Source organism: Pecten maximus, chromosome 9 (assembly GCF_902652985.1).
Source record: "Pecten maximus chromosome 9, xPecMax1.1, whole genome shotgun sequence".
In the NCBI taxonomy this organism is placed as follows: domain Eukaryota; kingdom Metazoa; phylum Mollusca; class Bivalvia; order Pectinida; family Pectinidae; genus Pecten; species Pecten maximus.
In genome coordinates, this window is record NC_047023.1 from 9,510,427 (window position 1) to 9,582,515 (window position 72,089).

At 34.4% G+C, this 72,089-nt stretch overlaps 5 protein-coding genes across 5 annotated transcripts; 2 read left to right on the forward strand and 3 right to left on the reverse strand.

The window, feature by feature from the left end:
• Positions 1-2,085: 2,085 nt before the first annotated feature.
• Positions 2,086-8,630, reverse strand: LOC117334456 (galectin-4-like). The gene is made up of 8 exons (XM_033894089.1): positions 8,224-8,630; positions 6,123-6,217; positions 5,404-5,611; positions 4,500-4,652; positions 3,954-4,046; positions 3,549-3,637; positions 3,001-3,217; positions 2,086-2,471 (listed from the first exon to the last, which is right to left on the reverse strand). Exons 1-8 carry the CDS (start codon positions 8,245-8,247, stop codon positions 2,355-2,357), a joined length of 996 nt encoding a protein of 331 aa, XP_033749980.1. The 5' UTR covers positions 8,248-8,630; the 3' UTR covers positions 2,086-2,354.
• Positions 8,631-10,369: 1,739 nt separating this feature from the next.
• LOC117334458 lies at positions 10,370-15,086 on the reverse strand. The gene is made up of 4 exons (XM_033894094.1): positions 14,990-15,086; positions 14,206-14,324; positions 11,561-11,725; positions 10,370-11,091 (listed from the first exon to the last, which is right to left on the reverse strand). Exons 1-4 carry the CDS (start codon positions 15,022-15,024, stop codon positions 11,009-11,011), a joined length of 402 nt encoding a protein of 133 aa, XP_033749985.1. The 5' UTR covers positions 15,025-15,086; the 3' UTR covers positions 10,370-11,008.
• Positions 15,087-16,835: 1,749 nt separating this feature from the next.
• Positions 16,836-20,131, forward strand: LOC117335012 (insoluble matrix shell protein 5-like). The gene is made up of 4 exons (XM_033894900.1): positions 16,836-16,944; positions 17,651-17,763; positions 19,035-19,199; positions 19,981-20,131. The coding sequence occupies exons 1-4, from the start codon at positions 16,871-16,873 to the stop codon at positions 20,067-20,069; spliced, it is 441 nt and encodes a 146-aa protein (XP_033750791.1). The 5' UTR covers positions 16,836-16,870; the 3' UTR covers positions 20,070-20,131.
• Positions 20,132-42,937: 22,806 nt separating this feature from the next.
• On the forward strand, positions 42,938-44,384 carry LOC117334893 (Kruppel-like factor 18). The gene is made up of 2 exons (XM_033894735.1): positions 42,938-43,403; positions 43,513-44,384. Exons 1-2 carry the CDS (start codon positions 42,938-42,940, stop codon positions 44,382-44,384), a joined length of 1,338 nt encoding a protein of 445 aa, XP_033750626.1.
• Positions 44,385-53,460: 9,076 nt separating this feature from the next.
• Positions 53,461-64,625, reverse strand: LOC117335152 (SKI family transcriptional corepressor 1-like). Its single transcript, XM_033895110.1, has 9 exons — positions 64,281-64,625; positions 58,506-60,026; positions 58,201-58,225; positions 57,912-57,992; positions 57,029-57,088; positions 56,545-56,619; positions 55,253-55,327; positions 54,343-54,408; positions 53,461-54,029 (listed from the first exon to the last, which is right to left on the reverse strand). The coding sequence occupies exons 1-9, from the start codon at positions 64,293-64,295 to the stop codon at positions 53,932-53,934; spliced, it is 2,016 nt and encodes a 671-aa protein (XP_033751001.1). The 5' UTR covers positions 64,296-64,625; the 3' UTR covers positions 53,461-53,931.
• Positions 64,626-72,089: the final 7,464 nt, after the last annotated feature.

The following is a 72,089-nucleotide window of genomic DNA, read 5'->3' on the forward strand; positions in this document are numbered from 1 at the left end:
TATTTAAATCCCGGTTCATAAAGCAAAATTACAGACTGGCTATACATATTTCCGCATCACATCTCGGGATAGTACAAGTAGACAGATATGGGTCTCGTGCGTGTTAGTCATGGAGGAGACAGCCTTTTCAGATGTAGTTTTGATTTAAACATATATTAAACATCAGATGTAGTTAATAGAAGAGATATATTGACTGACTTCTTTGTAGTTTAACTGCAGGCATGTAGAGTGCTACAATCTATTGTTGTTGTTGTTGTCGTCGTCGTCGTCGTCGTTGTCGTTGTTGTTGTTGTTGTACAGTGACTTCATAATATGACATATGTATATGGTTAATTTTATCTTATAGCTATTTTTGACATGTTCACATCATCATCTTTATTATTTTCGGTCACGTATATTCATTTCATCATTTATGTTATATGGGAAAAGACAGATTATAAGTTTTATACTTGTGTCTAATCCCATTTGAGTTTTGACAATAAAATATGTTCAAATCAAAATCAAATCAAATGTTGTTGTTGTTGTTGTTGTTTTCAGTCGTTTGAATTTTGAGTTCCACACTTTGGCCAGTAGCATTACTAACGAGTTCTACTAGAACTTATCAAATGTGAGTTTGTTTGTTTGTTTTATTTTGTTTTTTCCATCATTCATTGTACATGTATATAGATCTATTGATGAACTGATACATGTTTAAGAGATTTTTGACCTCCGGAACATCTCATTCTGAATGCTAGGATGCGAGCTCTGAGTGTGTATTTCTTCCCCTATGTTTACCATCATGCCGTAATTCGTAAAACAGTAGCGTTCGGACTAAACGTATTTTTAAGTTCCCTATAAAATTGCCCAGTTTCCAAAATTGACCCGATTTATTCAATAGCTAGAGGACTCAGTGATCTCCCCTTTCAAATTCCAACATTTGTTTACACTGTAGGTACATTTTTATTTACCTAACCCGTCTTCTGAATGTCCACACAGGTCACTTCGGCATCGGCCTCGGTGTCAGGTTTTGTTTCTCAATGTTAAGTTTTCGGTGCAGGTATTGAAAGGCATCAGTAAACAACTTTAAACGTTTGGTTTAAGCTGAGTTTACTTTCCGAAATCAGAATAAATCATTTTTGGGGAAAACATTTTTTTTTTTTTACCACGATGTTTTATGTCAAATCTGTTGCCAACGTTTCGCTATGTTTAATATTGATTTTTTTTCTTGATTTTTCGTCCGATTATTGATTCTACGCATCAATTTATCTGAATCATATCGTAATATGTGTATGTAGTAGGATATGGCCCAGACAGCATGGTGTAGGCCAGACATGGTGTCAGGGCCAGAGGAAACTCGGACTATCATTTGAAATGTTGGTACGAAACATTCTTAGACATTTAGTATATATACACTGTATGTCAATTGTATCGGCATCCACAGGGGGATAACTCTTACGAACTGTACTCAAATCTGGTAGCAATTTTTGAGATATCCCATGAAACACTCTTGTGGAAGTGAAAATATTAAGTATTGATCGGAAATTAACTTTAGGGAAATTGAAATATCATACTGCTGTTGGTAAACTGTCCATATTACCTAAGTAAACTGTTTATCTATATTTAAAGGAGTCGGTAGTGTTCTGGATTTTTAGTTCACAGAGTATGATCGGAATGATCAATATATTTTTCAGCATTTTAAGACAAGACAGCTTCAACAGATCTTAAATGAAAATGAAGGACTTGGCAATGCCAGGGGCGTAGCTAAATGGAATTCAAACAAAGTTGATGGTCCAACTTTTTTCCCATGTAAAATTTAATTTTCAATTCTGTTCCCGATGTGTCAGTGTCACTATATGGTTCTACTATGTATACATGGTGAATTTGACTTCATATTGATACAATTTATTTATTTATTTTTTAAAGAAATCTTAAGTGATCTGCATACCTGCGTACAGGCAGCTACGCGCCTGAATGTCCTTATTACTTGACCCTCTAGGCCTCTGGCTACAACTGGTTTGTAAAGATACAGATGTGGGGATATATAAAATGATACAAGTATAACTCATTGTTAATAATGAGCACAATATAGAAGATATTTTATACAAATGGTTGTCATGTATATAATTTTATTGCATTTAAATCAACAAAAACAACAGAATGGAAGCCTTTGAAAAATACAGCACCGACAAATGCAGTATTATCAAAAATAATTGCACCAGAAAAAAAAATATAAATTACAAAAATCATTCATGGAATCTTCGCTTATGTAATTTTCAAGTTTGCATTTAATACACTTGAATTAATCGTCAATCAGTCCGAACCAATCAACAACAGCCTTCCTCTCGGTCGTTGGCCGTTCAACCAATGGTATTGGCTCACTGGAAGCGCACTTGGGTGAGTCTGATATCACCTGAAGCGTTGAGCGTGTTGATACGGTTCAATGGTCGCAGACGATGGTGGAATTCCGCGAAGTGTTGATTATTCACGGCAATCTAAAATAATCCCACGGAACAAATAAGTAAGTGTAATGAGTAAATAAGTTATTGTTTAGATTGAATTTAACTTTAACTTTAAAACATATTTCATTAGATTGAGACAAATGATTACGCACTTTTTTTGCAACTTATGAACGGCAGTCACGCCCTCTCCAATCATATAAATACATTACATGAAATCATTGAGATAGACATAAACATAAAGTAGATGTATAAACATTTAACATAGACACAGGTTTGCAAGAAAGAGTATAAGAATACATATCAAAAATTGTTTAGATTGCCGAGACGTTTTGTTAGGCTTTGTACAATTTTTCCGATACATGATAAATTCCACAATGCACAGCTATCATACCATAATACAACACATTACTCAATCAAAAAATTATTTATAAATTATGTAATTTTAGATATTATTCAAACAACCAATACAAGGGGAAAAAGACAAACGGGATGGCCGCTTATCACGTCCTCTGCAATTTAACTTAGATACTAAGAAACGGAACTGTTCAGACCGTGAACGTACCTTGAACTTGCCCTGCTCCGCCATTATCATGATATCGAAGTTTGCATTGGGCTGGAAGGGGAAATAGGGGACTTGTCTTTCCTCTCCTCCCCAGCCACCTCCCATACAGGAGTTCCGGATGACCTGTTGGCTGTCTCCCGGAAGTTGCATCCTAACGTCAAAGTGGAGAGCAATGTCCTCGCCAGTCATCGGCCCACACTGAAGGTTGATTGTGAACCTGGGAACAAACAGCGAATTAAGAATAAAGAAATGCTTTATATACATTTTCAAAAGGTGAAATGTCTATTCAGTAATTAATTATTTCATCGTCGTATGCTATTGTCATCGAAATTATTTTCTTTTTTCTTTTCTTTTTTTTATTATCATTTTTGTTTTTATTTTGTTTTTATTTTTTAAATTTTTGTTTATTTCCTTATTTTAATCTTATCATTTTTTTTTTGTCTTTGTATTTTCATTGCAGTGGTATACATTATTTATTCGATATCCATGAAGCGCTCTGTATTTTTTCTTTGCGTGTTGAAAAAACTCCAACATTTATTGAATATTACCTCTGACAAACACTGTGGGGGATACCGCTAATGCAGACCATCTTCCCTGGCGTCATCCCGCCTGGGATCGACGTCGTCAAGGGAACAGGCTTAAATAAAAAGATTGATATAATAATAATAATAATAATCATAACGTGCAATATCTTTAGCACATGTCTATTGTCTATGTATAGTGGTAGTTATATTAACTTTTCAAATAGATATTTCAATTTTTCAATGACGTGAAGCGTAGCAAGATGGCAACTACTGCGGGAGCAAGGTGTGCTATAGAATATGAACGAGTGTGAAAAAATATTAAACAGAAGCGTTGCTTCTTATTAACATACTTTAATTGTACAAGACACAGTTACTTTAATCTATGTTTATAACTTACACTTCTGTATAAAATACTGCCAAATAACTTACTGGGTTATACATAGGTTGACCAGGCATCATGCTCCCAGCTGGAGGCCCGAACGAGGCGGCTGCTGGCGGAAAACCCGGCTGGGGGAATCCACCCTGAAGGAAATAAATAGAAATTTTATATAATATAATCATCATATTCTAGACTGTGTTACCTGCCTTAGTGCTATTTTCCGCCGCTAGGTTGCGCTGAAGATTATTATTTTATTTTCGAAACAAGGCCTAGCGGGGAGTAGAAAAACTACGGCAGATAACCCAGTCTAACGTCTGCCTCATTCGGATCATCCTCGGGTTGGCTATTCCTGTATTTTGAATAAAAAACCCCGAGGTGTTCCGGATGACGTCTGCCTGGCTGGGAGAATCGCCCTGGTATACAAAACGATCCGCCCTAGACCTTGTGGTTTACCTTAATGACGGGTGCGTTAGCAATGCGCCACCAGACCTCCAGGTTCATTAACAATGACAATTGGAACAAAAACACTTTACAGAACAAAGGACAAGCTATATTTTGATAAAGAAACTAGGTGTAATTGTCACATATATCCTTACCCCGTGTCCGTGATGCTGGCCATGACCTCCGTGACCTTTACCCCCAAAACTGATGCTATTTATCCCCACACCTCCATCAATGTGAAGCGTGTTGATATGGTGCATTTGGATACGGTGGTTGAAGTCACAAAAATGGCGTCCGTTCACAGATATCTGCAGATACAAATACAATCTACTGCCTATAGTAATGATCACGGCAACAGCGGATAAATTTTAAACGCGTATTACAATTTTGACCGATATTATTCATCAAGCACAACGTCTTGTTACGAGAACATAACATGTTGATGATATACTTGGTTTTATCAATATCAGTTTATTTTTCATTTAACACAAATCATAAACAACGCCCATTTAAAGGGACACTTTAGTCAAGCATGCTTTTTATAATTCAATGATTCAAACAGAATCGATAAAACGTATACCCAGACTAAATAATCTGCCGTCAACAGTTATTTGCTACGTAGCCAATGTCCAGTATGTCAGTTTAAGTTTTGGGAAAGCCCACGTCAATTATAGCGATACTCCAAATATAGTGCAAGGTGTTGCGCCCTCTGGCGAGAACAGAGTTGCTTGTAATTACATTGTATTTATTGGACAACAGTTCAAAACTATATACAAGTCCTCTTGATTCTTGGGGATACCCATAGCTATCGTGATTTTTTTTCTATAAATATCAGTTTATTTCTCATTTAACACAAGTTATAAAACAACGCCCCTTTAATAGCACAATTATGTATTGGACAAATTTTTAAAACTTTAAAGCCCATATAACTATCGTGATTGTTTCCCCTTTTTATTTGAAGACATACATGGACCCAGATACTTGTATATCAGGTATTGATATACACGTCTCTGATGACATACACTTATCGTACTCAATGTTTTTCTATATATTGATTACCTTGATGTGGTTATGTTTGATGTGAATAGATATGTCGAATGGCACGTTACGCTGGAAGGGGTTTCCTCCATGCCTTTCCTCACTGCCCCACGAACCATGTTGACAGTTATTCCTTACCACGCAACCCTCGTTAAAGCGTACGTTAAAATGGAGGGCAGTGTTCACCGTAGGATCCAAACTAGCACCACATTTCAAGTTAACAGTGAACCTAATGGAAAACGAAAAACATATTTATGCATTTTGTCTTAAACTTAGTTAATGTAAATCTAGAACACAAAAACGTCTGATTTCTTGTGTATCCAATGTGCGGCCTCCCACAGATAAACGAGGATACATTATCTAAGGTATCTGAGTAATAATTCCTCTGGTTTATGAAATATTAACCAAAAGATTTAAGTTAATATTTGAGAAATTATGTCTTGACAGAACTTGAGCAAGTCTTATTCGATGTAGTATAGGCTCTTGGTTGTTGACTCACGCCCCGCTTACATATTACAAGCGTTTCAATTACGTTGTCTGCTTTTACAAGTGTCCATTCAATGTATATAAAAAAAAACAAAAATAAAAATAAAATAAAACAAATAAATAAAAAGAAAGAAAACTTAAATGGATAGTAAAAGGAGAAGAAAAACTTAAAAAGAGACTTTTTTCATTATTGAATTATCATGAAATTCTCAGCATTAAGGTTGAGTTGACCTTTTGAGAGGTCAGCAACTTACATGTTTTGATGATGATGGGGATGAGGTGTACCTTGAATGTTGATCTGGGTGCCATCGTGGACACCACCTGGTATCCCGCCTAGGTAAGGCAATTGCTGTAATAAAAGACAGAAATAAAATCTTGAATAGACACCTTTTTAATTTTGTCTCTTTCAATACGTTTCTCACGGTATCGTCAATTAATTAACTACTATGTATTCAAAATGTAGACGTTGAAATAATTTCCGGTCCGCACATCACATTTGTCTATAAAGCATAACTAATTAATTACTAACCGCCTAAGAAAGGTATTTCATGTAGTGTACTGAAAAATACAACGGATAAAAAAATCTGGAACTATTTTATTACAACAAAGTTAGACAAACAAAGGAGTGCAGCTCTGGACTATTCCAATATGATAGTGTAGTAAACACAGGGAGTGGTGATGTATAGAGTAACTTGGACCGATATAGACATCTACAGATTATTTGAAACGAGGGGCCCAGAGGGCCTGCGTCGTTCACCTAGATATTTCAGGAATTATGGCAAATACTCTAATTTAAATCAAGTGATATTTCAAATATTTTTCTGATTTTTAACTCCTTCTCCCAACAATTGTTCAAACTACAGGTGGACCAAATCCTGCCATTTACGAAAAAAATAAGATCTTTGAAGTTCTTTTTTTTTTTTACTTTAATTCCCTTTTGGACCCCTTCTCTTTCACCCCAAGAGTGCAACATCCTTCGTTTATACATCATTAGCACTCCTTTGCTCAGTTACGCTCCAGACAAAATTTCATCAAAATGCAATCAGGCGTTCAGGACTTGTAGGGATTTAAAGGATGTACCTGGGTTTCCCTATTTGGCCCCACCCTCCGACCCCAGGGGAGCCACACCCTTCGTTTATCCAACATAAAATTTCCTTTGCCTATTAATGCTCCAGATCGAATTTCATCAAAATCCATTCAGGCGTTCAGGACTTGTAGGAATTTAAAGGATTTACCTCAATTTTCCTTGCTGGACCCCGCCCCTCCAGCCCCAGGGTAACCACACCCTCCGTTTATACCACATTAGATCTCCTTTGCCCAATAATGCTCCAGACCAAATTTCATCAAAATTCATTCAGGCTTTCAGGGCTAATACGGCTTTAAAGGAAATGTTGACAGACGCCGGACGGGCGGACGATGGATAACGGACGACGGATGACGGACAACAGGCAAAGGACGACGGACGCTGCAGTATGGCATAAGCTCACAGGCCCTTCGGGTAATAATCGATTGTCACGGAAACATCTGTGCAGCGATATAAGTGATTTCCTTGTTATACGAAATTTTCCTCATATGACTTAAGTTTTATATTTGTTTTAAAAACTTGGATACCAGAGAGGCTACAAAAATGAGGAAGTGGATCGATCCGCCATAGTCGACACTGAGTCGTCTGTAATTTTGTATAACAAAGGACCCATATATAATCATGCTGTGTATGGCAAACCAAATTTTGTTCACGAAGCAATGTTGATCAATGCAGTAATTAACCTATTAAGATATATCAAGAAAAATATAAAAGATATATTACTTATCATATAAGATATCTCATCAAGTATATATACTACCTTATAATGAAAATGAAATGAGAGATACCTTTTATGAGATGTCTTGTATAGTACATATACGATAGCTTATCAGCATTTAAGATTTGTTAGGTACTGATTCACGATCAACATTTCGCCACCAATAAATGACAACTTGGCTAGCCAAAGCTGACCGATATCCTCGGTACAAAAAAAAACCCCAAAGACATCTGAAATAAAAACTCTTTCATGTCTTAGAAGCGAAAGTGAAACTAAATGAATTTGAAGAATAAGAAAAAAGCATTTCGTTGGGTGTCTAACTAAATCACTGACCCTAACAAACAATATGTTAATATTAATTTATAGGGCTTCATACTTAGTATAATATACACTAAATATATATAGCATTGGCCGGTTCGATAAGGAACTAATTACATTCTATAGAATTAAGAGGTAATATGCGAAGGGATGAATCCAGAGATTAACACTACACTGTTTTATTAAACAGTTTTTCGTGTTATAAAGCCTGCTCTGGACTTAAAACATAACTTACCGGGTTGTATACAGTTCCAGCCATCGTGTGTTAATCCTCTTCTTTTCTCCTCTGTCGTCTTATTTAGGTGAATAGCCGCCCACCGTGTCCCGTGATCTAATCTGATAAATGGTCACGCGACTAAGAAGGCGACAGTGCCGGGTGTAGTATCAACACACGAGAAGTACGGCTGATGTTCTGTTATTATGCTGGGATGGCTATTTATAGGGAATAACATTCATTTAGTCAGAGATCTATATACTAACTTGGTTATACAAGTCTCTGATTTAGATGTGTATCCCAGTGGCAATGAAATATACCATCAATATGGTTAACACAACTATGATACAGTGTATCAGTATATGTTTAAAAAATAAAAATATTGTGAAAATTTACTTCTACCACAAATACCCTGTGTTATTCAACTCTCAGACCATCAGTTAATCATTACAGCTGTTGATTAACAATCTGTTTATACCACACGTGGTATAAACTCTGTACGCATTTCGATTGGCTAACACGGTGAACTTTGACCCAAGCTGCAAATGTTATTGACGTCATCAATAATCTAATGACGTCACATCACCGGGTCCCGGACGTCACCGATACACTTTATTTGCATACGCGAAATTATACTTGGCCACGTTTCCCTTTGATTTTAGCCGATATTATTGTGGTAGAAACAGGTCACACGACTCGAAATTGTTGGATATGGAATTTATTTCACACTCGTAAGTTATTTTTTAAAAGTTGCAAAAAACACTCGCTAAAGCTCGTGTCTTTTGTAACTTTAAAAAAATAACTTACTCGTGTGAAATAAATTCCATATCCAACAACCACTCGTTGTGTAACCTCTATTTATATAACACATCTGTCAAAATTGTGTGGGCATACACATTCCTAGAATAAAATAAAATTGTTCGTAAGGATTTTAGGTAAACTTGTGCTACAGTGGTACTGAGAACCCGGTGGAATATAATGCTGTAGATATATATTTCCACCATTTGGGGTATATTCTGATTACGGTACTGCTCCTAATAAAATATTGTGTGCATACCGCATCCCCTATCCCCACCTGCTGACGTTGCACTGCCACACATATGCCTGTCCAGACCTTCCCGTTGTTTGTTTACATATACGATAACCATATAGATAGTCAGCCCTAGCGTACATGTGTACACGACTATTTTATTCATCTAAGGACATGTTGGAGAGGGTCGCGTGGGGTTACATTTATATAGGTTTCTAGCATACATCCACCATTGCTAGCATATATCAAATATTGATCCAGCATTTATCACGAATAATAATAAAAACGTGTCGCATATTGTATAATAAAACGTTTTACAACAAAGAACTACGCAGTAGTGAATTGACTCTATCTTTACAGAGTCACGGAATCACAGTCTTAGTGTCGCTGAAAGCTTAATTTAGCTTGTTTATGACACTTAATTGTCATTTCTTTACGAGAAATGGTTACATCTCCATGTGTGTTCACATACCGGTTGCACACTGATTACTTATTTTCCCAATAATTATAATAAATTTGTTTATGTGAACATTTTCCCCCAATAATCCGGATGGTTCCACAGTTTATTAAGTTGCAATTAATGACCGAAACATTATACTTTATACATGTATATGGAGTAGGTCTCTAAATCACATCCGAAATACAATATTTTTAATGTATGTAATTTTGAATAGGATCATCTTATTTACACGTTTAATCATAATTCACAGAACAAAAAATGAACAAATAATAGAAGATTTCAGTCGGAATTCAATTCATACTTCAGTTTTATCTAATACGTGTAAATAATTTGATATTACACCTAAAACTGTGTAAGATATAAATCGTCCCTGATAACACTATAATGTGTCAATCTACTGCCCAGTCTATCTGAATGATTCAAAATGCACATTATCTATTGAATAAATTTCACAATGTAGTTTGGTAGGTGGTCTGTCTGTATACATGATTCCGTGACGAATCTCTTAAGATAGGAAAAATAACTTCCTGCATCATGTAGCATCCATACGATTTCACACTTAATATCTAAGACTCGCTGGTTCATAAACTGTTGATATGTCAAACTTATTAAAATTCAGATGTTTACTAATTTATACATTTTCATCTCCTTCCTCAACAAAACACAAAGACACAATGTTTTAATTGCAAAATTTTCACCCGTTATAGGAGAGATGCGACATTTATTAAAATACTAAACATTGTGTACGTATACATGTAATTTCCTTCTTTTGAGATGATTCAATAAAAATATTTCCTCTTCTACATTGTATTGATTTTAACTCGCTTTAAGACTTTGAACGAAATATACTTTAGTCAAAGCGTAAACCTATTTCCGCATTAAAAAAATGAATGTAAACGCACAGGGTTAGGATAAAAAAAGATACAATACATTTTAAAACTCAATTACGACTAATAAGTATATAGTCTTACATGTATGGTGTGCTACGGTCATCACGGTCGTTTGACGCCAATTCGTTGCATAGTTTAAAACAAAGAAAATATAAAGAACTGATTGCAAGAGAAAATGAAAATAGAAGAGAAACATGAATAAACCACGATAAAAATATCTGCGCCGGGTGAAGCTCATAAGCTGACGTCCACAGAGAGTGTCTTTAAATTCTGGATTTATCATCATTATTTTTTTTTTGTCGCGGCCATACTTTTCCACTTACTACGAAAGTGATTAACGTTCAACACAATAACACCGTGTAAAACAAATGTCTGCCAGGGTGAAGGTCTTGAATTTGGAGGGTAATAGTTTATGAGCATCCTTTTCTACTTGTGATGAAGGTCAAGAACGTCATCAAAAAGTGCATTCCAAACATCGTAGAACTCTGTATTTTCAATAAAGGTGTCTTCTGTAAGTAGAAAAAAGTGTTTGTGCAAAACGCATTTAATGATAAGGCCATCAACTGTTGAACAAAAGCACCAAAATAAAGACTTTTAATTCGAAAACACATATCATACTAACAATAATACATGTGTAAGATGGTAATCACTGAAAATCATCGAAATAAGCTAAGACTTTTAATTCGATTATAAATATCAAATGGATAATAAAACAATGGGATTAGTGAAATAGAAAAAAAAAAAAGCAAGATACATGATACAAATCTAATAAAATGTGTCGTTGTTTTCATCATACACGGATACATTCATCGTGTAGTATTTATTCAGAGCCCAACCTCTGTTCGAAAGGGAACGATGACGCACATCAAAATATAAAACGAGTTATACATGTAGTTATAAATATAATAAGAAGTATATTAACACCACTCTCACCTTTCCTATCGAAGAAAGAAAAAAATATATCAACATTGTCCTCACCGTTCTTATCGAAAATGGGGAAAAGTTTATCAAGATCCGAAACGTCGATGACCGTGTCATGATTAACGTCCATCTCCAGAAAGAAAAGAAGGGCGTGGTCCGAGTGAGGAAGGCGGTGGGCTCCCCACTCGTGCATAAATTCACTTGAGGTGATCCGAGAGTCGTCTGACGAAGGAAATAACATTCATTTACCTAGCCGATACTAATGCACACGGAGTTGTGAATGACATTTTATCAAGCTTTATTTTTCATGATATCATCATCATATCAAATTCTCCAGGAGAGCATAACAATGTTATCACCTATTCCAAACTGTTCAACACACTGCACTATAAATTTGGACTAACTGGACTAACTGGACTGCAATCATATTGAGATGTTTTATATTTAAGAAATGGAAGTCATGGACAGAGTCTTGAACATACACGCCTTATAAACTTCTCTTCTACGATTGTTTTTTTTTTGTCTGTTTTTCTGTTCACCTTTATAATTTACAATTTTCCCATTCAAAACACTTTCATTTTTCCAGGAAAGCGAGCTACATAATACATACCGTACATGGTGTTATGGTCATTGGGCAATTTGAAGGATATTTCATTAATCATACGACTAAAATTAATGATTGAATGTCTTGTCTACAACATCTTTGTTGAGTTTTATTGTGTTTAGAAAATTAAATAACTCATACTGAAATCATTGACACTAGTGGCTCTTCGAAATCAGCCGCTTTCATCCATTTTTACATTCGGGAATGTGTTCCCATTATAACGACTAAACTACACAACAACTCACGGAACAATATAACGTTTCGAAAGATGCCTATTAATGAAGACAATGGACAAGTGTTATGTTTCGACATCATGATTCAATTTAGATATTATATTCCCTTGTGAGTTATGAAATCAGACGTGTTCGATCATCATTGATATGCCTGAAGGTTACATTTACACTGCCTTTGCTCTCACTTTGAGGATACGTCTAAAGCCATGTGAAGCAGAAGACCCTCGCTCTTCTTGAACATTTATCTTATCATTTAAGGACATGCCTTGCTTTGGAGGAGAAGCAGAAGCGGAACACCCGTAGAAGAACAAGCGGGCCTGCGGTCAGTACCAGGCAATTACCCCGCGTGGGTTTCGAACTCGCGACCAATATGCATCATCCTTGTACTTTTCTTTAACTATATTGATTATTTAGATTTGACAATGACTATCACTCTCAAAGATAATCGCTTTTCGAATCAATACAACCATGGCGGTTTTTTTTTTATAAAGGGAACATCGTTATTAACACTTTACTCTTAAACCACTTTCTGTTTTATTTTATCTATCCTGGGATATATTTCCACTAAAATTCACTTCATCTACCGTAGGTCAATGTAATATTATTGAGTAGTTTAAAGATTTTTGTATCGATAACCATTGTATATTTCATATTGTAATTTATTACATTTTGTAGCAAAGAAATATCGAAAATTATTCATTCTATAAAATCAATATTTTAAATATCACCTTTTTCTGGGCTGACCAATCAAAATACTGCTTACAAACGACAATTCGGAAACTTTATCGAATATATTTTACAAGTGGTGCTGATATTTTGATGTTTATCACGAGTGAAACATATTAGACTATTTGCCTCATTCGAGAAATATATTTGATATTGCTGAAGACAGTGTTATATATCCCCTATATATAGTGTTGTGTTATCTAAGTACGAAAATTGATTTATGTCATACTTTATTCGTTTCTTCCTGACATTCATGTTATATAAATATAGAATTATCTATGTCATTATTTATGCCTACATAAGTCACGGTACATTCCCACGCATTACTAAAATGGGACCACGATGGCCGAGTGGTAAATGTGTCCCGACACTTTATCACTAGCCCTCCACCTCTGGGGTTACGAGTTCAAAACCTACGCGTAGGTCAGTGGTTTTTCTCCGGGTACTCAGGCTTTCCTCCTCCTTCAAAACCTGGATATTCCTTAAATGACCCTGGCTGTTAATAGGACGTTAAACAAAATAAACCAAACCGAAACCAAGCATGACCAAATGTGACCATAAGCCTCAGGAGATTCAGAAATATAGCATAATATAATATATAACATCAACAAAAGAATACAGACATTAAAACAAAATCGCAATTCTAACTCAAAGTAAGGTCGAAATAAGAACGGAAAATCTTAAATTTCCTTAGTGACCCTTTAAAACGTGCAGCATGAGTAAGACCAGGTGTTAAAGAAGAGTAAGCATCTTCGCCTCTTCGATGGCTCTTAACTATGGCACCCTACACTTTATCTCTTACACGCCTCCTCGATGACTCTCAACTATGTCATCCTACAATTTACCTCTTACACGCCTCCTCGATGGCTCTCAACTATGGCATCCTACACTTTACCTCTTACACGCCTCCTCGATGGCTCTCAACTATGGCATCCTACAATTTACCTCTTACACGCCTCTTCGTTGGCTCTCAACTATGGCATCCTACACTTTACCTCTTACACGCCTCCTCGATGGCTCTCAACTATGGCATCCTACACTTTACCTCTATACTATTCTAGATTTAGATTTTGGAAAGACACTTGGGGTATGCTTTCGTTTGTTCGGGTATCATTATGTTATTAAGATAAGATACTTACGATTCGAATCAAATGTCATCATCCAAAAGTTGTGGAATAGGGTATGGGGCATTGCACCTTGAGAATTGTCATAATGCTCGAACAATGTTTCATAGGTTGGCTTGTTGGCAGATGCCACACTAGAAGAAATAATTAATATATAGTATGCTACAATTTTTTTTTTTTCAATAGTTGATGATATGTAACAATAATTAACATGCATATCCTACATTACAATAACTGTGGATATTACTTGATATTCACAGTGAATTCGTCTGAGAATATGTTATGCTGTTAAAGTATGTACGGAAGACCACACATTCCTAGAAACGTGTAAAAACCAGAAGATGAAAAAGAAACCATAAAATCACAAAGATGACATCAGAACAGTTAAACATTTCATCCCAAAGCTAACATTAGGGAACAGTCCCCTGTATCACGCGGTACCGGTGAGCTTACAGATAATCTGGAGCATACACACAAGAGCGTTACCTCTTCAAATAAAGAATTGATTGCAATGATAATGTATCTTTAATATTAGTTTAATAGGTAAATATCGTACTGTACGCCAGCTTAACAAACTACTATCTAACACACAGCAAGACAGATCTGGGCATGACCGCTCTAGCACGTGAAGTTCATTGATATATAACTACAACATGTAAACACGTAATATAATGAGGTTGATAATGTTATTTTATGTATAACTTTCAAAATAACCCAACATACTATCTTTAAACTAAAAATAACACCTCGACCGGCCAAATTAGGAATGAAGATACATTATAAAAGAATTATATCTTACCAGAGAAACACCAAAAAGAAGGTAGTTCGGAGCATGACTGCAATAATGTGGAGAATTGTGTATACTGATAAGGTCCTGACATAAATTGATTGTCCACTGGTAATATGATACAAGTTTGTTTAGAGATAAGGAATGACTATACCTGACCGAATTGACACGCATTTGTGCGAATTATGGAATTATAGTCTAAGTTTAACTTTGTGCGACATAATAAATTCAGAGAAATCTAGATAAGACTTAAGGCAGTCGACTATTCTAAAAATCAAAAATCAAAAACAATAAAATAAAATCAACACATGATGTGATCCAGAACAGAAATAATGTTTCCCCTGAATATACATTAAATTGTCTTAAATTGGCTTATTTTGATATTGATTAACATCACTTCTGATTTCCACAGATTTGATCCCTTGTGTCACTGACGAATCCTAGTAGGAAGAAAAACCGAATGATGCATATAGGATCCCAAATGAGCTTTCATTGTATGTGCGATTTTATGAAACGAGTCCTCGTAGTTTTATTTTGCGGTATACATTTGCATATAACTTTATTGTGGTAATATGAAGTAAAGCAGTACAAAACCAAATCAAATTGATCACTTAAGCATATATCATAAATCACTTAGATTTCACGAATATTTTATTTCGCGAAATTACCTCTTCAGACATATTCGCGAATAGACGAGCGCTGATCTGGAAATGATCAGCCCTTCGACTTCCGGCGTAGTTAATTCTGCTGTGGGTATCAAAGTTATAGATGCTTCCTAAATATTCAGTAATGATGATCTATTAAAGTCATGGACACTGGAAGATTCTTACATTGATAATCGATAGCATGGTAGCCATCCATTGGCGTTATTTTCGTAAATTTAATCGCGAAGGATTTGAATAAGCGATTGGCGTATTAACGCGAAAATAAATCCCACGCGAAATATAAATGATTTACAGTATATATACACAAAGTCCAGAACATATGGTCGTTGACGGAAAGTTCTCAAATAACTAAATCACAATGAAGTATGAAAAGCGTTAACAAACTTAATGCTGCTACTGAGAAAAGGGAAATTGAAGTTGTTAAAAGTAATCATGATTAACATTGGTTGGCGTGGTGAAATGACCTTCATTGTCAGGCTTTAGATGAAAAAGTACCGCCTTTATAAACATATCTAATAGCCTATCTATAAATAGGATCAACGAAAACCACTTTCCATTTGAATTTTTAACTTATTGATAAAGTAGACTCTTTAAATAATATCGAGGTCTGGGATGTATAATACACAGTTCAAGGAAAAACAAAATTCTCTACAATAAATCACGTCTACTTGATAATATATGAAGTAAACAGTCTGATAATCTATTTATCAAACATTATTAATGATAGGAATGTATTATAAATGATTGCTGTCAAACATATAATTGTTTTAAATAATCAAGATATTGATTTATATTTAAAATGGTTTTTTTAAAGATAGTGGGGTTATACTATACCTGGTAAATATCAATGATAGTAATCTTTCACTAACTTTTATTGAAAATATTAGCAAATTAATTAAGATAATAGAATACAATAAAATATAAACATCAGATGGAGTATATTAGGCAAACAAAAAGTTTAACTACAATACAAATATTAGTGTATACGATTAATACAATTTAAACATGTTTTTTTTATATCTCGAATCAATATCTAGATTTTATCAAAAGAAGGATTTATTTATAAGAAATATAATAGTTCTAGTTCTGTATGCGTATATATGTATTTATATAACATTAATATCAAAATGGGCCAAGGTCTATCCCGCCCACCAGATTGGCTGTGGGAATAATGACACGTGCCTACTACGTCATCACTACCTTATATTCCACTTGGATTTACATCTCCATGTTCAAACAGGAACGGATTGTTTGGCTGACCACCATGATTCCTCTTCTGATTTTGTCACTTGTAGTGTCTGGGTAAGGTTAACATCTCGTGCAGTTCCAATTTTGATATGTATTTTAGTTCTCTGAACTATTATTGGGTGATATTTATTGCATAACTTTCTAATGCAAAACCATCCCTGTAGTCAGTTTTTATTGATCACAAATAAATGTTTCACCTGATAAAATATATTATCATTAAGTCCAGACAATAATTTGACGATGCTATTATCTTAATTAGACAATGATATTTCAATATAAAGCATTACTTCCTTTAAAATAATTTTAAGATTTCTTATTCTCATTTATCGGTTACCAATGCATTTAAAGATGTTGCTGATTACAATATATGTTTCACATTGATTAAAATAGTAAAATGTTTTTTAGCAGTATTTTTACATGTTTATTTTGCATAATAAAGATAGTATTGGTACATTTTAAGTTTAAGTCTCGACAATTATACTGATAACAAGAAAGCATTTCGCCTGATACCTTACTAACTTACCATTGTTATTCCAAGCTTATTCATTGTGAGTCATGGTAGATGATCTTATCGATAGCAAATAAAGTTTCTTTTTATCTCTTAAATATCTGCTGTATAATCTGTAAAAACCATTAAATTAATAATAACCAAATAAAAAACTATTATTTTCTAATGAACTCAAGAGAAAATAAAACCTTCCATTAATTTTATCTTTGCTTGATGATTCATTTTATACCTTCTTTAAACAAATTATTTCAGGGTTGTGTCGGATTCGAAATCTAGCTCAGATCTGTTCCGTGACAGTTCTCGCGACAACCATCACTTGACTGAAAGCGAATTCGCGAACATCTTCCTCTCCTTTGATTCAAACAGTAAGTCTTGTATGCTCGAGTTATTCCTCTTGAATTTCATTTCGGGGAAAGAAGATTCTACTTGTAATGGGATTGGAATTTGAGAGTTATATCCCTTACGTAGGATAGTTGTGTTTATGGTAATGTAAATGTAGGATATAATATATATAACTTGACACCTGGCCAGGAAAATTGTGAGTGATATTGTATGAGGTTAAATATTAGTTTTACTCTTGATTGCATATGTTTGTGTGTTTTATATGTTGATGTAGAGACGTCACTAGGACAATGACTGTTAAATTATTACCCGGGCTAGTTATTTCTAATAATCTTTCTTTTTTAAGTTTCATTGGGGCATGGGAAAAAATTGTTAACAAACTGTAGGAGTTAAGGTAGGATACCCCTTCGAAACTGAAAAAAATAACAAAACAAAAAAGGATTATTAGAAACAACTAACGTAGGTAATAACTTTACATCAAAGCTTTTGATTAATTTTTGAAATTGATTTTTAAAATCACATTTTTCACGCCATTTTCGTTTATTTTCTTCATAGAGGTATGAAACAAAATCTCAGCCAAAAAGACGCGTTCTGGTGAACCTGAGATAAAGAATATATATGAGAGTCTCCGATATCTCAACAATACGGCAAATAAGAGTTAAAACTTCTCTTGTGTCATCATAGCAACCTAATGCTAAAATAATTCACAGAGCATGCAACAAATATTTCAAATCCTAATTTTGTCCCATGACGTCACATTATGACTACTTGTTTAGCACATATCAAAGTGTCTAACATCGTAATAACGTACTTTAAGACGCCAATGCTTTAAATACAGGTGTTATTAACACTAAATAGTCTACATTCATGCTATTAATTTTACTTAATACATTAGAAATTTATCAAAAACAGTACAATTCTCTACTTACATCCTCTTTCTGATTAGTTCGCCTTGGCGAAGAACGTTCGCCAACTGGGTAAATTAACCTTTCTCCAAGAACTGCACATGTAAAAGACAGTTTTATTTAAACCTGTTTGATCTATTTTTAACAGCATGTTGGATAATTGAATATACTTACTACGGAACCCATTTTAGTTTTAAAAATGAAACAATAATATCAAATTGAGAAACAAAGTATTTCTGAATGTTGATGGGCTATTTGACTTAACATCTGTGACTTAGAAAACATGTTTTAGCTATATCTTGGTATGTTAACATGTGTCATCATTGTTGACTCGACCATCTATTCGGTGCTAGTAACAGTATCATGTTTACTTTCGACTTGTTCTCCAGGAAATGGAGAGGTGACCATATCTGAGTTCGAGTCGGGATGGTCACATAAACACCTGAGAGACTCTTCTGAGGCCGGATTTTTCTTCACTGTGGCAGATGTGGACGGTAATCTGCGCATAACGCGTGCTGATATGGACTATCTGTTTACTGTCATGGACGCATCTGGTTTGTACTGACATTATACTGTAATCAATTGGATGGGTTTCATATTAAGTTTTCAATAGTTTCCGTTAGATTAGATAGCCGACTTGATTTAAACTAGACACTGGCCGGAAATGGCCTTATCACCGAGATAACTTCCGGTATATCCCGTGTTAAGTTAATTGGTCTGGTGTTTTGTAATCATAAAATGTAGATGATAGTGCACCCAAATGATTAACTATGTCCTGAAAAGGTATACGCTAATAATGATAGCAATTACCGTAATAAGATAATAAGCAAAACAACAATGTATACCTGATAAATAGTACGCTTCAGTAGTCGGTATGCATTCATTTGTTTGTTTGTTTGTTTGTTTATCTTTTGTGTGTTTCACCTTTAATGCATTTTCACACAAATACAACTTATCTAAGAAACGAGACACCGTGACGTACATTGCATACAATCGTTATCATTGGCGGTGTCTGTTACAACAAGCTACAGTCATATTTCGTTATATCGAAGTCTGATAACTTGGATTACCTCGAATACCCGAGATATCTCGTGATTCACTGTATTTCTTTATGACCAAACATACTTACTTACTTCGAGATAAGGGGGTTCAACTGTGGTCTTTTTTTTACTATATCAACTAAGTATCTTTTGTTATCTAGTTTATTTGTCGCTCCAAATCGTTAGTTTTATTTTTGTTGACTGAAATGGTATAAACTGGAAAAAAATTTATCGTAAATTCATTGAAAGATTTGAGTTATAAGTTTATGCGAATGATTTTACCTTTTTTCACCAGCCGACAATTCTCTCTCATCGGCTGAGTTTACCAACGGATGGCACAATCTTTTTGAAACCGGCAATGGTCATGATGATGATGATGACTGAGAAGTATCTTATGATTCTATGATGGTACAACAAATAAATAAAAAAAAATATATATGTTATTCTTTCAGTGTTTATTGGTGATTCAAAACTCGTGGTGACAAAAATGTAAAATACTCCTAAACAATGACTATCTATAGTTGAAAATGAAGAACAATTAACGACAAAAACACCTCAGTCTGTTCTTGTTGAACAGAACGTGTAAACCAGTATTTCATTCATATTTCCCCCACGACTGTTGTTTAGAATGGCGGATATGGTTTACATGTTGGTATGGTCTTGTTTTTGATAAGTTTGTAGAATGAATACTGCATCAATTATCTTGTGATGAACGCAAGGAGCAATTCCATTTCCGCTCTATTCTGTCCTCTTTAACCTGTTTATTTCACGAATTTTAACCTTTTTGGAGCCTTGACTTCAATGGTGTAATTGTTCGGGTGGCACATTGGTAACACACTTGCCTTTATCCATGGCGAAGGACGTACAGAGGTATGGGGTCCATCCAGGCAACAAGCGTGATTAATTAAAGTTGATGTAACTTGTGTCGCAATTGCTGTAAAATCAATAAAGTTTATATTTTTTATTGGTGCAATCATTAGAGGAACTTCAAAAGGGTTGAACATTTACCCCCCCCCCCCCCCCCCCCCCCCCCTATATGATGGCAATTTCTAATTGAGTTGTGCAGTACCCTTACATAGTTGAAGAAGTTTCGTTAAAATTTCCTTCCTCTGAGATGCATACTTCATTTGTAGCCCGTAACCCAAACATTAAATTTTAAACATCCCAAAACAAAAACTCACAACTGGAAACACCGAAAAAAGTCAATCTAAAATTGTATATGCGTGCGTAATATATTGGACGGCCTCTAATATATTTCATTATACCTGCATTTATTGATTGTGAAAACCAATCGTCCTAAACTGCACTTGAAATGCACTTGAACAATATTTGTCACATTTTAGAAAAGCAGATTTAGCAAACGGCATAACAGGAGCAACGAAAGCGTTGCATACCTTTCTAGATATATATCAAAAATTATAAAATAAGGTGGTTTGTTCCTAGCAATCATGTTTTTCATTTTACATTATGAAACAGCTGCCATCTTTTCCTTTAGTTGCTGAAGAATAAACCATATAATGATTATTTCGAAGCCAGTTTTGATGCTGTTGTCGTGTTTTTCTTAAAATTCCAAATTTCGATTTTAGAATAAATAAATAGATAAATAATAATAAATAAATAAATAAATAAAATAAAATAAATGATGATTTATTTCACAGAATCGAAAAACAACAGCATTTTTATATCCTTTGTAACTTTTTTCTAAAGATTTTTAAAAATAATACCAATTCACATTAGACTGTTTATCATGATTTGAAATTACATTGTGAATTTATTACTACCTTTCTATGTTATTCCGCCTCTTATAACAACACATTTTTTTTTCTGTATTTAATACACAACTGCATTTTATTTAGAATTGGTATAAAAATGATACTGAATCACCAACTATAAGCTCAGCTCTACATACAATGTAATTTTATAATTCCTCTAGGCTATAAAATACCTATTTTGAGTTGTGTTTACTATTTTTACAACAACCAAAAATCAAAGATCTGAAATATATAGGTATTTATATAAAATAAAGGTTGCTGCATATACTTCTATACTGACAGGAAACGGTGACATTGTCATTGTGCGGTTATGAGACTGACCATCATTGTAGAACATTTTATCATTTGTTCTCAATATAGTTTACGTTAGTATTACAGTTTATGAAAACCACAACCATAATTAATTCCTTATTTGTGTAAATCTCTCGTTTGTATTTTATGTAATTTGCGTGATCATCCACGAATTAAAACACTATAGCACAGTTCATGATATGTCGATAATAATAAAAACAAAGGTGAATTGTATTTCACAACCAATTCACTGGTGTTATAAGGTATATAAATGGATAAGAATATCTGGTGAATGTATGTGTCCTGATGGCTGTTTCGCCATTGTCAGTTTAATACTTTAATAAGTTGAAATACGATTTGCATCTATATTTCAATATTTTCTAGGTTATAATGTAATGGGGAAAATCGAAAACAAAGGCAACTAATGGAAAACCCATTATAGCGCCGGCAAATGAGGAAAGGTCTGCGTTAAAGGAAAGCCCTACACAAGAATAGAACATTATCTCAATCCGAAATTATTTACCTGTTCTCCGAAAGTAAACAGCTATTGCTAAGGAAAATAATTCATTGATGAAAATATGGAAACATAAAACTCGACCATGCACCTCATAAAAATGAAATTCTACCTCCGACGTGGACGTGACAGGTATAACGCCTAGCACGTGACCCAACGATACTCAGGTAAATTAACAATATGAACTGACTTACACCGGATTGTACAAGTGGATGAAATATGAAGATATTCCGATAGCTCGCTTTTAATCTGCAAGTACAGGTGGCGCGCAGATGGGTACCGAATAACAGCCACGTGACTAGTCTCGAGACGCTTCTCCTGGGCACGTGACCATCCTTCTGGTAGCCATTGTTTCGTAGTTTGAAGTGACATCGAACATCAGTCGCGGCTTTATTTTCTGATCATTTTTGTGTACATTACGCAGATAAAATGTATTAAAGTAATTATTGCAATAAATTTTAGTGTTTCAACGATCAGAGTGGAATTCACCACAGCTTATTTTGGAGTTCCTTAATTAAACATAAAATTCGACCAACCGCCGGCATGATTTTTTTCCTGACGAGTATCTGAAGTGCTTTCTTTAGAAAAAAAATAGGATTTTTCCATAATGAGATTTAAGTTTGTGGACGACGGTTTCCGATCGTGAATTCTTTGTATAAAAAAACATTATGATAATAGAGGATAATTAATAAAACACTGGGTAAGCTAAAGATTCCACGTTTTCATCGGGTTTTAAGAAAAACAGATACATATTTATGGTGAGGTAGGCTACAGTTCATATACTAAGAATTAAAATAACTTCCTTAGATTATTTTCATTTTAAAACAAATTGGCACCAAAAACATATTTCAAAACATCAGAAATTACAAAAGCACATACTTGACTCAGTAGGATTGGTGTCCGTAGGTAGATATATATCACGACCATTAAGATGGTAGAGACCAAACCAAGTGGGATGAAGGACTAATATCATAACCACAGGGATAGGAGTCTTGTCAGGATAGATGTTACGTACGGACGCTCTTGGTGTAATCGATAATTCTCATTTAAAGCATGATCATGTGATAATTATTGACAAATATTCAGAAGTTCACACATTCCCTAGGCTATATAGAATCCGTAAACTTTGTCTAATTAGTTTCCAGAGGTTTATTCAAATGAACATGCAAATATGACACTAAGTTTATGCTATTATGCAACTCCTAAATTCTTTTTTAAACATCGCTTCCCTGCGCTTGTTTGATTACAATATAAATGATGTTGATATATTCATTTTAAATCAATTGTTTCGGCGGCTCTGGCCGATTACACGGAATGTATTTAGTTCCAGCGATGGGTTCGGCAAGGTTTAGGTATTAGGTATGCAGATTAGTTTGTGAGTTATTACTCGAGCCTGCAGTGTATACAAAAACATGTAAATATTTGCTCAAGTAATGAAATTTACTCGCTTCGATCACGGTAAACAGATTTTCGCGGTTTCATTAACTTACCATATATTTGATATAGAAGTGATTACTGAAATAAAATATTATCCGTAATTGAGTGTTAAGTACCAGTGTCTGGGACTGGTGCCCATCTATCTCATCAACCGGCAGTCCGGCTGTTAGAGCCTTGGGCAATGACAGTGCCGATTATCTGTTAATTATTGTTGTAGAGGAGTTAATCAAAGGTAACCGGACAACTCTTCGCTTAATAAAATCGATGATATGACGCTTAAAGGCCTACATCACGAGATTCCCTAAACGTCGCGCTTGATTGAACACGGCTGAGAACAGATGCGCTCGGAATTCTCCCTTAAGCACTTTGCTCTTCCAGGAAGTATAACAACGTTTAGTTAACACCCCTGACTCCTCCGTGGCTGTTGTATCTATTTAAACACAAAACTTACTGTTTAACTTTGTCAAAGCCTCAAAGACGTTAGAATTTGTTTGATTAAAGATCAAATCACGAATTAAAAATGTGTTCATGTGGTTACTTCTTGCTTGAGTAAGATTGCAAACAAAGCGATATAGGTAGCTATTTGTTCTGGCGTCACTGTGGATGTGGTTCTTCAGCTTAAAACGCGGTTAGAATGAAATCCTGTGTAGGAAAGTGTGGTATTGTTTGGTACCTAAAAGAAAATTGATTAGATCTAGTAACAGGCGGTAGAACAAATGAGAGGCTGCATAAGGCATATATAATCTCGGGTTGACGAACGTCAACGGAAATGCCAGAAAATGGTGGGTCGTTTTTTAATAGAATATTCCGGAAAACTACATTAGACATTCAACACATTAGATACGTCGTCTGTATAAGGTAACTGCTTTGTGGTCGATAACGACACGGATCTTCAGGTTACATTGAAATAACAATCGAAAATTAAATAAGGTTTCGCCAATCAACTCCGTCTTTACAGATGGTTTGGCGAAGTCGCCATGAATACAGACTAGCGTGTTTAGCGTTAGGCCGGCTATCGAATCACCACGAGTGATTATATATATGGATTGCGGAATCCGAAAAATTAACATGTAGTTCTTATTTCCACAATTTGTATTAGCTGGAGCCTGCAGGTCATAGTCATAGTGCGGCGGGAATTGGCTGGTGTACGGGTCGTTTGAGAGTGAACTAATACTCAATAAAAACCAAATAGGCATGCATAAATCTATTGATCATCTTATAACATTTCACCGTAAGTTAGGGAAAACAAATTGTATAAAGCGACTGGTTTAATCACGGTCTATTTCCAAAGTATGTACAGATATATCCTAGATCTGGCTATGGCGCCTCTTATCCAACCATTCTCTATCTCTGTATTGCCATACAATGACTGTTGGCATTGTCACCATTTATCTCGATATATCTATATGAAGCGTCTGGCTCTACCATTATTTATCTCGATTTCGTTGTATGAAGCTTCTTAACTACTCATTCTCGTTCTCTGGATCGCTCTATGACGATTGATGTTATTGCCATCCTTTATCTTGATAAAGCTGTATTAAGCGTCTGACTTAACCGTTCTTTATCTCGATATACCTGTATGAAAGATTCTGTCATTGTCATCCTTTGGAGACTCCTGCCCATCCCATCCTCTATCTCGATATCGTTTACGACTTGTTCTGACCTAAATATTCTCTATCTCGATATCGCTCTATGAAATTTCTGACATAACCATTCTCTATCTCAAATATAACTGTTGGAAGCTTCTGACTGCAATGTTAGATTACAGTACCACTACCCAATGTGTTGTGACCTACTATAGACTTCACATACCGGTAACATCTAACTTCTAAATGTTCTTTGTCGTAACGTAAGTGGAGAATGTTCACAGATATTGGCTCGCTTGATGTCTGTGGTTTTACTTTCAGCTAAGAAACCAGATATGGCATCATTCACCATCCTCTAATAAAAACACACACATAAATAGTCATTATTAGTGGAAACGGAATGTTTAGTTTATTTTTTGTTTTTGTTTGTTGGTTTTTTTGGTTTATTCATTCATTTATTTATTTATTTATTTTTAGTATTTTTATATTTATATATAGATGAAAGATTCGTATCTCAAGATTTTTGAGAATAAAGCGTAATTTATTATTTAACTGCATGAACGGAACAACACTAAAGCCAGAGAAACAAACTCCTATCTTATTTATAGCAGATCCTACAGCATGTAACAATGCCAGCATATTCTATTGTCTTGTGGGTTAAACATGACCAGACTTGATGTGTTCCGAATTTCTTTCAATAATAATCAAAACCAACTGATAATCGTCATTTTCTGTTGTTTCTTACGATGTACTATGCACGAGTCTTTCTTATTCATCATTTCTGTTTTAACTGGTGATCCTGCTCAGGTGTTGTTCGTGAGAACACGCAATAATTCCCTTCGTCTCGGTGGACTGTTGAATGTCGGAAAAATACACCTGGATTATCTAGCGATGGATTTCCTTTATTGAAAGGACTGAAAGTGATTGCTTAATTTCTGATTTAAATCAAGACAGTCGGAACGAAAGGAAAATCGTCAAGCAATACAGGTAAAATAACTTCTCATCAGTATCAAAAGAATCTATTCCAGAACGCCGTCCTGTATAACAAGAGATGGCATGTTCGATTCCCTCATGTAAACGTTTACAATGCATCCAAAGATCAAGATAGCGCTCAGGAAAGAAGGAATTCCGACAAGAATAATTCTATATGTGAAAGTCAATTACTCTGTGCGCAGGTAGCTTTCCTCAGAGAAATCTTGAAAACGTGTGAACATCTTTGTTATAAATTCGGTGATTGTGGGCAAATGAGCGAATGAATCTTCACCACTCTCATCGTAATTGATACAATGTTCACGGAGCATTGAAAGAAGGATCAAATGCTTTCTATGATTTTGAATGATTTTACTGGTACTTTGTATGATATTAGAAGAATGTTTGATTTAATTGGTATTTGATTGATCTAAATGAAGCATATTCATCCCTAATACCTTAATTGATTATCCAGGTGTATTAATGACTTCTATCTTTGAATGATCGCCGTATATTCTATTGTCTTTTACAATGGCTTCACCCACGGAAGTGTCAAGAAAGTGACAAGAGAGACGATTCTGACAGGTTAATATATAGAGTACAGTGTATATGGTTTGCCGTTTAACTATTACGAGATTTCGAGTAGTATTTCTTTCTTTTTGTCATAATTGGTTGAGACAGCGATAAATTTATATCCTCTTGGCATTGAGACATTATATCGTGTCAATATGATTAGTAAATCAGATGTGAAAATGTATATGTCTAGTTTTCAGGGAGCGACTCTCAAGTAAAGAAAAACAAAATAAAGAACTTGAACTTGAACTTGAAGTTGAATAAATGAATTGAAAAAATACCTAGCATTGTTTTGTTTTCACTGTCATTGCCGTAATTAAAGATGGACGGTTGTTTTCCGCCAATTTATTATCGTCTTACCGATAAAAATTACCCAGCGATTTTCAACATACAAACATCACATTTCTGGCGTAATATTATGGAAGAAAGAATCGTTCAAATGTTTCTATCATACATTGCATAGTTACATCAATTAAAACAAACGATGCTTTTTCTGGGGATAAATCTTTGATACTATTCGCTTAATTCATTAACACTGAATGAGGCGAATCAAGACAGATTAGTTTGTTTTTTTAGGTTGAGAACGTATCAAACAAATATACTAAAGGATCATTGTTAACATATAAAACGCTGTGTGCAATCTGGTGTACTCTATCAAACAGTTTTAGATTAGAAACATAACGTACCTGTTAACTAACTATAAATTACCTGTATATTTTACGAAATTTTTCAAAGGAGTGTACACATGAAGCGTAATTAAATAACATCCATAATTAATATTAATTTGATAGGAGGTATACATTCACAAGATATTTGTCAAACCTGTACCCTACCGAGTTTCTGTCCTTCTATGTTTCATCAGTGATACTTGGTCCCTAAAGTGTTGAAGTCAAGAAGCGCGATCAGAAAATTGGTCCTAAAAAATTATTAAGCTCTTAAAGTAGCGTTACATTTGAAAGATAATTTTAATCAATTTGTAAATTTTGGATATTAAGCTCTATCAGGACGTCAAAGATGCGTGTAAATTTAACTTTACGAGGACATTTAAGTTAACAGAACAGACATCTTTTGTCCTCTGTCACTGTGACATTTACTGTATCAAACCTTTTATCAGTAATAACCATATGTTACATTCCACCAATATTACTACACAGCAAGTCCAATTCCGCCGTCGCCCTTCACTAAAGACAAATAACCCCTAACGAATCCACTGACACAGATCAAGTCATATGTTCAGTTTAAAATGTCTAACGAAGAATAACCACCGCTATATGAAACTTTTAATTTTTTAATATGATGTATATCTGTTACATTTTATGTATGCTACTTAAGCAATCAGCATAGACAAAATGGACTGTATGGCATGCCCGATTGTTACATACAGGGAATGTTGTTTAACCATCTCACATCGGATAAACACATGTCAGTAACACATATATAATTTACTGTTACATTCTCTACAGGTAGATATATCATTCTGATTAAACAATTCACGCCGTTTAGACACACGCGACAGTACAACACGCGCCATCAATACATCTCCTATATAATAAAGTAATGTTGCTTTAACAATTCCACAAAACATAAAGGAAAACGAATATTCAACATTTGTCACAGCTATTGATTTATACAGAATAGTCAGAAACACCTAAATCATTTCAAGTTACATAGACAACACTGTCATTGACCTAGACACATATACCATAAATAATATATAGCATTACTGTAAATGATGTGGATATAGCATTACTGTAAATGATACAGCATTACTGTAAATGATATAGTATAACTGTAAATGATATAGCATTACTGTAAATGATATAGTATTACTGTAAATGATACAGCATTACTGTAAATGATGTGGATGTAGCATTACTGTAAATGATACAGCATTACTGTAAATGATATAGCATTACTGTAAACGATATAGTATTACTGTAAATGATACAGCATTACTGTAAATGATATAGTATTACTGTAAACGATACAGCATTACTGTAAATGATACAGCATTACTGTAAATGATACAGCATTACTGTAAATGATATAGCATTACTGTAAATGATACAGCATTACTGTAAATGATATAGCATTACTGTAAATGATTCAGCATTACTGTAAATGATATATCATTACTGTAAATGATACAGCATTACTGTAAATGATGTGGATATAGCATTACTGTAAATGATACAGCATTACTGTAAATGATATAGTATTACTGTAAATGATATAGTATAACTGTAAATGATACAGCATTACTGTAAATGATATAGCATTACTGTAAATGATGTTGATACAGCATTACTGTAAATGATATAGCATTACTGTAAATGATTCAGCATTACTGTAAATGATATAGCATTACTGTAAATGATATAGTATAACTGTAAATGATATAGCATTACTGTAAATGATTCAGCATTACTGTAAATGATATAGCATTACTGTAAATGATATAGTATAACTGTAAATGATATAGCATTACTGTAAATGATGTGGATATAGCATTACTGTAAATGATATAGTATTACTGTAAATGATATAGTATAACTGTAAATGATACAGCATTACTGTAAATGATATAGTATAACTGTAAATGATATCGCATTACTGTAAATGATACAGCATTACTGTAAATGATATAGTATTACTGTAAATGATATAGCATTACTGTAAATTATACAGCATAACTGTAAATGATGTGGATATAGTATAACTGTAAATGATATAGTATTACTGTAAATTATACAGCATTACTGTAAATGATATAGTATTACTGTAAATGATATAGCATTACTGTAAATTATACAGCATTACTGTAAATGATATAGTATTACTGTAAATGATATAGCATTACTGTAAATTATACAGCATTACTGTAAATGATATAGCATTACTGTAAATGATATAGCATTACTGTAAATGATGTGGATATAGCATTACTGTAAATGATATAGTATTACTGTAAATGATATAGCATTACTGTAAATGATATAGCAAACTGTAAATGATATAGTATAACTGTAAATGATATAGCATTACTGTAAATGATAAAGCATAACTGTAAATGATACAGCATTACTGTAAAAGATACAGCATTACTGTAAATGATACAGCATTACTGTAAATGATACAGCATAACTGTAAATGATATAGCATTACTGCAAAAGATACAGCATTACTGTAAATAATACAGCATTATTGTAAAAGATACAGCATTACTGTAAATGATACAGCATTACTGTAAATGATACAGCATTACTGTAAATGATATAGCATTACTGTAAATGATAAAGCATAACTGTTAATGATACAGCATTACTGTAAATGATATAGCATTACTGTAAATGATATAGTATTACTGTAAATGATGTAGCATTACTGTAAATGATACAGCATTACTGTAAATGATATAGCATTACTGTAAAAGATACATCATGACTGTAAATGATACAGTATTACTGCAAATGATATAGTATAACTGTAAATGATATAGTATAGCTGTAAATGATATAGCATTACTGTAAATTATATAGTATAACTGTAAATGTAACAGCATTACTGTAAATGATACAGCATAACTGTAAATGATACAGCATAACTGTAAATGATACAGCATTACTGTAAATGATATAGCATTACTGTAAATGATACAGCATTACTGTAAATGATATATCATTACTGTTAATGATATAGTATTACTGTAAATGATATAGCATTACTGTAAATGATATAGCATTACTGTAAATGATGTAGCATTACTGTTAATGATATAGTATAACTGTAAATGATATAGCATTACTGTAAATGATATAGTTTCAGTGTAAATGATACAGCATTACTGTAAATGATACAGCATTACTGTAAATGATATAGTATTACTGTAAATGATATAGCATTACTGTAAATGATATAGTATTACTGTAAATGATATAGTATAACTGTAAATAATATAGCATTACTGTAAATGATACAGCATTACTGTAAATGATACAGCATAACTGTAAATGATATAGCATTACTGTAAATGGATATAGCATAACTGTAAATGATACAGCATTACTGTAAATGATACAGCATTACTGTAAATGATATAGTATTACTGTAAATGATATAGCATTACTGTAAATGATATGCATTGGAAAATGGTTACAAACTGTGTGAGCAGGATGTATGCTTTATAATTTATGTTACCACTTTTTGTGATATGATTGACAGTTATTCATATACCGGATGCTGGTGATTGTTGATCGGAAGAATAATAAAACTCTGTCTGTTTGGGCCTCACATGTTACGGGGTTACTAAATAATGGATGTTTATGTGAAATGTAATTCACGAGTATAGTAGGCGATGTCACAGCTATCTACTGTACAGATCGTCACCGGGTTTCAATTTCCTTTGTATAACTATTACGAACACCGACATTTATCATCAGTTTATTTTAATTACACGTACACTATACCGTTACTTTCAATCCATGATAATTCCAATGGTGATATCGGAAACCTCAAGTTGAAATTCTGAATATAAGTCAGCTTTGCGACTGTTAGACTTTGACATTTTAAAAGAAAATACCAACTTTAAAATTTAACTTTTTTTTTCGGCGAAATGCTTTTTTTAATTATCAGAAAGACCCCGTGTAAATTGCAATGACATCAGATTGGATGGGTATGCGCATGCCGGTCGATAGTAGGTGGTGACAAGTTGACAATACGTCTATCAAACATTGGACAGAAAGCTATTCAAATGGAACTTGAATAGTGTAACGAGAGGAAACTACAGTAAATAAAAGATTAATAAGTGTTATTCTAAGCGATCATGTTTAAATATCTTCCGTGTTTGCAATGTAACCGCTTCGATGAAGGCATGCTGCGAATCTATTGAAGAACGATAGACATGGTCGGTAGCGAGATTGGGAGGGGGATATCATTCATTATACGCCATTATGCTGGTCGTGGTCCCGTGGGACAGTCGGCTAATGTGTTTGTAACGTCCGATTTGTCATTGCTACAGGTACAAATGGTCGATGACCGTCCGAGTGTGTCTGTAATTTAAGTTATTTCTACAGTCAAAGGCTTGCAAATATAGCCCAGCATTACGAATTAACGATAGACAATTGTCGATGATATACGGAACGCAATACAAATCGGATGTGTATATACGTCTGGATGTATTTGAATTCACATTCATTTCTGGTGTAGTGCGACAGGCAAGCTTGATAAAGGTGATATGCTATCACTTGGGTAAATCTTATATATAAAATCATGTAATTGATGAGAAAGCTATAGCCTTAATTTAAAGGTATGTAGTTATAAAATTTAAAGGTATGTAGTTATAATTGATGTCTACGGGTAGTATTTGATGTTTCGTTTTTGATTGGGAGAGCGTGCATCAATATTTTTATGATTAAAGCCGTACTTGTCTTCCTTGGACGCAACATGTGTTAGGATGTCTGTTAATAAAAAACAAAAACAAAAAAAGAACTCTTATCACTAAAGTACAAGTGTTAGTCCACATCACAACAAAGCAGGCTATAAAACAGACGCCGCCCACTCGCACTTGGTTGAGTACGGTTCAAAACACCATGAACGCAAAACGTAATGCATGAGCAAGTATTATTTTTTCATTGAAGTAGTAAAAGTAAAATGCTGTAGATTATCCCGTGATGGTCTCTCGTTATTTTCTATAATTAACTCGTTATCAAAGACGTACAGAAACACTAAAACATAGTATAATTTTACCTTTAAAGAAACTTAAGTCAGTCAAAATACCATAATGTGCGATCACAGGTATAGATATGGCTGCTTTGAAAGTCTATGGTAATTGTATTATTTCAAATGTAATAGATTTTTTTTCTCTGTGTTTACCAATGTTTGGGTGGAATTAAAATCACTGAGTCGGTATCGTTTAGTCATGAAAGTGTAATTTTCACTTTCGTCTGAAAAAAATAACTTATTCGGATAACGAATTTGAAATGACTCCGCACTGGAAATTAATCACTTCAAATGGTAATTTATAAATCGATAATATGAAAACTTGAAATCGATATCAACCGTGGTCAGTTTCTTTGGCATGCCGATGCAAATTTTATCTATTTAGCAACGATTACGAAACTAGAGAGGCTAATTGAGGATACCCAAATAATTAAATATATCTCGTTATAACGAGTTACATGTAGAATCTAGTCGTTGTAACAATATTTGGAAGTCTTAAATCAGCCACCTTACGAAATAAACTACATTGTATATCAATTTACATCAATCACTCTTTTTTTATATGTTTATTTTTTTGTTTTTGTTGTTGTTTTTTTTTTTTGGTTTTTTTTTTTGCCCCGGATGGAAACGAGCGAGCAGTCTTATTGAATGAGGAAACCGGAGTACCCAGAGAAAACCCACGTGGTCGATTGAGCAGGTGACATTCATAAACTATCCATGTTCACCCGGTGAAAGGCAAGCGTGTTACCACTTTGATACCCGATCACCCTATACCTTTAACCTACGGCAAAATACAAAAGTGTAGCAACATTCGAGTCCAAAAATCATGCCGACAAGGGTATTTGATTTCGTTGAATACTTTTTTTTTTGTCTCGGAACACTAAAAAAATCATCTGGAAAATACTTATTTGTAAACGAAACGTTTATTTTGACTCAAATCGATAACACAAGGATAAATGTAAACAAACTATATCTATACGGACGTCATAAAAAATAGAGGAATTTCAAACGTTCCGGAAGATCATGCGTCTCCTGCTTTCATCGACTAAATCCGTCACGTGAATCTAAGTTGAACAGGCAATGTCATATTCTGAATATGAAAACTGAATGGTGACAACAGAATTACCATATACATTCTCCAAATTCTTCCTCAAACTACATCTGTCGGAATCTCGTCGTAATTTTTTTTCAATTAAACTAAAATGATCACGACAGTTTAGTTTGGTTTATTTTGTTTAACGTCCTATTAACAGCTAAGGTCATTTAAGGATGGCCTCCCGTGCGTGCGACAAGCATGCGTGTGGGAAGTGCGCATGTGTGTTTTGGGAGGCTGCGGTATGTTCGTGTTAAGTCTCCTTGTGATAGGCCGGAACTTTTGCCGATTTATAGTGCTACCTCACTGAAGCATACTACCGAAGACACCAAGCAGCTCACCCCCACCCGGTCACATTATACTGACGACGGGCGAACCAGTCGTCCCACTCCTAATATGCTGAGCGCTAATCAGGAGCAGTAACTACCATTTAAAAACTCTGGTATGTCTCGACCAGGGGACAGAACCCAAATCCTTCCTCACAGCGGCGAACGCTCAACTAAAGGCCAAAGTGAGGCATTGTCAAGGGAGACATTAGGAAGAAGAAAGTTGCTCTGAAAGAAGAGAAAAGATAAGATCACAAAATTTATTCGCCTCTTACGAGCATGCCATGGGGGCAGCAGGTACAATTCTTACGCCCTACCTGCAGGGCAGGATCATGAAGGAAATAAACACTAGTGATGACATTTCACATTATGCATTGTGAAGTATGGCGACTTTGGAGAATGTGATTTTCTTGACATTTGTAGAGATATTTGAGCTGGATGGTAGAGGTTTCTGCGGTCTAAATAGTGTTACATCGGAGATATTCGAGGGTGCCTTTCTTTGACCATTAGACGACTATAATTATTAATAGATGTCTAAAAAGCAATTTTGTTTTTATATATTTTTTTATTCTAAAGTCAAATATTGTTCCATGACTTAAGTTGTTTGTGCTAATGACAAATAGTTTCTCATGACTTACATTTGATTTATTTTAATGGCAAATAGTTTTCCAATACTAACAGCTGAATTATTGCGAAGACAAATATTTTTTCTTCACAATTGTGTCATTCTAATGACAAAAAGTTGTTTTATGGCTTAGAGATTTCTAATAGTAGTAAAAATGCCATTCATTTGTATGTCTTTTATAGACACATTTGAAGCTACTTCGTGGTGAGCCCTTCTTGTTGATATAAGTCCCCGAAGTTTGCCGCTACCCTGTATGCCATTCTGACGAAAAGTGTGATCGACTCAGAATAAACACACGCTTTCTTTCTTTCTTTCTTTCTTTCTTTCTTTCTTTCTTTCTTTCTTTCAGGATTTCCACATTACATATCACTGACAGTTCCTAGAACGACACAGCTGATATATTGTGCAGTTCTATATCTAGCTTAAGCATATTGAAAATTACCATTCAAATATGTGTTTTTATCATTATCTCCTTGTAGTAGTTGGTGACTACCTCACTGAATAACATACAGGAGGCCCGTCGCATGCCATCCAGAGCAATTACGGTAAAGTGTCTTGCCCAAGGACACAACCACGAGAGCACAGACAGGCCCATTTCTCAGGTTCCCGGGTAGGGACGGTCGAATCACACACCTCGAATCTTCCCTGGGGTTACTATTTGGCGTCTTACCGACTGCCGAGGACACCTAGATTGTACACGCATCTCAATTTTATTGTTTCTTTTTTTTTTTTGGGGGGGGGGGGGGGGGGGGGGGGGGGGATTAATATCTGTAATATATATGTATGTATATATTAAATTCAGAGCTTTAATAAAAACAATTATGTACAGGATTTACTATATAATAGAAATTTCCGTGTTCATCTTCGCTTTTACTGTTACTCGGCCGATTTCTCTCGGCTAGACCCATCATACATGTAATGCGTTTATCAATTATATAAAGGAAAACTCATCTCGATATTTATCTTTAACAATGTAACCTCATAACCTCTATTCAGAAACTTTTACTAAACAACATCAATATGTGCTCATGAGCTTTGATGGTTATGACTGATAAGACCATACACACGCTGTCGTGACTTATGTCCAACCGGAAACACGTGACTGGCCTAATTTATAATTAACTCGTTAGGTCACAATATTTGTCTGATATGATGAACGCTGGCTTTTGTTGTAGACATACCGCCTATTGACACCGGTAATCCGACACACCAACATTATAACCATTGCCAGCACGTGAAGGTTTTCCTGATTCACGAACTGTTCACTCCAGTCGGACAACTCACACAACAAATGCGTTTAGTATGATTACAATTCCAATAACATTATGATATACATTATTGAAAAACGTTAATTTTACTGCATGAATCCATTGCGTTGTAGGCCTTGAATGCTGTATGTCCACGCCATTTCATCTGTTAATCTATAACAATTCGGTCTCATATGTACCACATAGATTATATTACCATTTCTGTATTGCAATATACTTTACCGGCTCCAATTAATATTAATCATGTTAGCTAAAATAAAACGGACATGACTATACCCTAAAATATGACATAATTATCAGCACACTTCGTTGATGGAAACCGGCCAATTACTGAGCCGTGTTTACTCTGTTTTAGTAAATCGTAAATAATTAACAAATCTAATAGAGTGTAGTTGCCTTAATACTGCATTGTCATGAAAGCGAGTGTTGAACTTGTTAAACAGTTCGTTTTTGTATTGAAATCGTGCGAAGAGTTAATTTAAACGAAATTATCTGTGATAATCGCCCCAATGACACACAATCAACAGATTCAGCTAGTCATAGAAACAAAATCGATATAATACAGAGACATAATCACGACAAACAGAGATACAATATACCTCCGAGGTTGTTTTCTAAATTTGAAAACGTTAAAGCTGATTGGGTGCAATTTCAGAGGAATAACTATCATTCCCTACACGTGCAACGCACGTTCTAACGGCCTCGGCCCGGTGTCCATCCATCTGTTAAATGCGGAGATATGAATGTCAGCTTTAATTAAGTGGCTGCAGACAGACACTCAATCAAAATGCTGTTTTAAAATATGTTAAATCATTCAAACCAAACAAGACAGTTTTTTTCCAGATTTTATTATATAATTACCGTTTTTTAAATGAAGAATATGTCAAAATTAAATGTTCGATTTCAATTTGACATTTAACAATAGACGTAGCCATTGTAAACAGATATTGCATTGTGGATAACTTTTCAGCGCGTGAAAATGTATCATTAGCCAAGATACAAGTTTATGAACGAAACTTCACGGAATATTACTGAAAGCAAGCGAGGTTTTAGCGAGGTTCAAATTTTAGCTTATTTAGCGATTCTTTTTTTTGAAACACTAAAATATGAACAGCTCAAACCCCTAAACATACAAGATGTTACCCAGAACCTTCGAAGTTGCTGATTACCTCAGGTGTAATAAATATGTAAAAAAAATATATAAATGAGTTGTTACAATGTAAAGACAACAAATCAAGTCTAGTCTAGTTCATGGTTACGCTTTATTTCCACAATATGAAATTTTACAAATTTGCGAAAAACAGAAGCCCCATTCCCTCCTCAATGAAATAACTACATTCGAGGCACCCGTAACGATATCACCTGTCTGGCATGGTGAGTACTTAGTAATTAATCAGCCTCCAAGACACTGGGGACAATATATTGACAACTGAAATGTACATCTACTGATGATGATAGCAACATGTCTTAAACATCTAACATTAGCTCATTTAAAGACAACAGAGAATATCGGCATAATAATGAAACTTTTATTCTAACTCAAAATTGAAAAAAAAAAAATACAATTTAAACATAAAGTCTAGATTCGCATGGAGACCATTGATAAAGCACAAGGAGAAAAAGACGAGGTGTTCCGGATGGGTAAACGTCTTCTACGTCATCTACGACACCCGCCATACAAATCTTTGTCAAATCCGGGTTGAGTCACATCCCCAAAATGGAAAATAAGACAACTTTCCAGTAGTCTACATCAACCTGCACCTCCTGAAACCTTGTGTTATTATCAGTTTCGTAAGTAGTCGACAAGCCCTCGAAAATCGAATTATGGAACATGTTAACACAGAAGGTAAGGAAAGCTGGACTGTTACTATTTAGAAATGGGGAAATGTAAACAACGAAGGCAGGGAAAGCAGGAATGTTACTATGTAGAAAATGCAAAATTAACAATAGGGGGATTGAAATCATACTGAGGTCATCCTGTGTAACGTGTTAATGCCATACACAGTGTTGTTGTTGTTGTTTTTGCTGCTGCTGTTGCTGTTGTTGTTGTTGTTGTTGTTGTTGTTGTTGTTGTTGTTGTTGTAATAACATCCTATTTTTCAGTTTCATGATCAAACTTATAAACTAGAAGAGGTTCAACAGTTTTCAGACTTTTGTCGATGTAACAGACTCTCTTCCTCAATATTAGTAAGTTCCTGTAACTTTTCAAAGTTATCCGTTTAGTGTTATTATGAACGGGTTTTTAATCAACAGCTACGGCCTTTCGACCTTTCAGTGGACGAGTGGGTATCCGTGAAAATCTTCTATTCATATTGTCCACACACTTTGTCGATTTAGTCTTAATCACAGTTTTACTTGCACGGTTAGCTTCATACGTCACATTGTATATTAGCCACCGTGCTTCACATTGTTAATTAGTCACCATGCTTCACATTGTAAATTAGTCATTGTGTTCCATTCACTCCAATTTCAATTAAAAACAACTTAACAATAAAATACAATAAATGATTCGATAGTTCAAAACAGAATTATGATACTTTACTGTACCTAGATAACCAGCAACCATATTCTCACTAAAAGACGTCTTGAAATAGCGATATCCTTATTTAAAGGAACCTCTGATTGCTTGTTGTTGTTGTTGTTGTTGTTGTTGTTGATGATGATGATGATGATGATGATGATGATGATGATATGATGATGATGATGATGATGATGATGATGATGATTGGTGATGATGATGATGATGATGATGATGATGATGATGATGATGATGATGATGATGATGATGATTGGTGGTGATGATGATGATGATGATGATGATGATGATGATGATGATGATTGGTGGTGATGATGATGATGATGATGATGATGATGATGATGAGCAGCAGCAGTAGCATATATGGCACTTGTATATCGGCCCTGCCCTCCATGTGTTTGCATTTCATAAAAATCTTTTAAAAATGTAAATAAATTAATAAATTAATAAATAAAAATGAAAATCTTATGATATGTGTGCATAATCTGAGTTTGCGCAATGTACGTAAACGTACCACGCAGTAAGCTAGAGGAAAGCAAGATGGACGTTTGACTCAAAGTACACTATCTGTTCCCTAACTCCAATTGATCTCTATCATCACAGAGCGGGTAATTAGCTAAAACATAGCTGATTAAGTTTCCTAATCAAACGGTCGACACGCGTGTTCGAATCACACAGTTATTGTTACTCATATCCATTTTAAATACAAAATTGATTGAAAAAGTTTATTTGACACGAGAGTAATTAGCAGATACGATACATTTACTCGCTGAAGGTTCTTTATTTCAGTTGATATGCGATGTTCCGTGAACACTGACTGTGACGAAGTTTTTTTTATTTAATTTTGTTTTTCTCTAAATACTTTTCCTATTACTGACTGTGGCCGCGTTACAGCTACCTAATCTAGTCTAACGATCGATTTTGGTCTGTATATATCAATATGTCTCCATTTTTTAGGATTGTACAAAAAAGAGACACAAATGAATTTGATTTTCACAAAAACAAACAACACGACTTGAAAAACTGAATCATGTATCTGCCTCGTTCCTCTATGACTCTGCGAATCTTTTTGAAGAATTTACCCTTTATATCCAATTAATCTGGCAAGCTCATCGCACACTTACTTGTCCCCTCTATCTGAACACCCTCCTTCCCCGATAATTGGTTTGGTTAATTTTATTAAACGTCATATTAACATCGTACCCGCAAAAAAAAAAAAAAAAACCCAACCAGCGGTCAGTACCTGGCAACTGCTCCACGTAGGTTTCGAACTCGCCACCCAGAGGTGGGGGGCTAGTGTTAAAGTGTCGGGACACCTTAACCACTCGGCCACCGATATATCTTAAATAATCAAAACTTTCTCAACATTTTGTTTTATTGCTGTTCTTGTCCATCTCGATATTGTAAATTTCAATATTGAAGGGAAGTAGTTTAACATAAGCTTTTCTGCTTGTTGCCGTATTCTGTTCAGTCCTGAAGCGTTATCGATTGTATTTTGTCTTGTCTGTATGAAACGAAATAAAGTTTGAATGACTGTCAATAATACAAAGGACAATCTAATTTGATGACTGTGTACTTTATAGGATCAACAAATACAATTGAAGCATCATTAGTAATTGAAACCAAACACGTTTGAGGGGATTTCTGAACTAGATTCTATATAAACGTAATTTGTACTAAATGAGATGTTCATTAATAATTAAACGGTTGCGTTCATATCGGCATAAAAGTTAAAAACAAAAACAAAAAACAAACTAAACAAACAAACACAAAAAAAAACAAACAAAAAAAACGGAAATTAATCAAAACAACAGAGAAAACCAACATGATAACAAAATTGTATTTCTGGATCAAATTCAATAAAACGAGGGGGAAGCATGGTCAATATTCTAGACATGCATGAGGATCCTTGAAAAATAGATCTAATCCAAGTGAAGTTATGTTCTCTCAAAATGAGAATTGTACATGATAGTGACAACGAAACCTACACATATTACCTATTTTAAATTTAATACAAGAGTTTTCAATATTAGCGTTAATTTTCTTCTACCTTCTTTTTTTCTTTTTTCTTTTTTTCGTAAATTACGTTCCTGAAATAAAGTTACGTTACCTCGATGTTTGTGTTTTACGATAGCTCCACATACATGTACTAGCATATTAGCCACCCTAAGGTTATCGGATAATATACTTTTATGCAAACTTAATATTGCTTTATGATTGCTGAAGTAGTTTGGTCAAGAGTGCGTGTTTGTTTGCTGGTTTTATCTTCCTGTGAACAGCCAGAGTCATTTTGAGGTCCGGTCTCCTTGTAGTAGTTGATGACTTCCACACAGAATAACATACGGGAGGCCCGTCGCATGCCATCCAGAGCAATTAGGGTAAAGTGTCTCGCCAAGTACACAACCACCACCGCACAGACCGGCCCGTTCCTCAACTCCCCGAGAAACACAAACCGACACGGGTAGGGAGCGTCAAACTACACACCTCGGATCTTCACGTTTAAGACAATTTCAAAACTTGATGGAAATAGTAGGAATAAGCACAATATAAATCTGATTTAAAATATTCTTAATTATACTTGGAACTTGGAAACATATATCATATCGGATTGACTGTCTCACTGAAGACAATGAAATGTGCTATACCTAAATCAGAAACTGATGTCAATTTCAAAACACTAGCAGATTGAAGATAATTAAAATTATTTACTCCTGTATAATTAAAAACAAATAACTTAAGCTCTGAGTAAGACCTTTAAAATGCAAAATTGCTATGATGAATCTCGAAAATCGAAAATAGCAAGGATTCCACATACGAAATCAAATTACCATCAATTAACGAGTTTCCCTACTGATAAGTTACTGAACGCTGTAACGATACCCTAATGTGCTTTTCTATCATCAAATGACCATAGTTGTATTTTATCAGATAGAAGACACTTTGAATGAACAAAGAACAAAGATAAAATGTCTTCACAATTAATGTCTTTAAATTGTATCATAGAATTGGTGAAGGATGTTGTGGTGTGATATGTTACCATAAATAAAATGAAGGCGCTTAATGTCAGGATTTTATTGGTAATGAGTGTGATCAAGAGAACCTGGAATATTGTACTTGCCATTATGCGGATATTTTTCATTTTTACCACAGATTTGTAATCATTTTATTTATTGTGTTCGACGCTGATTTTGGAGATAAATATATTTGGTGAAAATGGAATATATTACCATAAGACCATTGTAACGCTCGATATCCATCATATCATTTCAGCATACAAATATTTGACCATATAGCTATCGTGATTATATGAATAAAATTAATATTATATATATCTGGACATCGTTATCATGGATATTGGATTTCTGTAAGTACATGTCAACCCCGGCCATTGTTGTTCATTATGTACAAATGTACTACTTTGATATGTTATCCCTTATCGATACAACTTAACAGTAAGTATTTATATCAAATATTTCAAATTATATTAATATTTAAGATTTTTGTTAAGTATACTGTGTACCGGATGGAAAATTGTGTTTATTTAAACTCTTGCTTACGTCATTCTCGCCATGTACCTTGCTGTATATATATTTGTACGTTCTGTGTTAATTTTAACGGTGACACATTATCATCATTAAATGATGGGACGAAAGTGTGATACATAAAATGGTAATGGTGATATTGGACTCATGGTAGCCCGAGTTTCCTCTGGCCCTGATACCATGTCTGGTACCAGACATGGTGTCAGGGCCAGAGGAAACTCGGGCTAGTCTCATGGAGGACAATAACACATAGGATGTATACTTTAAATCGTGATTTTATTATTTAAATAGAAACCAATGTTAACAGCAACGCCCAATGTTATATATTAACAGTGCCAATGTTATGATAACAGTGCCAATGTTCGACAGTACTGTAGCGTTATAAAGATTCAATAACATTGTGCTTGATTACTCACATTCAAGACATCCAAATTATATAAGAATACATTAATTAATAACTTTATGTTATACAGTATATCAATCTGATAATGATTGTGATAATTGTCAGGCCAATCTGATAGGAACTTAAAACCTTAAAAAATAGACGCGTTCCACCTTCACAACAATCCCTACATTTCTGACTGGTTATTATATTAACATATTAACCCTTAAAATCCACAGGCAACACCGATATCCTCTCAGACAACGTCGAGACATCCATAGACAACACAGATATCCTCTCATAGACAACATCGAGACATCCACAGGCAACACAGATATCCTCTCATACAACATCGAGACATCCACAGACAACACATATCCTCTCATAGACAACATCGAGACATCCACAGACAACACAGATATCCTCTCATACAACATCGAGACATCCACAGACAACACAGATATCCTCTCATAGACAACATCGAGACATCCACAGGCAACACAGATATCCTCTCATAGACAACATCGAGACATCCACAGGCAACACAGATATCCTCTCATAGACAACATCGAGACATCCATAGGCAACACGATATCCTCTCATACAACATCGAGACATCCATGGCAAACACACATATCCTCACAGAAAACGTCGAGACATCCACAGACAACACAGATATCCTCTCATACAACATCGAGACATCCACAGGCAACACAGATATCCTCTCATACAACATCGAGACATCCACAGGCAACACCGATATCCTCTCATACAACATCGAGACATCCACAGACAACACAGATATCCTCTCATACAACATCGAGACAACAACAGGCAACACAGATATCCTCTCATACAACATCGAGACATCCACAGGCAACACAGATATCCTCTCATACAACGTCGAGACATCCACAGGCAACACCGATATCCTCTCATACAACGTCGAGACATCCATAGGCAACACATATATCCTCTCATACAACGTCGAGACATCCACAGGCAACACAGATATCCTCTCATACAACGTCGAGACATCCACAGACAACATCGATATCCTCTCATACAACATCGAGACATCCACAGGCAACACAGATATCCTCTCATAGACAACGTCGAGACATCCATAGGCAACACAGATATCCTCACAGACAACATCGATATCCTCACAGACAACATCGATATCCTCTCATAGACAACATCGAGACATCCATAGGCAACACATATATCCTCTCATACAACGTCGAGACATCCACAGGCAACACAGATATCCTCTCATACAACATCGAGACATCCACAGACAACATCGATATCCTCTCATACAACGTCGAGACATCCACAGACAACACAGATATCCTCTCATACAACATCGAGACATCCATAGACAACACAGATATCCTCACAGACAACATCGAGACAGGCAACACAGATATCCTCTCATACAACATCGAGACATCCACAGGCAACACAGATATCCTCTCATACAACATCGAGAAATCCACAGACAACATCGATATCCTCACAGACAACATCGAGACATCCACAGACAACATCGATATCCTCTCAGACAACGTCGAGACATCCACAGACAACACAGATATCCTCTCATACAACATCGAGACATCCACAGACAACATCGATATCCTCTCAGACAACGTCGAGACATCCACAAACAACACAGATATCCTCACAGACAACATCGAGACAGGCAACACCGATATCATATCAGACAACATCGAGACATCCACAGGCAACACAGATATTCTCACAGACAACGTCGAGACATCCACAGACAACACAGATATCCTCTCATACAACGTCGAGACATCCATAGGCAACACAGATATCCTCTCATACAACATCGAGACATCCACAGACAACACAGATATCCTCTCAGACAACGTCGAGACATCCACAGACAACACAGATATCCTCACAGACAACATCGAGACATCCACATCCAACACCGATATCCTCTCTGACAACGTCGAGACATCCATAGGCAATGCTGATAGATATCACCAAACACCTAGAGACATCGTAGGTATAATTCACAGGCAACGCTAAAATATCTACAGATATCGCTGAAATTTCTACAGGCATCAATGGTATGTATAGAGACATCGCAGAGATAACCAGAGGTAAATCTGATATATCTACAGACATCATTGAAACATCTAGATATATAGGTCATATATCTACACCAATGATATGTATCTATATTAACATAGCAGGGATATCTACAAACCTCACTGATATATCTATATATACAGACATCTCTAAGATATCCACAAAAATCGCTGCTACTTATACAGACATCTCTCAGATATCCACACGCATCTCTCAGATATCCACATGCATCTATGGTATATCCACAAACATCACTGAGATATCTACAGACATCTCTGAGATATCCACAGGCAACTCCCCGGATAACTACCAACCCCCTACGAAACTAAAAAATAATTGACATCAACGCTTATAGTTAATTTTAGAAAATAATTTCCTAATTTAAAACTTGTTTTATGTACAATTTTATTGGTTTTATATAGGATTATCTTTCTCAAATCAATACGCAACGTCAAATGTCGTATTGTGACGTCACATTTTTCGCGCCATTCTCGGAATTGTTTTCATAGTAATCAGAAATCCGCATTCTGCGTACAAACAATGGAAAATTAATTATATAAAAATATAACAGTATATAAAACATAAAAAAGACTTTGCCGCTAAGTTATTGTTCTTTGTAAGTTTTTAAACATTAACCTTCGAAAGGATAGATTCCTTTGATCATATATAAACATTTTTATTTTTAAGAATAGTTAGCTATATTGCTACCGTATATTGACATCATTTTTCTTATATCATTCACGTGGGCTATTAATAACAAACACAAAGTGCAGATAAAATAAAAATATGAATTTGTTAATGTCCTTGTAGCATTTCATAACAAAAAACCATTTAATCAGCAGGGTCAGATTGACTCGAATGACTGTCTGGTGCCCTCGTTACTTCTGCTCTATCTTGGTGCGTGTTAAACTGTCGCAGCAGTCTTTAATCTCGCCTCGTGAACTTGCCATCAAGTATACTTACCGTGCAAACTGCCCGAACCTAATGTATGTCATTAGTAATTAGTCGATAGACAAACTAATCATGAACCCGATACTAGACCGGACTTGATTAATTCCGAGTGCAAATCGTTGTACACGTACTAATACTTAATAACTTATTAAAATTCCTTAACGATCTGGCATAAGTACTGCAGGCGGAGTAGATGCATCACCGCGTTAATTAAGACAATGCATGCTCGGATGTGACATCAGAAAGTACCAGAGCTGAAAACAATTGAAACTGTTGCTTTATAAAATTTCACATATCTTGATTGTGTATTTGTTATTGTCATCAAATGGTACAATGTTATAAAAAACAATGTAATTGGATAAACAAATAGAGAATAATCACATTAAACGAGATCGGCATTCGAGCTCGAACTCAATAAAATGAGGCAGATATATAATATAATACTTATTTTAGATAGCGACTCTTGAAAAAGCGCAAGGAGGGAAATTGACCGCGGGTTTTTTTAAGCTACACGTGGAGATGCTGCAGTATTTTATAACATGTTTGTGTAGTTAATTTTTTTTTGGAAATTAACATCTAGAATTTCATAATATATGTAAGAATACTTGCAGTTAATTGTGTCTTAATGCTATTTATTTTTTGCCATTTTGCCATTTTATAGTTACGGTATTGTTAGGAAGTGATAAAAGAAATGCTGTATTAAATGTAACTTTCATTATTGTCCAAAATCAGGGAAGAGTTGTACAAGGGACACTTGAGAGAGTAGCAACCTCTTTTAATTTGATCTGGGTCATAGACGCAGTAAATAAATTAAGTACTGAATCATACAGCTGTTTCTTCCTCACAGAACTCGTCAGTGATGCTTGGGACATCATACAGGTGAATCGTCCTTGTAGAACTCATCAGTGATGTTATGGACATGATTCAGTTGTTTCGTCCTTCTAAAACTCGTCGGTGATGCTAGGGACATCATACAGCTGATTCGTCCTTTTAGAGCTCATGATTTGTGTAAGGGACATGATTCAGTCGTTTCGTTCGTTCAGGATTCTTCAATAATACTAGGGACATCATACAGCTTTTTCGTCCTTCTAGAACTCGCCAGTGATGCTTCGGACATATTCGGCTGTTTCGTCGTTTTGAGGACTACTAGTTTTCAGTGAAATTGATGCTAGCGACATCATACAGCTGTTTCGTCCTTCTAGAACCCGTCGGTGATGTTAGGGACATAATACAGCTGTTCCATCCTTCTAGGACTCATCAGTAATTGATTCGAGTGTTCAAAATGCGTCAATCAAGCGAGAATTCATGAAAATTAGAATGGTCAAACATTGTAGTTAAGAAGTTAATACCAATACCTACACGTATTACCTGTACGGTAGCAATCATTATCCGAGCTCGAACATTTTTAATTTTGAAATGTAAAATGTTTAACTTACTGGCATTTTTTTCTGGGGGTATTAAGGGCAGTTGTTGGCTTGTTGTTAAATTAACATAATAATACTGGCAACACAGCAGCAGAATCATATCCATACACTCTACATATCTCAGTTAAACCGACTTGAATATACAATGTTTTGGTTTGTTTTTGTTTAAAGTCCTATTAACAGCCAGGGTAATTTAAGGACGTGCCAGGTTTTGGAGATGGAGGAAAGCCAGAGTACCCGGAGAACCAACACCGACCTACGGCCAGTACCTGGCAACTGTTCCACGTAGGTTTCGAACTCGCAACCCAGATGTGGAGGGCTAGTGATAAAGTGTCGAGACACCTTAACCACTCGGCCACCGCGGCCCTTATATGCAATGGTAGAGACCAGCATTAATTATAATACTCTATAATCAAAGAATGTATATTATCTATGTTATATACATATATCTCTTTTCATCCGTAAGTAACAATAAATATTAATACAAATTATGTTGTCATAAACGATTTGCAAAATACACTCTTAAGTAATTGGTCAATATCCAGTAAATTAATACTCACTACGAAAAAAGCCTAAGATATATATCGCCCACCTTCAATTGCCGTAAACGCTGTACAAACACTGTAGCCGGGGATTAAATGGACACGATAGCGGAACTGAGAGAGTGTCTCAAATTCTTCATCAGTTAATTGAGCGCTATTGGTGCTTGCTATCGAATGGACGAATGTCAGTTCTGACCATTAGGCGTATATCAGAGTAATAAAGGATTCGGCTTGGTGATAACTGGAGAAAACACGTGCTAATAGTCAATTTCCAAATTATATTTCTCGTGGATTGTTGAGATATTTGCAGTACATTTATGTTGTACTCGGACACAGGATGTTATGGTAATTTGAAATCATTCCTTCCTAAGGGAGTAATTTATTTTAGATACAAAAATAAATTTAACAAATGGATATGCGTTAATGTTAACACGCGAGTCGGGGACGTTAATCGGGGGCTATTGTTTACGGGCACGAGCTCTGTGATACCAATTATCTCCTTAATTTATCAGTGTCCATCGTTTTTAGCCCCAGGAGACGCTCGGTGCATTGCAACCCACCGATGTCTGGGTTTGGACAGGTACCATTACAATAATGACGCTTCGGTAAAGATCATTTACTTTAAATGCTGTGAGCAGGTTTGCTCAACGTCAACATCACAATGTACGAAGCTAGATATCTCGACGGGTTTTTTACTCAACTGACAGGCGTATTAGCACGACAAACAAACACAATGTTTTTGTTTTATTTCAATTTTATCGACGGCAAACGTTTGTCCTTGCCTTCCGATAGATTTAATTCGCAAATTGCCAACGCCGTGCTGACTTTAAAACAAAAACGAAATGTTTATACATTTGTCAGTAGATAACATGCAGAATTTTTCTGTATGACATTTTAACATGCAAGTCTCCCCCCATTCTTATCAGTTACTGCCGGGGCCCCCGATCTCACAATGCAAAGCAATCAGCACCGAGCTGTTAGCATTCCGTTACAGACAAGATAGTCACGAAAAATAAACAAACTGTTACATCCGTTTATGCACTGAGTCAGTATAAACAATGCTTACTGTGACAATAATGATCCCGTTTAGATATCATTATTCACACTTTTATTGAAATCAATTGTGCTATACTCAGGTGAATTCTATTCAAAAGGGACGATCAAACATTCTCTATTCTCTACTCAAATAACCATGGATAAGCTTAACAGATGCAATAAAATGATGGGCAATTTAATGAATGACATTTCAATAGTGGTTCAAAAAACGATTTTTACAAGTCGCTGTACCAGTAATATAACGCTACAAATCCCATTAAAGTTGTTAATTATTGTGATTCCAGCATATCAACGCGATGACTCTTATATAATGGCCTTTTGAAAAAGAAGCGATTTACATTGTATCCCTCATTTATACCCTAAATACAAAACTAATGACCATATTCTACATTTAAGAATGAATGAATAAATCATTTTGATAACATTCATTAGTGATTTAGGAGTTTTGATCATAGAAATAAGGTGAATCAATTATCTAAAAATGCATTATTTCACATTCTGCTTTTACTTACATTGTTGATGCAAAGACATAACTCTACATCGTAATATCACTTGGTTCCCTATCCTTTGAATTTTTAACTGTCAAAGTTGATTTAATATTGATGTACTCTATATCAATATTTTCCGGGTAGACGATGATTGCTGGCAGAAACATCCACAACAAAGGACCTTAAGAGATTCAGGTATATCAAAAAGGGCGTAAACTTAATGTTCCACATCATGATCTCATTCAGAAATGCTTTAATTCCCCGCGCAACATAAAGCCAGGCAGGCCTGTGCTCGTTCATTTGTCACGTGGTTACATTGTCACCACCCCTGAATCTTATTCTGAGAACTTAGCATGAATACTCTCATTTTGCAATCATTTTGTCGATTTCAAAATAAATGTGCGATTGTTTTTTGTTGTTGTTTTCAAATATAATCTATCGGTACATTCTTAGATTCGGATCCATAGAAAAAACCAAGACACATTGGTTCGCCTGTATGAAATTATTCGAATAACGTATCAAATTAGGTTATCAAATGTGATATATGTTTCTTTGTTCTTATTGTCGAACTCACATTTATTACCTCTTAAGACCCCTTGTAGAAGCTATCTCGTCCTTTTACAAGGCACAGATGAACAAATTAAAGTAATTTCGGAGAGTACAAATTTGATTTCCATTCAGTATTTCGAATCATAATTAGGAAATAAGTATCAATATTTGTAACATGGACATCGAACTAGGTCTTAAATTCAATTTGGCTTTGTATTCCACTATACTTAAACGGATGTTGTTGGATAGAAGTTGAGCGTACGGATAGGCCGTTTTATATAATCGTTATCCACAACGTCTATGCTGATGTTAATATATTGAAACTTTCGTTAAAAATTATGGTATGTAACGTCCATGTTCGCTAGGCCAGCCATCTGGCTTTCCTATTATCTTTCTCTTTGTTTTACCGTGCCATTGCGTGTTGATGATAAATCTGTAATCTGTCAATAGGTGTATTTAAATACTCACTATCAACATGTTAAAATATCCATGTTTTATTTTCGAAAAAAAAACAAAACAACTTGATAATATTGTTGCTGATGTAAATTGTTCACGTGTTTACACAAGTCTTTCTTATTTACTGTCCAGTCATGATGCTAACATTACAAAAGTCACGTAGGCAAGTCTTCCAGGGAGGAGACGGTCCGGGTAACCATTAAAATTCAAGCGTCTTATTACCACCAGAGAAGACATTTCCCAATGTTGAGGTTCTCAGTGATGCATCACCAGTACCGACCTAATCGGCGGAAGTCGCATTATTGTGTAGGAGACAGGTTCACCACCAGCTTATTGGGGCTATTTCTTCATTTGGTCAAAATCTGGAAACGATACAGTTGCTTGTGATAATGTAGATAGACCCGGTTATGTACCAGAGAGTGTCATATTTTACAGTGCAATGCGTCGGATAGCAGAAAATGCTCAATGAGGAGCATATCTATTTACGCTTCTTTTGAAAATGACTGTTTTGTCATGAAATTTAAATCCAAGCAAAAACGACAGTAGACATAAAGCGATAGTCAGTTGCCGTTTTGATTTTCTATTTTTATAACTGGTCATCCTGAAGAGACCCGGGGTTCTTTTGAAATAAATACTTCCATAATGTCATATTTTTGACGAGGCTTGATGGCAAGCTTAGGATGAAAGCATTGTGATTGGCAGTGTGGACTGAGGAAAACAATTCGTCCAGGCATGAAAGGTAGTTTGTACTGGAATTTCTCCAATAGCAACAAGACAAATACCAGTTTTGTCTACCGGTCTACAAATACCTAAAATAACTCAAATTGTATCGTTTTAATTACAGAAGGAATTGTACAAAAGAGGTGTTTTTTTCGTGTGTGTGATTTTGTTTTACATAAATGTTCGGAATACTCGGTAATAATATAATCATCCACAAATTAAGTAAAAGTCTATATGGCCAACAAAGTACAGCACCAAGTTCAGCTATAAATGGACAGTGAAACAGGGCCACTGAGGCTTGGTCACATTCCAATAACTGCCAATTATTAACCAGAACCCTTATAAATCAGCAAGAAATGCTTTTATTTCTAAAACTTGATATCGATTTTGCTATTGGTTTCTTTGTATTATTAAGGTCCTAAACAGGCTACATATTGTCAAACTCTTAAATCAACGTTCGGACAACTTTTAGTGTTTTTCTATCTTTTATTCAATTTGATGTAATAAATCTCGATATCGGTTTGATGTAGATATGGCCCATTAATGAAACTGTTAGTGAAGTCGTCATCATAGATCTCAGTAAATATCGTAAAGGTTAGGTACCCGCGGTGACATCATTATCCGCTTAACGCACAGAGGTATCATTAATCGCCAGGTGACTGAGGCACAAGCCCCTTTGGCTGCACAGTACACTTATAAACGAAGTTTTATTATTGCGATGTTAATTTACAATACCCTAACACATGATGGCTATATGCATTAGCACATATTAAATCTTCACATCAAGGTACATTGTCTGATATTAATTAAGTACTAAACAATTATAAAAATGCCCCTCTAGTGTCAAATTATTTTTCTACAATGATATTCTGTAGTTGTTTTGCCCATGTATACGTAGTTGAAGCGTTAAACCTATGACGTGACGCAGTGCCTAAATATTTAATAATCGTTCATATAACCAGAAAAAAATGATACCACATAAAAAAGGTTATTTCAAAATTTCAATTCATCTTGAAAGACTGAAAGCTTTTAGAAATATTGTATAGCTTCATCAACATTGCGTGCAATCAACAACTGAATATTTAAGGGCATAGTGTAATTTCCGTAAAATGTTGGTTTTTTTCCTTCCCCCCCCCCCCCCCCCCCCCCTTTTTTTTTTGCAGTGAATGTTAAGGAATGAACTAGAAATGTTATGAAATATTTACAAAATATCCAGTACACTGTCATCGACATGATGTAACTAAAATAAGGTCATTAAAGAAACTGTGTCTTGCTTTATAAAAGATAACTAATTTCTATGGGAGTAAATCACGAACATTATTGAATAACACAATTTTATGAAAAATGTCAAATTTCATTACGAAATTATCATATCTTCATTCAACATAGACAATGGGATAAAGATAGTTCAAACTACTTTTGTTCTGTTCAGGGTTTTAGCGAGTCGAAGTAGAATGGAATGTAATGTCGTTGGTATTTAAGACCCGTCCATGTTATTATAGAATACATATATACGCAGAGTGAAAAGCCGAATTCACAATAACCTGTTATAAGCCATCAAGTAAAAATAATGTAAAATGTAATATAAAACAAATATAAATTCCTATTTTTTTCTCTCTTCATATATCTACTTTGTAGTCTGATGTATAAATTATTTGCTGTTCAGCATTGGAAAAATACAAAAGTAGGAGTTCAATAACCTAATGTGCTTTTACATTAATTTGTAGAATGATATCAAAGCACATCAAGTGATCCTTAATTGTTTTTAATTTACTTGTTCAATATTTTTGAGCCATATTGTACTGTTCTGGATCAACACGTACATGGATTATCCACGAACACTTGTTTGTTTGTTTTTGTTTAACGTCCTATTAACAGCCAGGGTTATTTAAGGACGTGCCAGGTTTTGAAGGTGAAGGAAAGCCGGAGTACCTGGAGAAAAATCACCGGCCTACGGTCTGTACCAGGCAACTGCTCCACGTAGGTTCCGAACTCGCAACCCAGTGGTGGAGGGCTAGTGATAAAGTGTCGGGACACCTTAGCCATTCGGCCACTGCGGCCCTGCTATCCATCCATGAACACTAGGTTTTGTTTGACTATTATTTAAAAGATTGGTAAAAAATATACCGGAAGCCATGTTGTAGTGGTAAAAGATAGTACGTTACTGCAAGCTGTTTGGGAAAGATTCAGTTTATTTTGTCGGACGGTGTTCAACTGTCCAATGAATAGAGTATATTTTTCATTGTATCATTTAAAAAATATATATCGTATTAATATTAAACGCAGGGTATTGCATTTAATTTTGTGTGGGTCTGTGTGTGATATATTTTATACGTTTGTCGTAATAACGGACTAGATGTACATGTCTCGAACTTTTACTCAATTTTAACATCTTCTTTTTCCACACTGCCTTCTTTTATCGTATCGTCTCAAACATTTGTGTCAATATCCGTGCCTCTACGACGATGTGTCATATACAGCTGTATCTGTATATCATATAAGATGCTGAGTTATAGTCAGGCTTATTCAATAAGAATTTCTATGTTTTAGGATAAGTTATTTGCTGTAAGCAAGAACAAATAAGTTGCTGGCCTTTGCAAACTTTAAATCCAGTGGTCTGGCCTGATTGGTATCCCTCCCAGGAAATTTGTTGACTGCTACCAGGTTATCACGACTGGCAGGTTGTCTAATTACCTTGTTGACCTCATTACAAAAACCCTTTTCATTCTTTAACTTATATGTTTTTAGATGTTTGAAAAACACTAGCCTTTAACGATCTACCCAACTGAGATAATAAACACACGTGATAAAAGTTCAACAAAAGTAATATCTTTATGAAATTTATTGTAACAACTCGTTCCAATGAACTTAAAAATAAAAAAACCCATACAACTGCACATCAACATGACAAAAAAGCAATAATTAGAGTCACTTTGGGGTACAATACATATTTCTTTAGTTCCACTAGCACTTCTTATCACAGGGACTTGTCACGAATAGTACTTTTATACGTGTGTGAGGGTGTGTGTGTGTGTGTGTGTGTGGACCGTGAGTTCGGAATCCGTGACAAATCCCTGTGTTTCTTATAAACATCACAAGGACTAGAACTTTCTATAAACATCACAAAGACAGTTAAGATAAAGCAGTTCTACTGGTAGATTGGTAGGACAATATGAACAGTAACAGGTGAATGGATGGAATTACAGTCAAGTACCAATATATACAGAAATAAAACATGACGAGATCACGTGACTTTCAATATTTAAGTTTAAAGCTTTTTTTCCGTTTGTCTGACCAATCACTGGCGCGGAATTTCACCTTCCTTGAACGTGCATTCGTCACACTGGCGTGACGCCAGCATTTTACACGAGAAGTTGTGGAGTGCGTCATGGGCCTCTGTAATAGAAAAAAGTCATTCATTGATTAGAACATTTAAACATATCATTTTACAATAACAACCCAAAAGTTTTTTTGTTTTTTTTCAACAGAAACTTTCTCTGATCATGGATAAATATACGTATGTGTATCTATCACTTTTGAAAATAATGTTATTTTTAACATTAGATTTGGTAATGAGCTAGATAAGAGATGTTTCGTGACTAGGTACATTCCAGTTAATGATACTGTAAAGATATGCTTTTTATTTATTCGAAATACCTATCGTGCTTTTATACGTACATTAGCCTAAAATATTATGGCATTAAATTACCTTTCAATTTCTGTTGTAGGGAAAACCGCACCTGTCGTTCCTGCTCTAGCTCATTTGTAAGGGTATCTGGAATAAATGGATGCAAATCATCAAATAAAATTTGAAAAAAAACAACAACAACAACAACCACTGGTAAACAGATTTAAAATAAGCATGTGATACTTATTTGGGTAAGATATTTTTGTGTAATCGTTCACTCCAGTCCAGATGTATGATTAATTAATGTATTTGTAAAGACAACTTAGTATGTACCTCGCACTCTTTATGATAATTCATGCATAACGTTCACATCTCGCACTATTTATGATAAGTCTGACGTACCTAGCATTATTTTGATGAGTATGACGTACCTCGCACTATTTATGATAAGTCTGACGTAGTTGCATTATTTTGATGAGTATGACGTACCTCGCACTATTTATGATAAGTCTGACGTACCTACCATTATTTTGATGAGTATGACGTACCTCGCACTATTTATGATAAGTCTGACGTACCTAGCATTATTTTGATGAGTATGACGTACCTCGCACTATTTATGATAAGTCTGACTTACCTACCATTATTTTGATGAGTATGACGTACCTCGCACTATTTATGATAAGTCTGACGTACCTACCATTATTTTGATGAGTATGACGTACCTCGCACTATTTATGATAAGTCTGACGTACCTACCATTATTTTGATGAGTATGACGTACCTCGCACTATTTATGATAAGTCTGACGTACCTACCATTATTTTTATTATAATGACGTATCTCGCACAATTTATGATAAGTCTGACGTACCTACCATTATTTTGATAATTATGACGCATATCGCACTATTTATGATAAGTCTGACGTACCTACCATTATTTTTATTATAATGACGTATCTCGCACTATTTATGATGAGTATGACGTACCTCGCACTATCTGCAGCTGTTGTGTGATTTCATCCCTATAACTGTGCTCTCTGTTAACCTCCTCTTGAAATGTTTCTGTAAATGAATAATTGGGTAAACACTGAAAATATTTCTATATTTCCGTCTATACGATTACCCCTTCAGATGTTTGACACCACTATAAACACGTACATATTTTAATTTTTCATAGCATTATCATCACATCCATCTACCAAAGACAGAAGTCATTAGATACGCTACAAGTGTGACATGTTAATTCGTCTGTGTTTCAAAAACTGACAACATCTTATCTTACAGGAGATCAATATTACTTTATGGTCTAACACAAATACCCTTGTACATATACGGTTAATAGTTAAACTATTAATAATTAATAATAGCAAAAATCCTGTCTCACTCTAGAATGACTTTAGTTATGCACGATTTAACTCAAAACTGACTGCCGTGGGATTACAGTAATGGACAGATCTCTTTTGGCGCAGCAATATTAAGTTATTGGTTCCAAGATCATATGGTGAAATTTTCGACCTAGTTTGAGTTTTCTTTGTCGGCTTCAAGGTTTCGATATTTTAGACCTATCACAGTCCCAGAAGTATGAAACAATTGTTTTATGCAGATGCAGTTAATGTATATACTATCATTATCTTGCACTCAGAATACGGAATCTAGCTCAGCCTTCAGCCGCAAAGAAGTCATAATACCATAAATCATTAACCCCTCCCCCTCCCGTGTTTTCACACATAAGAAGTACAATTTTCGTTATATAAGAATCGAAAGCAAACAACATGTCAAAATTTCACCAAGAATAAACCATCAAAAGACAAGACACACAGGCAGCTAGTTAAATTATTACACATAAGACAAAGAAAGACTGAACACTATTCAACATAATTATTACTGGTTCAGAGACGATTCAGATAAGTCTCCTAGAGCATAGAGACGCTTAAATACAGAGAATGCGCAAGTGAGATAATTTTAATTCCAGAAAATATTTGTAACATTATCCTAAAGTACATTTTTAATAGTTGGTATACATGTATTTTATTTAATTTCAACATATTTTAATGGTAAAGTGGAGATGGTATATCAAGTTTATTCAATTTCGGCTCTAATATATTTCATTTTCAGTTAATATCCTCTGTGATTTGGACATGGGAAAAGATTTTAACAGAATAATTAAACGGTCTCATCAATATCTGGATTCTTTGTTGATGTCTGCCGGAATTTTCCCTACTCTTTATGTGTCATACTTGAGATATTTTTTGAATTGATCATTGATATTAAAGGTATACCTTTCATGAGCTCAATGTCTTTTTCTATTTTTCTTCTCGTATCGATCTCTTTTCGTAGCTTCAGTTGTAATTCTTCTGTAATATAATTTAAATATTTTTAACTAAATATATATCTATGAGATGTCATTGGTTTGTCATGAAATTATAATTATTAATCAATGACACTGTTAAATTATAATTGATTTAGACAAATCAAAATATGCAATTAACTTTAGATGGGCATTTAAATTAATAAATCACATTCAAAGACATGTATAAAATATTGATATCGGAAAAACGTCCATGGTGATATTTGTACAAAATTAACATTCTCCGATGACAAAGACAAAACTAATGCAATTCGATGCACGTTGAATGACATTAATTTTCCGCCTTGACAGCCGTTAATAATACAAAGAGGAACTGAACGGACCCGATGTATTTGTTTCGTGAATATTAAAATGAAGGTAGGATATTTTCACTCCGAGAAAACAAATCAATTTACCTTTGGAGAGATTGATATCGTCAGCTGCTGTCGACATCTCTATGTGAACGGTCTCACCGTCTGTGAAATGAAATGTGTAATTATTAATCAAAAGTCAATAGACCATAAATCATTATCTACTGGTCAACTAAGCGTGTAATAAATTAGCGGAACGTAGTTTCACGCATCAGTTGTCACAGAACATTGAGAAAGTTGGACAGGTTCTTTGATGTTTAAAGGGCATGTTCGATATGAACTTAAGTTTTATGGTCGCATTATAATGTTAACATTATTTAAAATATAAGCATGTATGTCTCTTGTTAGCTAAATATAGCAATGGGGTTTAAATATTTCTTTGATGACCGTGTATAATTAACAGTGCAGGAATGAATGACTATGGAAGTATGACATGGTGAATATGGTTACAGTATTTCGGTAGCATATCACAGTCAAGCAGAGCATGTATTGATAGTTAAGTATCATTCTCACAGCGTCTAATGACCGTTTCACCCAGCAATACATTATTAAAGTTCGATTAAACTTCGTGCTTATTGAATAATACATAACTCGATAAATGACCACGGCGGTGGCTGTTCCCTTCAGCCCGTCATAATGTGTCTCCATCATCAATACTTAATTATTGTATATGATTAAATGGTGGACATAGACTCAATTAAAAGATGGGTTATTAGATTACTGATAGAAATCACAAAGTTCGCGCATAGTGATCATTGAATGGATGAATCAAGCTGTAGAATATTATAATTGATACTAGCGTTCGTAATGTGGCAGAATGCTGGATATCGTAATTTAAATAAAACACACACTAAGATGTCGAGAATGAAGTTAGGTGTGATATCCGATATTGTTTATTGAAAATATTGGCTAACAAAGAAGTATTTACCGTTAGAGGTTTTGCCTGCCTCTGGTGCCAATTCATCTTGATTTTTGCTGGAAACGTTGCAGGTTTTAGTTGAAGCTTCTTCTGAAATACAAACAAAACCCTTCCAAATAAGTTGTATGCTGGCCATTTCGTATTAAAACCTCGTATTATCAGTTTAATAATAAATAATGCTGTCTTTTAATTCTATTATTTTTTCCGTAAGTAAATGGTATATTTGGCGCATACCATCATGTACGATATTTGTAATAAACAAAATTATTGAAGAACACTGAACTTGCTTATTGCTTACCATTAGTCGAGGTATCCTGTTTTTCCTGAAAAATAAAAACAAAAATAGCATCAAAAACAACCGAAAATAACACGAAACCGTAATTCTACCACATAGTTCTGTTATATAATGCCTAAATTTGCTATCTTCAAATAGTTTTATTTTCAACATGGATTAATGTCTTAACAGGCACGATCAATAACGACAAATAGCATCTTATATTACAAAGACTTTCAAACTAAAACACAATTGTATCGCCACTAGTTAAACAAAGACCGAACTTATGTAGTTGTCCGTTATAATTTTCTGAGAAACTTATTTCCTACCTCCCTCTCCTCTGTTGGTTCTTTGGTAGTTACATACTCCGGCGAACACATCATACGGCAGCTTCTTTCACTGTACCTAGATCCACAAGGGCTTGATACATTATCAACCTTTTCGTCTTCGCTGCTAGTATCCTGATGTAGATTATCATCTGCATCCTCATTCCTACCCTCGTCAGTGATATTAATTTCCCCGTCCGAATCCTCATCGTCGTCCCTATCACTATTTCTAGCACTATCGTTTTGATCATCAGTCTTTTTCACTAATCGGAAGGCCGAGAACCTCTCCCCGTCCGAATTGTTATAGGAGGGACTATGATCCGGCGACGAGAGGTCGTTATCGTTGCCGTTATCAAACATATCTATCGTGTCCTGATTGTGGATGTCCTTAAACGGGTACATAGCCCCCCTGATACTGTTACGGTGATGGGCGCCCATCTGAGAGTTCCATAACATGTTGTATGTGGGCAGAACACCGTGGATACCCCATGAGGTACTTTGTAAGGAAGCGGCCTTTGTGGTGTCAACGCCGCTTTCCTTATTAAATGGTAAACCCAGGCTGAAAGGAGGTGAATGGTTGAGTTGTCCAAACTGGTATGGTTTACCCGGGAGTGACAAAAGAGGGAAGGGAGAATATGGAGAAGGATACATTGGCTTGTTAACTACGCATTCTCCAAGTCTAAGTCGACTTTTCTTTTCGGATGGCTCCAACTTAGAGGGTAAGACGCGGCTCGAGTGTCCATTACTACTAGACATGACTCGCTTCCGATTTCCGCCATTAAACATAGCCTTTACGTCTTCCCATGCGCAGGTTATCTCGTCTTTTTCACTAGGATCGCAAAGCTTCAGATGACGTCTCCATGAATTGAAGTTAGCAGCATCGGGGTGATTGTATTTAGACTCGGGTGTACGATGGAAATGGAATATGAATTTATTAGGGGAGAAGTATGCATTACAAACATTACATTTGATGCATTTTGCTCTTGAACTGTTATATCGGGATGGTTCGAATTGTCCAACGCAACCCCAGCCACACTCGTGTTTAACGTCAAAACGAAAATTGTCGGGTAACTTCGGGGGCGAATTGTCTTCTAAGAAGGATTTGACCAATCGTTCGGCCTCTCTAAGTGTGATCATACCACATCGGCGTGAAGAGATGGGCATGGCCCCAGCCCTCCTCAGGATTTCGAGCTGTACCGGAGTACACTGTACACAGGTGATGCCCAAAGCGACTCGCCTGTTATGTATTTCATTATAACTGTAATTCTTCAGTAGTGTGTTACTAATCTGGGCTAGACAAAGTCTTTCTTTTTGATCAATGAAGAGGGATACAATCGGAACACCCTGTAGAAGCACACTGCCTACGTGATTTTGACGGACATATGTCCCATTTGCTAACCGCATATGTGTCTGAGAGAGAACTTCTGGGAGGATCGTAGACATATCAGTATGGTCTTTTTCCATATTTGTTGGATTGCTGATAATGTCTTCCGAAAGTGGCGATCCGTCTCTGCTAGATTCGTTCTGAAACATAAAATACATCAACATCATCTACTAGACCTACTGAATTCTGAATTGTTCTGAGATATAAATCATTATATTGTATTTTACTTCTAAATTCTTAATCCTCCAGAAACATAAAACATCCGGACACCATACATTGCTAAAGATAAATAATGTTATCTCCTGACGTCATTCATTACGTCACTATACTTCACGTTTACGAATTGGATGATGAAGTAAACGTCATTTCCGTGACATTTGTGTATACTCTATAACATGAAATGTTCGTTTGGTGTATAAAAAACTTTTGTTGTTTTCGTTGAACCATGAATATAAGTGTAACGAATATTGTCGTAGGTATTATTATTGTTATATAATTATTTTATATCGTTGCATGTACTAACAACGAAAGTGTGTATCCACGAAATCAATTGAAACCACGAAAGTTTGCATCCATGAAATAAATTGAAACCACAACAGAAAGAACACACGTACATTTCATGTATTTAAATACCGTGTTGATAGTGATATTTTAAGCGTGTGTTCAATGTATAATGTTATGTTAGGTTATACTAGTAGTTGGCAGTTGATGAGGGATAAACAACTACCAATAAATTGTAACACGTAATGAACCAGTTCTTTTCAACTTATTCTGTATGCCATTCCTCTGACTAAACGTTCGACCATATATGTAGTGTCTTTGAATCAAACGCCGAGATAAAAATTACACTTTTTCTAAAGAATCCACGCAGTGTCATGTTTCACAATGACCACGGCCATATAAAAAGCAATTTCTAGTGTTTCACTTAGTATATTAAATTCAGCTGTCTTCTTCATTAAAACAAAAACCGATTAATACATCTAAAATGAAATTAAATGCAAAAATGCTACTAGACCAGCAATCGTTTATATCGAGATCACATGTGTAGCGGAACTGGAACAAAAACACGGTGTTTTGAAACAAAACTCGTTATTATAAAATATTTATGTTTTATTCAAGAAGTGTTGTTGTGGAGGATATATATCCGGCGACGGAAGCGTTAACGATGAAATGTATTACTAATATTGATAGCCTGCTGATACAGTAGCATCCTCTAGAAGGAAAATGATTTGTTGTTATCTTTAATCGATATTTTACTAATATGAGTGTGCGCTATCCGACCTAACGCCTGTAAATGATTTCCAGAAAATAACGGTCGAGTTGAAATTGGAGATCTTTTGGGTGGCGTTAGATTTTATTAACAAAGAAAATGGCCATGACTACTATGAATAAAGGTTGGTATTTGTTTGGTTTTAATAACAGAAGACGCGCTCCTCTAACACTGCTGATTTATGATGATTTGAATACTATATTTTCTCAGCGGTGAATGAAAGGGAAACCTGTGAAACCCTGACTAATTTTCTAAACTTAATCAACTCCATTTCCCAGACATATGGTCTAGTTCATCTTGCAGAAGAAAGTCAAATCTTTCTTGTCAGTATTAAGACAAAATGACAATAGCCAGAGGTTGATTCAACATTGAAATAGCATACCGCCATTTACCTGTGTTACGGTATGAAAGCAGCACTAACTATCCATATGTCTCATCAAATGCCAATTACTACGAGCATATCAGCGTTTGATTCAAAGAAACCATCTTAGGTATCTCAACAATATGTTCTCTCAGCTGATTTTGATCACAGAGTAATTCTTTTTAGGTGGACGTTCAATTGATAATGATGCATTAAAAGCCTGATGCGTGTCGATAGATACCTTACCCACAGTGATATCTTATTATGTGTCAGTTGTTAGCAGTTCCATACTTAGAGTTGTGATATTTCAAAGAACGTTTTCGCTTTCAGAAATCGAAATATGATTATCTTTATATGCATCATGGCGTTTATAAAGCATATTTGGAGTAAATGTAGTTAACTGTCAATTTATTTGTGTTCGATGCGTTATGTCAGAACTTAATTCAAGCAAACAGTTAATTAACGGTTGTTGCAGTGTTGCGTGTATAACCAGGTGCTGAGAGGCAATTTTCATCTATTGAATCTCAAAGTTAATTGAAAACTGTAGTCTTTGACATCAAATTTCAGGGGAGTCATATACAAAAACGACTCCTCTGACAATTGAGATAATTTTCAATATAAAGATGTACCTGGTTAGCCTCAAAAGATGGACGCGATGATCTTATTGATTGGGCATGACCACAAAATAGACTTGTAAGATAATTAAAAGTGAACCAGTCTAATATGGTATTCAACATCGTTTACTGATCAATATTTAAGACTATAAACCGATGCTATCTTAGAAAAAACAAAACAAAAAAACATATTTCCAATGCGGATGAAAATTAATGGTGTCCTGAATCAATCATTTCTCCATCAATTTGAGAAAATAAACAATACAAAAATAAAAGCAGCCCGAATGTTCCTTTTTACGATAATCAGTTTTTATCATCAATATGCCACCCGCAGATGAATTAATCAGAAATTAAATATAAATGTTGCTATGGGGACACGTAATAGATATGTTGTTTCCATACACGCCCATCACTTGCATAATATCTTTATCTATTTTTCTAAGAAAGCACTCTAAGAAGGAATTAAACCTTCAAATTTTGAACAAAGCAAAAATAGCATCAATTAAAAAGTACTTTTCGAAATGAATCACTTTCTCGAATTATGCGATATCGTATGTAATAAAAACGAAAAAAATGTTTTAGATAAAAAAAGTGCGATAAAAATCATAAGATGGTGGGAGATAGAAAAAAAAGAAAGAAAAATGTTTTATTTTTTCGTGTTGAATTAGTTTTATGATAAAATGTATGATGAAACATTTGAGAGGAAATGGTAACATTATGAATTCTGCATCAAAAATTTTTCTGGTGTGGTTGATTGGTTATATAAACATTGTACAATGTATTAATATGTAATATTTGGTAAATATTATTATTTGGGAAAATGCCATTCGTTATAATAAGTAGTTTTATACGTGAATCAGACTCTGCAAATTTAACACGGTGACCGTAACCTGAACGTATTAAAGGAAATATATCACATTCACTTTAACAGTTGAACACTTGTATTTATTACCAATAAGTAAAATTTATTTCCGATATGTAAAATAAATAATTTCTGCGAATGATTATGCAATGTTCGTCTATTGTTCAAATACTGTGTTCTTAATTAACTGAAAAATTTGGTCGACCTATTAGTATTTCGAAAAATCTATTCACAAAATGATAATTAATCATTCATGATACTGTAAAGAAATTGAATAACAAAATTAATTGAAATGCTTGACATTTTCTAGCAAATACTAAAGGTCAAAACACACTATGTTTCATTTTGGCGTGTATGTTATGATAACGACGACGATATGTTATTTTATGTTATTCAATTTTGTATTGTTACAATTTTCACAGCATATCACATAGCAATTAAATGATATCAATTATAATTAAATACTATTGACAAAGCACGGTTATTCTCTATCTTGAATTCATCGAATTCATATTTAATTTAATTGTGACATTTAAACACTTGACGAGTGACATTTCACACAATATAAAGATCATCACTACGACAAAAAGAGAATTTATAGAAGTCATATTATATTTTAAGAATATGAATACTAACGCTGAATTGATTGTTTGAAATACCTGTCTTTTCCATATACTTGTATGGGTAAATATATATTTATTTTATAAACTGATGTACATATTAAATGAAAAATATATACATTCATTTGTATTGAATAGAAATTATACAGATATTGTATTAAGTTAGCCATATCAGTATGTTTGTTCTGTTCTCTGTTTCATTCAAAACGAATCTCTATTAAATATGTATCAGTGCGCTCAATACACAATTCTCGGAAATGATAGATTGCCCAGGTAAAAAAGTCTGTTAACTGGGGCTGTGAGAGATCAACATTAGACTGTGTTAAATATAAAATTCGTCAGACAACTAGAGAAACACTATGGTATTCACTGTGAACATTTTGATATAAAAGGATGGCTTTACTTTGCTATTATATAACAATCGGCAGTATTTATCAGACGATATTAAAGGTGAGTATTTAACAGCGGTTTTCACTGGTGTAAAGGTAAATTATATATAGTGTCAGTCCATCATATACGATAATACCACACTGACAAGATAGCATCAATCAATATAAGTAAGTAAAGAATAAGTTTAAATTAATATCTCAAAGCTAATAGGTCAAAGTGAAACTAAAATTAGACACAGCATAATTGACATCACCATATAGCAAAAAATTTGACTTACCATAATTGTGACCATATTTTGAATGAGATATTCACAGACGGAAGGTCATGTCAGTCTTCATAAAATGTCTTTTTTTTTCTTTTCCAGAGTCTTAAATCGTATGTGCCATCTTCAGTTACAATGATGAATGAAGTTAATGTACATCACTTGGTAGTTGAGCTAGGCAGTGTATCTGATGCTGATCCTATCGTAAGCGTTGTGACAATGACGCTCCATTTAGCATTACTGTCACATATATGTGTTGACAACCCAGTACAATTAATGATGAACACTTTAATTCTGACATATGGCAGACGCACGGCTGTGTTTATTTGGAGTCTCTCGTTAGAAAATTATGCATTGTAATATTCAACGAGCAATGAAAAATAGTATGATTGTTGGAGGAAGCAAAGGGAGATGCGACACGGGAGGCGTGTTATTATTGATCCAAGATACAACGATGCATCTCATTGGTCTATTCTCCGCGACAAATTGCTACTGTGAACCAGTCATGCGCGACCACACAAGACTGACAGCAGTAGCTACACTGTACCGCTCTATCATTTCTATGTTGCATTGTGATCCCTATTGTAATTCAATTTGTCTGTTGACAGGAGTGAAAATCAAAACGACTTCGTGTACACTTTCAACACAATTCAACTGTGTAATAGCTCGACAGACACGGTTACATACATAGATTTCAATCTTAATTCGAAACAATTTACATACGTTATTTGTAAATAACCATTTCATTCGATAAAGATTTCTCCTGAAATGCAGTGTTTGTAAGTCAGTTAATGTAAACATTTCTCAAATGATACAAGAAACTCCATTGTAATCAAATTACCTACAAAATTCTACGTAAAATATCCTATTATAACGGTCATTTCTAACGTACTTTTTACAGTTAATTTTATTAAAACACGTTATTACGTTAAGATAAAATAAAAACGAATTCAAACACGATTCAAACACGTCTAAATGATATTTTCGGAGTATATTTCTTCCCTAAGAAAATATTTAAGAAGATGTTGATTATGAAATTGTGATTTCCTAATGCGTTACATACCTGATTTATTTCAGGTACATACAAACTAAAGCTATATTGTGTGTAGAAATTGTAAATCCAAACTGATAATGCCTAAACATAATAACATATACCGTATTCAACTGAATAAGCGCGCCTTTCCTCGGGGGAAAAAATGGGTGCGCTAATTTGAATATATAAAGTAAGATACCTCCATAATCGGCCAATATAATCGTGTCTTATTTTAACCAAGACTCTATATTGTTTTCGCCATATATATATATATATATTATTTTATTTTTCCACCCTAATTTCACACGGAACTATTCACTTATGTGTGATTTTTTGTTTGTTTTTGTTTTTTGTTTTTTGTTTATTTTTGTAAGCGCACAGTGCGCTTATTTGGTCTAATACGGTATTGCATACTCATTGTATGAGTAACTGTATTGGAAATATACGTGTAAACATATTTTGTCGAATTGCTGTTTCATTTGAGAAAAATCACTGGGTAGATATGTGCTGTTTTTACTATCTGATACACATGTCAATAAATGTCTGTTATATTGTCAGCTTTTGTCACGGTTTTTAAAATTGTCTTTTTCTCTAGATGGCAGTTTGCTGAGTTTTAATACTAATGATCACATAATAGACTTCATCTTAAGACCTCGCATTGCATCATCGTCAGATTAAAGCGACTATAACTGTAAAAATCTCATTGGGAAATATTATCAGGCGTAATACGAAAATTGTATATACCAAAATCAGAACAATAACATTAATATTTGTAGGTCCTATTAGAATACATAATTAAATTATAACTGTAAGCAGAACGCTATGCAAACTGCCACCCAAATGACTCCATTCGGCTTGCCCTGTGTAGAATTCAGTGGTTTAAAACTTGTAAACAAATATTTATAGAACATGTTATACGGAATAGGTCCAAGCATTGCTATATCTTTAACCCATTCCACTACTTATATGAAGGAATCGCCGTTTTATGAGATGAGTATGCAATGTACAATTATAGTCGCTTTAAGTAATCTCTCTGCGTCATTACAATGCTTGGTACTATATATAATATAATCAATTTTCATCTTCCCTAAAGTCCTGACGGCGGTTATCATTGTAATGTATTATAATTCTCTTCTACTAAGCAAATCGATGCATGATACAGCATTTATCATAACTAGGATATTTCATTTGCAATAATGAAAAGAAAACACATATGACCGTAGTTCACAACCACCTTATTCCTGCCAAGCTCAAGGATGTCAGTGGACCCATAACACATGGATAACCATGAGTTATCAATACATCTATTACGCGATGTCTAGATAATTTCCGGAAATATTTGACTTAACGCGTACCATTCGTCTCAATATGGTTTTGAAGTGTATAATGTATAATGAATTACAAAACTAGGTCGTTGTGACATCTACTACATCTATTCCACCTACTACCGCTTCTCTGGTTATCAGTATTGTTCATGATGAAAGATAAAATAGACCCATACTATTTACATGTAACTTCGGTAAGTATCGATCTGATTAAAAAATATCAATTGAAATGTGAAAAACTAAAGTTTAATTTTATATTGAATATTGCAACACAAAACCAATGATATGTATATCAATTAATATCTTATTGCATAAATAATACTCTGATACACGTAATAAAGCAAATAAAGTCAATTTTATAAATAGCAAACGTGAAAACAGAATTTGTTATCGAAAAATAAAATCAATACTAATTTATAGCAAGATACAATAGGACGAATACTAGATGTAGATATTATGTAAATATATATATACATGTATGATGCCCCTATTTGCATATCTTTATCACGTGATTGTCTTGTCTTATTCAGAAAACGGTTTAAAACTGGCAAAATGATTGTAATTCCTTTCCATTTTTTCCCTCTAAACAGTGTGTATATGAATTTAGATGTGATCAAATATATAACTAAGACCGTGTGTTAAAGATCAAGCCGGATTTTGTATTGATATATGGCAGTGCCTTTATTGTAAGCCATCAAGTCAGTATTCATGTGAAGTGCTATTCAATAACATATGTTTCTCTACATTTTCAAAACGATCACCTTCTTAGATAACAGGTTAGCGTATGATTTCCATTATATATTAATTAGTATTGAAAGTAAAAATGGTCGCCTCTTTCGCAATGACAATATTAAAGCGGAAAAATCTCAAGTACTCACAGTTCTGTATTTAATTCTCTTCTGCATAGAAAATGGTATTTCTCATGTACAAAACATTGTGTAGCAGTCAAATTTCTCACAGTAAAGAACAAACACATATATATAACTGAATAGGATCTAAATGTAGAAACCCGCCATATTCTTTTCTATCACAGATGCTCATAGCCGTTTTGGAACAAAAATGGCGCGACCCATAAATGAACCGAAAAATACTCATAAAAACCATTTTAGTTTAATTCTGAATGCCATTTGCTAGAATTCATGAATAATTTGTCTTTTTTCAAAGACACATACTCATATGGACTTTTTACTTTTTTTTTGGTTTAAAGTAATTATTCTCTTTCAAGACTATTTTTCCTGTATTTCTATCTTTGGCGGGAAAACAAGTTTTGCATATTTTATGATTTTTAATGGTAGAGTTCTACAAAGTAATTCATTGCCAAGACACGCTTACCAATATGCTCTTTCTAACATGAGGCACGCGAATGCTAGCTGCTGCAAATAAATGGAAGTCACACACGCGTAACGCGCTCGTTTTTTACCTGTGCACCTCATCCGCCTTTGACTTGCCGCTCGAACCAAATATTTCACACCTGTTAAACCAATTAGAATTATTTATCTTTATGAACAATCTTCCCTATTTACCGTTTTCGGCAGAGAGAGCGGGAATATTCTCCGACAGAGTCTGGATGACTCCATGCATAGGATTGAAAACATGAGTATGATTAAGATAAAATAAATACATATATATATATATATATTAATTTATAAAATTTTATTTACGGTGAATAGAAATATGATACAGAATATACATATGTGCTTAGTGGTCTTTTAAAATCCAATAATTAGGGAATTAATTGAAACATTGGTATTTCATCTCTCTCATTCCATATTTTTAACATTTCTTTTAATCTATTTCGAGGTTTTTGGTCAACTTCTATCATCTTCATTGTAGATCCTTGGCATCACTGACGAATCCTAGCACAGGGAAGAACCTGCTGTGTGATACACTTTAATCTATTTTGGCTCTACTGTGCCTAGATGTCAATTTGATTGGGACGTTTCAAACAGCTTATGTGTCATTTTCCCAATCCATTGAAACATGCAAAGGTCTGTTTACAAGTAAACATGAATATATTGCATTTATAACACAATATTGACACATCTGTGTCTTATCATGAGTAACCTTGTATGATTATTATTGTATTGTTTCATTACAGATCGTCTCATTTTGTTTATTGCTTCCAGTTGACTTCCAGTTTTACTCTTCACATGCTTTTCGCTCTAGTGTTACCGTAGATATTTTCTTTTGAGTAAAGGGCATCTGTCAAGTATTTCATTAAGAGCGATAATCGTGATAAAACTATATTAGTGATACTGTTATATACGTTAAGACGTGTTTTACAATATATATGTGGATTGTAACGTGTTAACATACAAATTTGATAATGTGATACAGTAATAACATATAAATACATTGACCATACAATACCAAATACGTATATAGATTATATAGTATTAACATAGATATATATTATCATATACGTTACAAATATATAAATATTAGCCCTACAATACCATACATGTACATATATTCATATATGAATTATAGAGTACTATATGTACATTTATATTACCATATATGGTACAAACATACTAGTCATACAATACCAAATATGTACATATATTCATATATAATTATACAATACTATACGTATATTTATATTACCATATATGGTACAAACATACTACTCATACCATACTAAATACGTACATATATTTATATATGAATTATAAAGTACTAAACGTACATTTATATCACCATTAACGGTACAAACACACAACTGTATTAGCCATACAATATCAAATGCAGATACATATATATATATATATAAATAATACAGTTCTAACCAACACTAAACATACAAATATGAAATAATACACAAAAATTAAAAGGAAATGCAAATCAAATGAACTAAGATATAAATATATATATATATATATATATATATAAATAACATAGTACCAAACATACGAATATGATATCAAGCTCACATGTATATACATGTATGTATATACATGTATGTATATACATGTATATGATGAATACATTACCACACATACAAATATAATAATTAACACGTGTATATATCGATATAAATAATACAGTACCAAACATGCAAATAAATACAGTAATGATGCAGTAGCAAGAACACGAATGTGATCATTATGAACAACAAATATAATAGAAAGTAATAGATATAGGTAAGATTATAACTCGGTATTAATAAAAAAAATAAACAACAAATTCCGACACACAAACACAATAGTATGATATTTACAAAAAGAAACAAATAATACCGACATCAAAAAATTGTAATTCAATCTGATATGAACTACATATATATTTACATAAAGAATCTCGAAAAAGTACTGAAACACAAGAATAATCCTAACATTGCCAAAGAATAACAATACAACTGTTAACTGTTTACTGATGTAAAAAGTCAATAACGTATGACTTAAAAGATGGTAACGACGATTAGGGTAATTCGAAATGAGGAAGATGATCCTTGGTAGTTTAATTTATCTAATTGTCAATTTCATAATTCCAATTTGATATCTTACGACATACATATGTAAGATACAAAAAAGTAATAAACACATGACTTCGCAATACATCACTGATTTCATGAATGTTTTTTCATAAAAGCTAAATTTTCCTTAAGACCATTAATGTAACTGTTAAAACCATACTACAATAGCAGATTGAAAAAAAATATTTTAGCATGCAAGTTCAATTAGTAATTTCGCGGAGAGCTATTAAAGAAAAAATCATTAAAATACATTTAAGAATTTCTTTGATTTGTGGATAAATTGTTATTTCAGGGGCTAAATCTACGGATGCGTATTTCGACTGACAATGCTTGTCTCTACACACAATACACCTACTGAACCCTATCTAAATCTAGGATTGTTATTTGAGTCCATTCGTACCGATATATCAATCAAGATGATGGTCCCCCAGATTTAATCGTCTTTTCTTAAATAACCAATATGTTTTAATTGCTGTTGTTATTGTTACCGCGAACCTTCACAGAATCTTTCGCTATCATCAGTTATATTCTGATGGTAAGAGGATTTTCTCCGCTGAATAGCTGCACAGGTAAACCTGTATAAGTGGGTCAAAAGCCGGCTTTGTAGGAAAACCTGTTTCTATTCAGTCAAGCTTTTAACGATGTGTCGATGGAACATAATGTATTAAATTTGTCTATTCTTAATAAAGAGAATTTCTTTACAAAAGTAGCTCAGGCGCAATGACAGCCAGATTAGACATATGACAGTTGAATTAATCAAGAAAGGAAAATTCTGTTTTCCGGAACACGGGTGAATTGAAGCAGGATTTTCCATCTGGCCTGCTATTGGTTATTCTGTGGTATTTTGTTCTAACCCCACTTGGGTCGAAGTCTTCGAAATGTCACTCGCTATATCCATAAAAGACAGGCGTAATCTGTGTATTTTCTATGTGAATTAACTATCATTAGACGAGAATTGCAAGATATTACGTTTTGTCTGACCAACGACAATAGACCTCTGGTCGTTCTATCCTGTCGTATGTGCATGGCATCTCAGAATAGTACATCTGTGATAACCAAAATAGCAAAAACAAAAACAAACAAAAAATAACAAAACAAAAAACAAAAAAAACAACAAATCAAAAACAAAAAAGTACAAAAAAACAACAACAAAAAACAAATAATAATAAAACAAACAAACAAACAAACAAACAAACGAAAGCAAAAACAAAACAAAAATAAAATCACAATAATTGATTACAGTGCTGAAATTAAATTGAGCTACGATATACTTTAATCCATTTTCATACACTAAAACAACTATAGTACAAATCTTCGCTTTTATAATCTGATAGTTTCTCTAATGGTTTTGTGTTGTCTCCAAGCCATATACTAAAAGTGTGGGTATTTTTCTTTTACTGTAATGCTCGACAGTATTATAACACAAATGACATCATTGATTAAATATGATTTTGAAAAAATATCACACACAAAAAAAAAAAAATCTTAAACATACTACCTACATGTAAATCGTTGTCTGAAAATGCCTTATAAGTACATTACAAGTGTTTTATAATTCTAAATTCTCTCTTTGTATTCTGACACTGTCAATTACCAAAATATTATCCGTGAATTGTAAATAAAGCCGTTTTCATGTGTTTCTTTTGTTTTTATTGAAACATGTGCCCTTTGATGACGAACAATGCCACCATTGTCTTAATTCTCTAACTTAACAATGCTAAAACTACATAAGTACGTGTGCATTGTCATCTAAATAAAGTACAAGACAATTAAGAGATTTCCAAATCGCTCCTTTGGTTGTTCGTTACGGGGTGTAATTACGCCTGATTTCCGTATCTTCAATTTTATTCTTTGACACAATCTAGATAGAGTAGATGATACTATAGTAGTGAAAGGTTTCGCGTGCGAACATACTGTTTTATAATGTTTAGTAAGAGAAATCAAATTTTTTCTCGTCTCCGTGCCCCCTCTAGCCTCTGGCGATATATGAT

Excerpts from the sequence above, each read along its gene's own strand:
- LOC117334456 (XM_033894089.1), bottom strand. The coding sequence starts at position 8,247 with ATGGCTGGAACTGTATACAACCCG. Across the intron at positions 6,218-8,223 it reads CTGGAACTGTATACAACCCG|CAATTGCCTTACCTAGGCGG; the intron begins GTAAGTTATGTT and ends CTTTTATTACAG. Across the intron at positions 3,638-3,953 it reads GTCAACCTATGTATAACCCA|CCTGTTCCCTTGACGACGTC; the intron begins GTAAGTTATTTG and ends TTTTTATTTAAG.
- LOC117334458 (XM_033894094.1), bottom strand. The coding sequence starts at position 15,024 with ATGCTCCGAACTACCTTCTTTTTGGTGTTTCTCTG. Across the intron at positions 11,726-14,205 it reads GATGACATTTGATTCGAATC|ACGACTCTCGGATCACCTCA; the intron begins GTAAGTATCTTA and ends TTCCTTCGTCAG. Across the intron at positions 11,092-11,560 it reads CCCCATTTTCGATAAGAACG|AAGACACCTTTATTGAAAAT; the intron begins GTGAGGACAATG and ends TTCTACTTACAG.
- LOC117335012 (XM_033894900.1), top strand. The coding sequence starts at position 16,871 with ATGTTCAAACAGGAACGGATTGTTTGGCTGACCACCATGATTCCTCTT. Across the intron at positions 16,945-17,650 it reads TTGTCACTTGTAGTGTCTGG|GGTTGTGTCGGATTCGAAAT; the intron begins GTAAGGTTAACA and ends AAATTATTTCAG. Across the intron at positions 19,200-19,980 it reads TACTGTCATGGACGCATCTG|CCGACAATTCTCTCTCATCG; the intron begins GTTTGTACTGAC and ends TTTTTTCACCAG.
- LOC117334893 (XM_033894735.1), top strand. The coding sequence starts at position 42,938 with ATGGCAAACACACATATCCTCACAGAAAACGTCGAGACATCCACAGAC. Across the intron at positions 43,404-43,512 it reads CAACATCGAGACATCCACAG|ACAACATCGAGACATCCATA; the intron begins GCAACACAGATA and ends ATCCTCTCATAG.
- LOC117335152 (XM_033895110.1), bottom strand. Across the intron at positions 55,328-56,544 it reads AGACATTGAGCTCATGAAAG|AAACATTTCAAGAGGAGGTT; the intron begins GTATACCTTTAA and ends ATTCATTTACAG. Across the intron at positions 54,030-54,342 it reads CCTACAACAGAAATTGAAAG|AGGCCCATGACGCACTCCAC; the intron begins GTAATTTAATGC and ends TTTCTATTACAG.